General features: G+C 38.3%; 1 protein-coding gene and 1 pseudogene across 1 annotated transcript; one reads left to right on the top strand and one right to left on the bottom strand.

Moving 5' to 3' along the window:
- Nucleotides 1–397: 397 nt before the first annotated feature.
- Nucleotides 398–985, top strand: LOC138142364 (ubiquitin-ribosomal protein eL40 fusion protein-like; annotated as a pseudogene).
- A 26,916-nt stretch (nt 986–27,901) lies between these two features.
- On the bottom strand, nt 27,902–69,174 carry EIF1AX (eukaryotic translation initiation factor 1A X-linked). The gene is made up of 7 exons (XM_069063435.1): nt 68,838–69,174; nt 36,840–36,923; nt 35,850–35,953; nt 32,636–32,686; nt 31,343–31,424; nt 30,832–30,923; nt 27,902–28,311 (listed from the first exon to the last, which is right to left on the bottom strand). Exons 1-7 carry the CDS (start codon nt 68,851–68,853, stop codon nt 28,306–28,308), a joined length of 435 nt encoding a protein of 144 aa, XP_068919536.1. The 5' UTR covers nt 68,854–69,174; the 3' UTR covers nt 27,902–28,305.
- Nucleotides 69,175–72,089: the final 2,915 nt, after the last annotated feature.

Raw genomic sequence — 72,089 nt, 5'->3', positions numbered from 1 at the left:
CAATTGCCAAATCCAATGGCCTTTTCCCAGCCATTCTTCTTGACTTCTCTGCAGTCTTTGACACTACCTCTTCATCTTGATGGTCTTTTCTCTTGTCGGTTTTCATCCGCCATCATATTTTACAAGTGGTCATAGATGATTTTGTAATTACAGCAACTGGAAAATACAGCCTGGTTAAACACTTCACTGATAGCAGTTAAACCATCATCATCTGCAAAGCCAGTGAGTCTAGAATTATAAAGAATATGACTTCCAGTGATGGGAGCAAGAATGCTTGCTAAAGGATAAAGCCAAGAGAAGAAACCACCTAGATGTTGTTTCTTAGCCACAGTTCTGCAGACAGAATATTTGTAGGTGAAAAATCACCAAAAAAAAAAAAAAATTGCATAAAGAGGCAGCGAAGGAGCAGTTTCTGCTTCCGGTGGCCTCTTTCTCTTCAGCGAGGTGGCCAAGCGGCGGGCGCAGCGTTACAGAGATGCAGATCTTTGTGAAGACCCTGATGGGCAAGACCATCACATTCGAGGTCGAACCCAGTGATACTATAGAGAATGTCAAAGCCATAATCCAAGACAAGGAAGGTATCCCACCAGATCGACAACGCCTGATTTTTGCTGGAAAACAGCTAGAAGATGGACGAACTCTTTCTGACTACAACATCCAGAAAGAGTCCACTCTGCACTTGGTGCTGCGTCTTTGAGGAGGCATCATTGAGCCTTTCCTTCGCCAGCTGGCCCAGAAGTACAACTGTGACAAGATGATCTGCCACAAGTGTTACGCCCGCCGGCATCCCCGCGTTGTAAACTGCCGTAAGAAGTGCGGCCACACCAACAATCCGCGCCCCGAGAAGAAGGTCAAATAAAGACCAGCCTCGGGACCCAGTTTTGGTTTGGCTCCCTTGACTGAAGTGCTCTTGGGTAGTCTGTTATAACAAGGTCTTGCTCCTAGGTTTAGTGGGACTGTGATATCAATAAAATCCCCTTTTAGTTGAGGAGGAAAAAAAAATGCAGAAAGACAAAATGAGTTACAAAATGGCTTTCCTTAAATTACGTAAACCGAGACACTACTTGGAATTATCCCGTGATGCTTCACTGTCCCAATTCTCTTCTCCCTCCTTTTCCAGCTCCTTCACTGGCTTTTCCTCCTCCAGCCCCTCATAAAGGGGTTTTAATAACATCCTTTAATAACATACGTCTTTCAAGCTCTTCTCTCTTCTCCAGCACTCTCATTTATGTGCAGAATTTCAGTCGTAACAACAACATGGATGGCTACAATCACTAAATCTGTCCCTCTCGATTTAACCCGTCTCCCAAATTCCTTCTCTTGACCTTTCTATTGGGAGTCTCGACCTGATTGTTCAGCAGGCATCCCAAACTCAACTTGTCCAGAACTGAACTGGTCATTTTCTGCCTGAGTTTTCTAGCGTCGTTCTTAGGGAGAGAGGGATAGTGGAGAAGGTTAGCACATTGTGTCTGGAGACAGAGGACCTTGATTCAGACCCTGTCTCTGGTGCTACCTCTGTGATCATCTGTGGTGCTACTCTGGTACTACCTGTGGCAAGTTGTTTAAACTCTCTGGGACCTTAATTTCCTCACCTGTAAAATGGGGGGCGTTGGACTATAACCTGAGTTTCTTTCCAGATCTAAAACTATGATCTCTTAGTACTTTCTTCTTGTTACCCAACCTCAAATTCTTGAAGTCTTTAACAAGTCCTTCTCTTGGGGTGGCTAGGTGGTGTTGGGCAAGTCACTTAACCCCAATTGCCCTACCTTCCCCTCTCCAAAAAAACCCAAAAAACAAAACTCCTTCCTTTTCTTCCTTACCCCTGTTTTCCAGCTGTGGGGGGAGTTGCAGTTATTATTGCTATTATTAGTAGTTAATGTGATGTCTCTAAGATTTCTACAAATTTAAAAGCCAGTTGCAATTTTCTTTAGCGGGAAGGAATTTTTAACATCCAATAAATCATACCTACTAGATATAATGATATAGTGTAAGAGGATTAAAGTATCCTAGCTAATTTTATTGAGGAACAGTATTAGCCAAATGATGGCTACCTGAGTTCTGCAAGCCCTGACTCCTTGTCTAAGTCATTTATGAAAGCCTATTTCTTTATTTGTAAAAGGAAATTAAAAAACATGATCTCCACAGCCCCTTCCAGCTCTAACATTCTATAACTCCCCTGTGATTTTCTGCTATTCTATATGTAACCTTAGACAAATTAAATGAACTTATAACATGGAAATAACAGCACTTATACCTCTTTATTTAGAGGAAAATACTTTGTAAAGAAAGTGTTCTAATGTATAACAGAGTATTCATATATTGCTTTAAAGTTTGCCAAACAATTTATAAGTATTATCTCACTTTGTCCTCACAAGAAACCTGGGATATAAGTGCTGTTATTATTGTCCCCATTTCACATATGTGGAAACTGAGGCAGACGGGTTAAGTGATTTGTCTGGAGGTTATATACATAATAAGTGTTCGAAATGGAATTTGAACTCAAGCCTTTCTGATTCCAAATCTGGCCCCCTATCCACTGTTATATTGACCTCTGACATTCAAATCTCTTCATAATTTGGTGTTTTCTTGCCTTTCCAGTCTTCTAATGGCTACTCTTAGAACCCTATAAGCAAGGTACAATAGTCTCCTTGCAGTTCCTTAGTTTGACATAATACCTCATCTCCAGAGGCATGGCCATTTGAAAATAGCCATCCCCTGTGCCTGGAATGCTCTGACCCTTCACCACTTATCTTTTACTTTCTCTGGCTTCCTCCAACACAGTTCAAACCTCAACTTTTTCAGATCTTTGTGGGTCCTATCAGCTGCCAGTAATGGCTCTTTCATTTTTTCTGTATCATTTGTTTGTTGTTGTTCAGTCATGTCCAACTGTCTGTGACCCATTTGGGGGTTTACTTGGCAAAGATATTGGAATGGTTTGCCATTTTCTTCTCCAGCTCATTTTACAGATGAGGAAACTGAGGCAAATAGGGTTAAGTGACTTGCCCATGGTCACACTAGTTAGTATGTGTCTGAGGCCAGATTTGAACTCATGATGATGAATCTTTCTGACTCCAAGCCTAGTGCTCACTGTGCCACCCTACTTTATTTATGTACTTAGTTATAAACATGTTGTCTCTACCATTAGAATATATGCTCCTTGAGGGCATGGACTTATTTATTTTTTCTTTCTCTGTATCCCCAACCCTTACCACAATATCTAGCACATAGTGCTAAATAAATGCTTTTTGACTGCCTGGCTGCCTTGCTGGTGATCCTCTAGGCAGAAATAGGGAAGTTCAGAAGAAAGGTGGTGTTTGGGGAAAAGATAATAAGTTCTGATTTGGACATGTTGAAAAGGAAATACCCATTTGGTATTTGGTGAAAAGGAAATATTATTAAAATGCAGTATTAAAACAAAAAAGGCCACACCAAATGATGTCTAGGCTGTTGCTTCAATTGGATATGAATGAACTGGCATTGGCAAAACATCAGAGAACCCTATGACTGATGGCCCATTTAAAATGAATGAATGGTTTCAGGCTCACTCTGTTGAGGCCCCACAGAAGAGCCATCATGGTAAATACAAGACAACTTGTTTGATAAGCCAAAACATAAAAGCCAAAGATTGCAGTTTTTGCTTAGTTTGGGGACTTATCCAAAGACCTTTCGAACACTTATTTGTTGGAAATAATTGTTAAAGACACAACTTTGTTAAGCACAGAAGAGTTTCAGAGGTTGATGTAAAATATGCATTATTATTACTAGTTAAAATCGACATTTTCTAGTTCAAATTTTAAGGTTTATTTTAAGATTTAGTTTGTATTTTTCATTATTTGTTTACTTACTGAAAACATTACTCAATATATTACAGGATGAGTAAAAAATAATTTTGTAAAATGTTTATTGAATGAACATCATTATAGCTGTCATTTCTATAGTGCCTACTGCATGTAGTGCTAAGTACTTTACAAACATTGTCTCATTTAATTCTCTCAACAACCCTATGAAGTAGGTGCTACTTCACTTTACTCCGATTTTACAGGTGAGGAAACTAAAGCAGACAGAGGTTAAGTGAAATGCCCAGGGTCACACAGCTAGTTTCTGAGGTTGAATTTGACCTCAGATCTCCCAGACTCCAGGTCTGGCACTCAATCTACTGTGCCACCTAGCTGCTGAATTTGTTGTTCCTAACTATATTTTAGCATTATGGCTAACTTTTCTGTTCTTCTTAACTATAGGAAAGGTAGTATGGTATAGTGAAAAGAGGTCTAGATCTGGAGTCAAAGAACCTGGGTTCTTATCCTAGATGTCGTACTTGTTAGCTGTGAGACCTTGGGCCAATTATTTAACCCCTTCTTAATTTTTTTCCCCAGAGAGCTAGTTGTTTAACATATGGTAGCACACCACTGGGTGGACATAATGATTTACAACGAAACCCAACAAAAGACAAAGTGTTGCTGGGTGTCAGCTCCCCACTGTCCTCCTTAATAAGATAGCTAATAGGGACAGCTAGGTGGCACAGTGAATAGAGCACTCCCTGGAGTCAGGAGGACCTAAGTTCAAATCCGACCTCAGACACTTAATTAACACTTACTAGCTCTGTGACCTTGAGCAAGTCACTTAACTCCAATTGTCCTGCCTTTTCCCCTCAAAAAAAATATCTCTAATAACATTTTAATCACCTCCTTTGTATTATAAGTACCTACTGAGTATTTGAATCATGACTGCTGGACAGCAATGTAGAGCAGTGGATAGAACTCCAGGCCTGGAGACAGGAAAGCTAATCTTCTGAAGCTCAAATTTAGACTTAGACATTTTCTAGCTGTGTAACACTGGACAAATCACTTAACTTCATTTGCCTCAGTTTCCTCATCAGTAAAATGAGGAGGAAATTGTAAACTACTGCAGTATCTTTGCCAAGAAAACCCCAAATGGGGACACAGAGAGTTGGACAACAGAACAACAAAAATAAGCTCTTTACTTCAGCTTCTTCATATGTTCAGTGGGAATAAAATGAAAAAATATCCATAAAGTGCTTGGTAAAACTTAAAGTAATATAGAAATACTAGCTATTATTATTATCACTGCTACCATTATTTCTTCCCAAGAAACTAGCATGTAAGACATACAGATGTTTCAAATGTATTAATAAAATTTTTTTTTAGAATGTAAGGTTTTCCTCTCACAATTTTTTAAAACTTTTTTTTTTTGTTTTGTTTTTGCTTTTTGGAGGGGCCATTGAGGTTAAGTGACTTGCCCAAGGTAACATGGCTAGTAAGTTTTAAGTGTCTGAGTCTGAATTTGAACTCAGGTCCTCCTGACTCCAGGGCCAGTGCTCTATTCACTGCACCACCTAGCTGCCCCCTTTTTAACTTTTTTTTTTCAAATGCTTTATTAATTTCTGGTTTACATCACTCATTTATACCAGATTTTGAATTACAAATTTTCTCCCCATTTTCCCCCTACCTACCACCCCAAAATAGTGGTCCCACAGGATATCCCCTCCTCCAATCCGTTCTCTCCCATATCTTCTTCTATACCCCCTCCGACTTTTCCAGTAAGGCATGGTGGATCTCTATGCCCCAGTGCCTGTATATCTCATTTCCCAATTACATGTAAAATAGTATTAATAATAGTGTATATATATATATATATATACATATATATATATATATATATATTTAAACATTTGATTCGAAAACTTTGAATTCAAGATTCATTCCCTTCCTCCGTTGTCACCCACCTTTACTGGGAAGATAAGCAATTCAGTATAGGTTGTATACATGTAGCTATGCAAAACATTACCATAGTAGATATATTGTAAAAGACTGACTATATTTCCCTCCCTCCTATTCAACCTCCCACTTCTTCTATTCTCTACTTTGATCCTGTCCCTTTTCAAAAGTGGGTGCTTCCAACTCCCCCCTCCAGCCTGCCCTCCCTTCCATCATCCCCCCTCTCATCCCCTGACCCCCTACTCTTCTGTAGGGTGAGATACCCTATTTGGTGTGTATGTCATTCCCTCCCTCAGCCAAATTCAGTGAGAATAAGGTTGACCCATTCCCTTTTGCCTTCCTGTTCTTCCCCTCCATTGTAACCATTTTCCCTTGACTCTTCTATATGAGATAGTTTACCCCATTCTGTCTCTCCCCATCTCCTCTCATTATATTCCTCTCTCACCTATTAATTTCACCTTTTAAGTATCATCCCTTCCTATTAAATTGGTCCTGTGCCCTCTATCTATGTATACCTGTAAACATATATACACACATTCACATATGTATTCATATGCCCATATACCCTCATATATAGACACATCTATCTATCTATCTATCTATCTATCTATCTATCTATCTATCTATCTATCTATCTATCTATCTATCTATCTATCTATCTGTATCTATATATTTCTATTCCCTTCAACTATTTTCATACTGAGAAAAGTTTCATCAGTTACAATTATCATTTTTCCATGTATGTAAATAGTTCAACTTTGATAAATTCCTTATGATTTCTTTTCCCTGTTTACCTTCTCCTGCTTCTCCTGCTTCTTGTATCTGAATGTCAAATTTTCTATTCAACTTTGGTTTTTTCATCAAGAATACTTGAAAGTCCTCTATTCCACTGAATGACCATATTTTCCCCTGAAACATGATACTCAGTTTTGCTGGGTAGGTGACTCTTGGTTTTAATCCCAGCTCCTTTGCCCTCCAGAATACCATATTCCAAGCTCTTCAATCCCTCAGTGTAGAAGCTGACAGATCCTGGGTTATCCAAATTGTGTTTCCACAATATTCAAATTATTTCTTCCTGGCTGCTTGTAATATTCTCTCCTTGATCTGGGAATTTCAGAACCTGGCTATAATATTCCTGGGAGTTTTCTTTTGGGGGTCTTTTTCAGGAGGTGATCAGTGGATTCTTTCAATCTCATTTTGCCCTCTGGTTCTAAAACATCAGGGCAGTTTTCCTTGAGGATTTCTTGGAGAATGATTTCTAGGTTCTTTCTTTGATCATGGCTTTCAGGTAGTCCAATAATTTTAAAATTATCTCTCCTGGATCTATTTTCCAGTTCAGTGTTTTTTCCATTGAGATATTTCACATTGCCTTCTATTCTTTCATTTGTTTGGATCTGTTTAACAGCAACTTGATTTCTCATAAAGTCATTAGCTTCCATTTGCTCCAATCTAATTCTGAAGCAATGATTCTCCTCAGTGAGCTTTTGAGATTCTTTTTCCATCTGGCAAAATTGGCTTTTTAAGGCATTCTTCTCCTCATTGCCTTTTTGAGCCTCTTTTGCCATTTGAGTTAGTCTGTTTTTTAAGGTGTGGTTTTCCTCAGTCAGGCTGTTGACTGTCATTTCGTAATTTTCTTGTATCATTCTCATTTCTCTTCCCAATTTTTCCTCCACTTCTCTTATCTGCTTCTTAAGGTCCTCTATGGCCTGTAACCAGCTCGTATTTTTCTTTGCAGATTTTGGTGCAGCAGTTCTGACTTCACTGTCTTCTTCCTATTCCATGCTTTGATCCTTTCTGTTTCCAAAATAGGAGTGTAAAATTGGATTGCTCTGTTTATTTTGCTTCCTTTGCCTGCTCATATCGCCACTCAATTACTTGACCCTTGGGCTTTTTGCCACAATAGGACTCTGCCACCAGACAGGGTAGCTTCATGTGAAATGCTGGGGTTTTCTCAGCTGCTGAAGGTATTAGTTGGGTGCCCTCTCTGAAGCCTCCACATGGTCTGGAAAGCTGTTCGCACATTCCAGGACCCTAGACTGCAATCCAGATCCAAGCAGGTTAAAGCAAGAGCGATTACCCCTCAGACTAGTTTCTTGGTTCCCCTACAGTCTTCAGCCAGGAGTTGAAGCTGCTACGTGGCTGTGCCTCAGTGGCTTCTCGCCCTGGGGGCAAAGGCCCACACTCCCAACTACTGGATCCCAAAGTCCACACTGCACTGACCTCTCACTTTGTCCTTTGCACCTATGTGTTGATAATTCTGGAAACTGCCACAGCTGCTGGTGATTTGAAGTCCCTCCAGCCAGTCATTGGTCAGGCCCCCCCTGGGGCTAAAACCACCAGCTCCCTTGGGGCTGGGCTCGGCTATCAGAGTGCTGAGCTTGTCGATTCCTTCTGGTCTGCCTGGCTGTCCTCAGCAGGAGGTTAACTTCTCTGTGTCATTTTGTGGGTCTTTTAGCTCCAAAGTTTGTTCAGGGTCCCCTTTTAGATGAATTGGGGGAGGTTGAAGCTGGAGCCCCACAGAAGTCCTGTTTCTAATCCACCATTTTGACTCCCCCCCCCCATTGTCCGCTTTTTTAACTTTTAAGAACATTTTTTTGTCCTTTACTTTGAGAGCATTTTTTCATGATTATTGAGAGTTTTGATTTTTTCTTCCAAAAACTGCCTGTTTATATCTTTTTACCATTTATTAATTGGGTATTTTTATAAATTTGGCTCAGTTCTTGATGTATCTGAGAAATGAAGTAATTTTATCAGGGAAACTTGCTACAAAAATTTCCCCTTGTTTCCTCTTTCCTTCTAATTTTGGCTTCATAGGTTTTGATTGGGAAGATCCTTTTTAATTTCATGTAATCAAAATTATCCATTCTACCTCTTGTGATCCTCTCCATCTCTTGTTTGATCATAAAATCTTCCCTTATCCAGAGATCTGACAGTTAATTTACTCCATGCTTCCCCAATTTGCTTTTATCACCTTTTATGTCTAAATAATGTGTTCATTTTTACTTTATCTTCATATATGATATGAGATGTTGATCTATGCCTAGTTTCTGCCAGACTGCTTTCCAGTTTTCCTAGCAGCTTTTGTCAAACTATGAATTCTTGCCCCAAAAGCTTGGATCTTTGGGTTTATCAAACTCTATATTACTGTGGTCCATTTGCCTCTGTTTATTGTGTACCTAATCTGCTCCACTAATCAACTACTCTATTTTTTAGCCAGTGGCAGATTATTTTGATGATTTTTGCTTTGTAATATGGTCTGAAATCTTGCAGTGCTAGACTACCTTTCATTTTTTTTCATTGATCCCCTTGATAATACTGACTTTCTGTTCTTCCAGATGAATTATTATTGTTCTAGTTCTAGAAAACAATTCTTTGGTAGTTTGATTGCTGTGGTACTGAATTAGTAAATTGATTTAGGTAGTATTGTCATTTTTATTATATTGGCTTGGCCTAAGCATGAACGATGAATGTTTTTCCAACTGTTTTGATTTGTCTTTATTGATGTAAAAAGTGTTTTGTAATTGTGTTCATATAACTTCAGGAAGTATCTTTGAAGGTAGATTCCCAGTATCATATATTGTTTGCCATTATTTAAATGAAATTTCTTTTTCTTTCTCTTTCTGCTCAATTGTGTTGGTAATATATAAAAATGCTGATAAAATGTGGGTTTATTTTATATCCTGTAACTATGCCAAAGTGTTAGTTTCTAGCTAGTTTCTAGTTGATTTTCTAGATTTCTCTTCATGATTTCATCTGCAAAGAGTAATAGTTTTGTTCCCTGATTGTCTATTCTTATTCCTTCAATTTATTTTTTCTTTTCTTATCACTATAGCTAGCGTTTCTAGTACAATACTGAATAATAGTGGTGACAATGGGCATCTTTGCTTCACCTTCTGACAGAGATAATGGATTCAAAGTGCAGAAGGAGACATCCTTTTTCAGACAGGGCCAATGTAAGAATTTGTTTTGTTTGACTTTGCATTTGTTACAAGGGAAAGAGAGGGAAACTGGAAAGGGGTCCCCCTCAAATAATAAGAGGACAGAAGGAAGGCCTGAATGAATTACAGATGAGCAGAACAGCTTGGAAAGTTACATGGTTAATTTGTTATGTACTTAAGAAAAACAATAGCTACATAAGCAAGATTTGCAGTTTCATGTATAATCTTTTGTTGTACAATTTATGTGGAAATGTTTATTTATTTGTGTTTTTTAAGTCTGACATAACAAAATAGCTTAAAGGAGAAAAAAATTAAGGGCAGAGTTATATTCAGTCCTGTTATCCCTTCATGAGGTATAAAGATGTTTCCCTGATGAAGTTGTAAGGGAAGTATGTAGTCGGCTAACTGAACAATGAACCATATCACTGGTGACTTTTGAAAACTGCTGGCCAGACCTGCAAAGTCAAGACACATTCAAGGGAGGAAACAATAAATGGAATGTGACCCCTACACTTCTACCAGAGGGCAGCAGAAAAGAAGGGCTTTCTCTCTCTTTTGCTCTTTACCCTCATGGACCATATAGTTTTGTGGTGGAGTTACAAGAATCAAATACACACATATTGTGTACATGTAATGTGTATGTATACACATATGTGTATGTACACATATGTATACACATATGTGTATGTACACATAGGTATGTGTGTATATATGTTATGCAACAACAATGTAAAAAAAACAACTTTGAAAGGCTTATGATTTCTGATCAATAATGTAATGAGCATCTATGCTTCCAGGGTACCAATGATAAAGCTTGCTACCCACAACCTAACAGAGAGATGATGGAGATATGTGTATATGTATATCTATCTACGCACATATTATACACACACACACACAAAGTGCTTTGCAAATATTAAATGGCTACACAAATGTTAACATTTATTATTATATGTCTAATAGAGGATACCTCATGCAACAGGAAGCAACTTCAAGGAGTATGACCCATGGCAACAGAGAAGAGAGCTGATGTGGATTCAAGGAACAAAACTACCTTTGAGGGGCGGCTAAGTGGTGCAACGAATAGAGCACCAGCCCTGGAATAAGGAGGACCTGAGCTCAAATCCAGCCTCAGACACTTAACACAAAACTAGCCGTGTGACATTGGGCAAGTCACTTAACCCCAACTGCCCTGCCTTCCCCCCTCCAAAAAGAAAAAAACAAAACAAAAAAAACCAACCTTTGGAATTGGGACTCAACTTGAAGAGAGGGGCACTCCCGGGGGTCTTTTCAGAGATGCTGTGCCCAGTTGGGGGAAACATGCAAACACCACAAAAAGAAAAAGGATGTTGGGGCCTTGGAATACTAGAGGTATGAATTGCTCAGTCACTTTTCCCCTACATGAGTGTCTCCCTTCCAGTGTATTTGAAGGTTTTGTCTACTCTTCTCACTGGTGATATATTTGTGGATATATGCCCCAGGTTTATGGAAGGCTCACATCTTATGCCTTTCTTACTATGCTAGCTTTGTAAATGCCTGTGCTTTGAGTTAATTATGGTTACTGGCTGACCATAAAAGGTAAGTTCACTAGGGTAGGGATTGTGAACAATAGTTTTTGGAGTATGGACCCACAAGAAACCTTTTGAATCCAGGGTACTAATACTACCACCACCACCATAACCCCACTACCACTACGACGACTACTATGACTAGTAGTGATAATGGCTACCCTTCTGGGGGATCTATCCTACAACCTTCAAATGCCTCATAAGAGAGGAAGTATAGAGGAGCTGAATACCACTATCTGAATTCAACAATTCCCTTCAAAACCTAGTTAACTTACTCAAGTACAATGCTAAGGTGGTTTCAGCTTTGTGTTCATCAAAATCTGGAAAAAAGAACTATGAAATGAGAAGCATTTAATCAAAGATAAATAAGAAGTACCACCTTACACATCTTAGAACGGCAAAAATAAGAAATAAAGGCTAATATCCAATGTTGGCATTGGGGGAACAGGCTACTCTAAAATTGATCATATAACTGAATCAAAGTGAAGTGTGCAGAACCAGAACAGAAATTTGTAACAATGATCAACTGTGATGATTAAGACAATGACCCAAGGCAATAATACCAAAGGCCTCATGATGAAAAATGCTGTCCACCTCCAGAGAGAAAACTGATAAACTCTTGAGTGCAAATTGAAGCAAATGTCTTTCCACTTTATTTTTCTTGGTTTGTTTTAGTTTTTGCAATATGGCTAATATGTAAATGTTTTGCATTACTTCACCTGTATAATTGACATATTGCTTGCCTTCTCAATGTAGGGGAATTATGGGAGAACTTGGAACTGAAAAATTTTTTAAAAATTAGTGTTAAAAGCAAAGAGGAAAAAGAGCAAAACATATAAAATTAATGTATCTTTTGGCCAAATTGGGGTCCTAGTAAATCCTCTTGTGAACTGAACTGTTCACATGGCTAGCATGAGCTTTGAGGGACAGCTGGACAAAAGGTTCATCCTTATAGAATCCTTGGAGGTGGCCATGGGTCTAGATAAGTAGTCTAGAGCCTGGAGAATAAGGGGCTGGACAAGAATACATTCTCGCCCTCAGGGTCAATACCAAATGGAAGAATTTTGCTAACGCCCACTACAATCATTGTATGTGGGGCATGTGAGCATCCATCAGATAACATATACTCTGTGCTCTTTGCCAAACAACCAGGTTGAAGCTATTATGAGGATGGCAATGTTGGAAACTGGATACATCAATAATAGGGGTCATATCATTTTGTGCTAGATGAAGAACCATATGATCTAAGGATGAGGCAGCTATTTCTGCTCTTTATGGCAGAGAATCTAGCTAAGCCACGTGGACCTCAACTTGTTCCCAAATGGCACCTGGATTTCTTACTCATCTCAGGGCAAAAAGATCTGAGCATGCTAACAAACCACTTCATCTTCATTCCCCTGACTACTAAAGTTGCTGTTCTTGTCCCTCCTCCCAGAAGCCATGTCCATGACTAATCAATGTCAACATATGAAGGTAGAGGGGCGGCTTAGGTGGTGCAGTAAGAGTGCTGGCCCCAGCATCAGGAGACCTGGGATCGGTTCTTGGCCTCAGATACTTAGCACCCACACAAAAATAACTGGCCGTGTAACCTTGAGCAAGTTATTTAACCCTGATTGCTTTAAAAAAACAAAACAAAACAAATGAAGGTAGAGTGCTCTGTTGTCTGATGGTTTCTTGGATCTAGTCTTCAAGACAGTTTACACAAAGAGTGTTTTTTTTTTTTTTAATAGGCAGGTAAGTGGTGCAGGGAATAGAGCATTGAGCCTGGTCTCTGGAAGACGTGAGTTCAAATCCAGTTTCAGACACTTAGTAGCTATGTGACCCTGGGCAAGTGATTTAAGCTTTGTTTGCCTCATCTGTAGTTTCTCCATCTGTAAAATGGGACTCATAATAGCACCTACCTCTCAGGGTTGTTGTGAGGATCAAATGAGATAGTACAGTCATCCCTTGACATTTGTGGGCTTTACATTTGAAGTTCTAGTCATCCATAATTAAATGGGATTTTTTTTAGATTTGCTGTGTATTGTGAAAAATTGCAGATATGTGTATGTAAAGAAAACTAAAAAAAGAACTTAGTAATCATAAATGCAGAAATACTACATATTATTTTATCATTTACTACCACAACTATAAATGCATAAATTTATTAAGAACAGTTAAATTTTGTTAAAAGTTTCAGTGCAGGGGTGGTCAGGTGGCTCAGTGAGTAAGAGCACCGGCCCCAGAGTCAGGATGACCTGGGATCGAATCCGGGCTCTGATACTTAGCACCACATCCAGAAATGATTGTAACCTTGAGCAAGTTACTTAACCTCTATTACTTAAAAGAAAAAAAAAGTTTCAGTGCACTAAAGAACTATGGGCTATGCATTCCATATGGGAATGCCTCTTCTTTGTTCCTCTACCATTCAGACTCAGTTATGTGATTTTCTCCTGCGGTGATTGTTTTATCTTTTTTTTTTTTTTCCACAGAATAAATCCATGAAGCGGTTGCTGCAGCTACATCTGTGACTGTGAAGATTCTGCAGTGTTATGAGATACTAATCTCATGTAGAAATTGTAACGATTTTATTGGTGCAATGTATTACTTGTATTAGCTCAGTAACGGCATATCAGAGTCAAAGGGTATGGACATTTTAGTCACCTTATTTGCCCAGTTCCAAATTGCTTTCCAAAATAGTTGTACCAATTCACAGCTTCACCAACAAAGCACCACTGTACCTATGTTTCCACATACCTCCCAATGTTGACTTTTGCCAGCTTTTGTCATCTTTGCAGGACAGCAGGAGGAGGCAGGGCAAAACCTAAGAGTTGCTTTGAAATGCATTTCTCTATTATTAGTAACGTGGAGCATTCTTTCATGTAGTTATGAATACTTTATAATTCTTTTGAGAACTGTTTATATGCTTTGAACACTTATCTATTAGGGAATAACTATTTTTCTTATATCTGTTAACTGTTCCAATTAATTTTTAATCCTTTATTCAATGACTTTACAGAATATAATTTTATTACATTTTTTTTTTAGTAAAGGATGTTTAATATTTCTGTTTTCCTGCATTTTTGGTGAGGTTTTTATGCCCTCGTCAATCTTTTTAAAGGTGTCTTGCTCAGGTGACAAGTAGGTAAAATCCTTTTGGATCTCATTAAATTAGTGCCTTCTCCAGTGGATCAAGGCAAATAGACGTTAAACGACTTGTCCAGGGTCACACAGCTAGTAAGTTTCTGAGGCTGAATTTGAACTCAGGTCTTCCAGACTTCAGGCCCAGCACTCTATCAACTGGGCCACCTAGCTGCTTGTCACAAGGTCCTTTCAACTCGAACATATATATGTGTGTGTGCCTTTCTATAATTCTCTTACCCTATGTTTTCATTTCAAAAGGTTTACTAATTTCTAGCCTTTTTACTAGGAATGCTTGGAAATTGTTAATTTTTATGGATTTATAAGATTTACTCAATTATCCTTTGTTGTCTTTATCTTTTGTCTCTTGAAATATTATAGTTTTAGATCTTCTCTCTTTAAAAGTGGTAGTTGCTAAGTTTTGTGTGATGCTGACTGTGGCACCTTGATACTTGAACTTTCTTTTACTTTAGCTGCTTACAGTTTTTTGGGATTTTTTTTGGACCTGGAAACTGGATATTGACTATGATTAGGAGTTTTTATTTGGGTTTCTTTCAGTAGGTGACCAGTCAATTCTATTTTCACTCTACCCTCTAATTCTATGATAGTTAGGAAGTTTTCACTTACGATTTTATGAAATAACGTATCTGAGTTTTGTTTTTTATCATGATTTTCTGGTAATCTGACGATTCTTAAGATCATCTCTTTTTTTAAAAAGCAATTGGGGTTAAGTAACTTGCTCAAGGTTACACGGCCAGTTATTTCTGGGTGTGGTGCTAAGTATCTGAGCCCAGATTTGATTCCCCAGGCCATCCTGACACTGGAGCCGGTGCTCTTACTTGCTGAGCCACCTGGCTGTCCCAAGATTATCTCTTCATTTAATATTTCTTTTTTTTCTTCAGGTTTTTCCCCCTAGTCTTTTGATTTTAATATTTATTTGTTTGACCTATTCTAGTTCTCTGAGAGTTCCGTCTTGGGCAGTTTATCACTATGTATTCAAAGGTATGACTTTTCCTTGCCATTCATTCCTTCTTAGATATTCTATTTCTATCTCATTTTATTTCTTCCAGGCTTCTTTGTAGTCTTTGGGGACAGGAAATTTTTTTTCCTCTGAGGCTTTACTTTAATTTGTGGAGTTACTCTCTTCTTCTGGGTTTACCTCTTGGAGGGTGGGTCTCAATAGGAAGTATTTCATTATTTGGCATTTTTTTTTGTTTATGCATATTTTAGCCCATTTCTTGGTTGGAAGTTTGTGTTTGGGAGACTCTACTCCTGTGCCCCTGGATGATGATGGCAGGTTGGTCCTGGGTATGGAAGCTGATTAAGCCTTATCTTCTGCAGGAATTGTCTAAGACTTGTTCCTCCTTGTGATTCAGGCTTAGGCTATCTCAGCACTGCTCTGGACCTGTTTCCTGTTGCCTTTAGTGCTTCCTGTGCTGGACATTGTTTGGGGCATGTCTCTTGCCGGGGGCTGAGGCTGCCCTGCATTGTGTGCTTAGGGCATGCCTACCTCCTTCTGGGACTCCAGGGATATACTGTAGTCAGATCTGTCTTCTGTTTTAACCAGGACTTGGTTACCTTCATTGGGTGCTGGTGAGGTCTATCTCATTCCAGGCCTCTAGAGCTGTTGTGGTCTGTTTACTGTTCCAGGCCTATCTCTTGTTGTGGGACTGCTTTGCATGGTACCTTCCATTTACATGGACATCTCCAAATAGGGTTTCTCCAGGATTCCAACAGTCTTATTGTGCAGTCATGAATGGGATATAGGTAATCATAGATTCTCTTTGATCATTGTTCCTTCTTATACACTTTCAGAGCTTTACTGGAATGTTTGTGGTGGAACTGTATAGTAACACAACATCTCCCCACTGTCTCTGTGCTGTATCCTAGAGGATCCTTTCTACACTATGACTAAATAAATTTTGTTGTTAAAGGTTGATTGGACGAGTCTCATATTTTATTCCAGTATCAGATATAAACTACAGGTTACTGGTTTAAGTCATGTCCAGTTCACTACAGACAGCTAACACTGATAATGAGGGGTATTATATAGAAGCTGTTGTTTTAAGGGTCCATTCCAGTTTTTAACAATGTTAGCTGCCTGAGGGTGGTATAAAGAATGAAAAGTTCTGCAAATGTGGTGGTGGGCCTAACTTTGTTGCTCCTTTGCAGTAAAATGGGTTCTGTGCAGGGATTTCCTTAAGAAATAAGGATATGTTCTAAAATAGCTCATGGCTGCATGGGCACGTAATGCTATGTTTTAAGTTTAAACAGCATACAGTAAGGGCAAGCTTCTTGCTGAAAAGGTGGAAGAGGGCCAATTTAAACAATCTGCTAGTTGGAGGAAGGTCAAGAACAATGTGGGATCACATCATGCTGAGCTTTTCAAGGATGGATGGATTAATTGATACAAAAAGAACAGAAGTAGTTGACTTATCATTAGTTATGGAGACCATATGGTCTCATGCCCAGTGCTACAAAGCACCATGGTTATCACATCTAGGCCGATGGATCAAGTACCTAAACTCTGCTATTTTTGCAAAGGCATCAACCTTCTTATTCAGCTGCATGACCATGTACAGTAACCTGATCTCTCTAGGCAATTCTTTGTATATCATTGCAGGTGCTTATCTGCTTATAAGAATTTGTTCACAGTTCTCTACACCAAGGAAACTTTTTAAAGTCTGGACAAAAAAAAAATCACTGTTTCCCAAGAGTCCACACATAAAAAAAAATATTAGTTTCCCTTAATAGCTACTTATTTTGATTATAGTGCATCTGATGGGCACTAACATACCCCACAAGGAAAGATACAAAATTCCTCCATTGGTCCTGACATCAAAACAGAAAACCTTCGATTGTTCAGTTGCATCATCTCCAAGATCTAAGACAACCACGCGAACTATGTCTACTGCCTAGGAATCAGTACATATGACAATCAAGCTTTTCTAAAATTGTTAGGCAAGAACAAAGCAAAACTTTTACAATACTTTTAAGTCTCTCTGTGAAGCTTCTTCAAACATCTGTTATACTAATCCTACAGGTCAGTGAGGGCCTATTTGCCTTATCTCACTGAAAGATGTCCTGATATCTGACTAGAGGGGCTACAGTCAGGGGATGCCATATCTGGTCAACCAACCATCTGAGACTCCCTTTCTTACATATAGTTCTTACTTTATTTCAACCATGAAATTAATCATTAAGTCATTCCAATCCAGTTCTAAAGATTAATAACCAACTATTCTGGGCAAGGTCTAGGTTAGGCCAGTCTAGAAATTTAGCTTATTAGAATACAGTGAAAAAACCTTTGTGGATGATAAAAAAATTCAACAAGTTATTTACTCACAATAAAAGGATAGGATTCCCTAGAAATAGAGGAAGTGGAATTCTACCACACCTAAACTACCAAACACCAAAAGTTCCTCTCACAGCTTGTCTTGGTTTAAAAAGCCCAAGCAAAGTAGTGAAATGCAAATAGAAGAAATGCTTGGATGAAAGCCTAACTAAATAGTGAATTCAATTAAAACAATTACCAGAGCTCTTTGCTTTCTCATTTAAGGATTTTTTTTTCTAATTTTCGCCAGGGTTTATTCAGTGTTTATACTTGATACAGCTATTAGCATGTAGACATCAGCATGCTAATCAAAAGGGCAATAATTCTTTAGCAGTTGAAGATTAAACACATCAACCTATCATTGTTCAAAAGGTATTTAAATCAGATTTGAAGTCGTGTACTTTCATGGAAGGAAATATACCAATGTAGAATGCCACCATTTTTATTCTTTATGCAAAGTATTTAGGACCTCAAAACTTGTGAGTTGGGGTATAAGAAAAGGTGGTATAAGTGCTTTTTTCTTTTTTTAGGACTTAATGGCAAAGCTATTTTAAAATAATATGTAAATTACCTCCTAGTGAGAATAAATGAGATTAGCCATGGGACAGAGTCCAATCGCTGAGGTTAATATATCTTTTGAGATGGGAAAAATTTTATTCTCATTTACATATCTTATGGACTTCTATTTTTACGCAGCTGACATCTATTTAAACAACCTAGGCATCCAGCAAAAACAAAACACCAAATCCTAACACATCTCTGGCTTTCCCTTTTTAAAATAAATTTTTATTCAGTTTAATATTCACACTTAATAAAAGGCAACAATAAAGGCAGTATGGTGGGGTGGACTGAGAATGGGTGTTGTAAATTTTTTTAAGGAAGATTCCAAGAATCAAGTGCTGGCTCGATATTGGCTCTGTCTAGGTTAGATTCCTTAACTTTTCAGTGACCTGGGTAATTCTAAGTTGCAAAGCATCAGCAAATTTGCAAAAAATTAAGATACCTAAACTTGAAGAAATAAAAAAAAATTAACATGTTTGCCCACTCAAACTGACAGCATACTTAGAAAACTTCCTCATTTTAGTAACATAATTTATATACAGATTGTAGGAACTTTTAGATGTTGGAAAAAAAAAACCTCCAGAACTACTGAACAGTGTATTTATTATTCACTTTCTGAAATGAAACAGACTATACTGCTAGGCTGGAGTCTTAAAAAACATTTCATAAAGTAGCATTCAACAATGCAATTTAATTCAATCAACCTTTATTAAGCAGCTACTATGTGCCACAGGCACTGTGCAAGGCACTGGGGATACACAGATGAAAAATGACAGTTCTGCTGTCAAGGAGCTTACAATCTTAATACACAGAATCTGGATTTGGTATTTTTTGGAAAATAAAAGACAGAACCTAGCCTATTCCAAAATTCTTCATATAATTCTACATGAACTAGCTTCTCTACTAGTTGCTGACTAAATTAGGGATAAAGTAAAGTCTAGAATGAATTGTTGTATTTCCTCTACTCAAATTTATATGTTTATGTCGAGTATATGTATGAATTCAGCAAACCCTAATTTCCTGCGGCTCTCATGTTAAGATTTTAGTCTACATTATAGTTATTAGGGTATGCAATCTTTTTTCCAAACAGATTTAAGCTCCATGCCTTTGTTTCTGCCCCAGCACCTAGAAACCCTATTTTACAGTTAGGTGTTGAATGTTGGCTGAATTTGAATTTATAACTCTTAACTACAAATAAAGACGAATATATAAACCTGATAACAGGTACAATGGATAAGGGGGGTGGCCTGAATCAGAAAGACCTCAATTCAAGTCCTGTCTCAGATACATTCCAAAGCTGTATGACCATGTACAGTCACCTTATATCTCAGTGCTTCTAGGCAATTCTTTGCATATCACTGTAGGTGCTGATCTGCTTGTAAGAATTTATTCACCAGTTCTCTACACCAAGAAAACTCTTAAGTCTGGACAAAATAAAAATCACTAAGTTTCCCGAGAGCTCACAAAATTTAAAAAATTGTTTCCCTAATAACAGCTGATACATATTCTGATTCTATTATTGGAAGACAAATCTTCTAAAAGCATATTTTTATTATCTGAATAAAACTTATTTACCTTGAACACCATACCTGGCACAGAGCAGGTGATTAATATACATCTGTTCAACTAGTAATCAGGAGAAATGAGTTCTCCTCCCAACTCTGTCCCCATATAGTCTCTAAGGTTCCCTCACACACGATTATTCAACAAAATCTGTATTCATTCTCTTGCTCTTCTAGGTCCCCCAAGCACCTTCAGTGCTTAAGGTTTTATTTACTTTAAAAACCATTGTTCATGAGAAATTACATACCGAGTTTAGTGTTCTTAATGTACAATATTAGCCGAATTAGACGGATTGTATCAAATTTTACTGTTACTCACAAGGGTAAAAACTCCAAATTAAATATGGTTTGCCCATGTTTTGGGGGGGCTTATTTATAGTGACCCCTTTTTTTCATTTTGCATCTTCAGAACACCAGGGAAAAAAAGATTCCACTAAGTTCCAGAATGGGTTAGCAAAAATCTTATTTATATCAATCCATGTTCAGTTCTTAGCACAATTCATTAACAATGCCTACATACTGAATACTACATTACTATTAATAATTGTATTAAGTCCATCAAGATGCAAAGAGCAAGTCGTCTACCCTCAAGGAATTAATTAGGGGTGAGGGGCATAATTATTTTCAACATAATTGCCTTTATCAGATTATGCACTTAAAAAGTCTTCTGAGAAGGGGTCTATGACATGAAAAAAGTTGAGAAACCTCTGCCTTAAGTAATACTTCCCTCCTCATTCATTAAAAAAATTTTTTTTTCAGGATAGGTCTTTTAGTGTTTAAGCCCGAGTACTATTACCTTAAATTTCCACTTTAAAACACTAAGTATGTTTCTGTAGGGAGTAAAAACACATATTCATTTATCTCTAGGAGACCTTTGCCAAATTTAATAGAAGGCTGTGCAGTTTGTAGGTTAGGCATGAATTTAAAAATGGCTATTCCATCAGAAAAAGATATTAAGACACTTTGGGAGATGCTTTATCTCAAGAGACCAGGTAACAATTAGAAAATCTTAGTACAGTGTATATACTACTAAATCATGGAAACAATTTAGGTTTGACCAAAATATATTTTTCTTAAAACATATGAAGCTTTATTTCATTTGAAGATATAAAAATTGAATTGACTTTAGTCAATAGGTCAGATTAGAAACTCGTTAAATTTATACAAAGCATAAGCTAGTTTGTTATTTCAGCCAACGTAAAGCTTTATGCTTGGAAGTGGGCACAAAAATTAAAGCATTCCTGTCCTCTGGGTGCTTAACGCTCCATGAAGGGGATTAAGACTTTATACAGTACAAAACAATTCAATCCAATCCAAACAAGTTTGATGTCCAGAAAGGAAAAATGCTGAGATAAAAAAATGGGGGTGGGAGTGGTGGGAAGAAGCATTCCTCAGGGAGCTTAAAAATCAAATAAATAGGATACACATATACTGTGAGATAAAATGTGAATTGAGTAAAATAGGAGTTCCAGATAAGAACGGGTTAACTCTCAGCTGGAAGTGGGGAGGGGTTGTTGAGAAGGAATTGAACCTAAACTTAGTTTTCAACAGAGATTTCTAGAGAGGAATGACCTAGCAATTGGGTAGAAGGGTGATCTGCATGAATGTGTAAATAAATATATACATCATGAGAAAGTGGGTAGAACATAATGTGTAATGGAGTGGTATGAGGGCTAAAAAAGTTAAGAACCCAATTGTTGAAGGCCTTAAATACCTAGATAAGAGTCTGTACTTTACCTTGCAGTCACTCAATTTTTTAAATTATAACTAGTCAGGCAGGTATGGGGGGAAGATGTACAAAATGGATTAGGGAGAATGTAGGTCAGTAGTAGGTTGTTAAAATTTTGCTAAGAGGTAACAAGGCCTTTCACTAGCATGGCAAGTTTGAGGGAATGAATGTCAGAATTTATTAAGCGCCTACTATGTGCCAGGTTCTGAGCTAAGTGCTTTACAGTTATCTCATTTGATCTTCATAACAACATTGAGGGGGTAGGTGCTATTTTACGATCCTCATTCTATTGAGGAAACTGGCAGACAGCAGTAATGCCTATGGTAATACTGAGTAGCATCTGAGGCCAGATTTGAACTCAGGTCTTTCTGACTCCACCTGATTTTTCATCTCTAATGTGAAAAAAATGCTCTGCATCTCTAATAGAGAAATGAAAATTAAAACAATTCCAAGGTACCATCACATAAATTCATCAAGTTAGTAAAACTGACAAAAAAGAAAGTGACAAATGATGGAGAGGCTGTGGGAAAACAGGTACATTAATGCACTGCTGGTAGAACTATCAAACTGGTTCAGCCATTCTGGAAAGCATTTTAGGAGGTGGCCCCCAAACCTATTAGATGTGCATACCCTTTAATCCAATGATATTGCTTCTAATGGCTATACCCCAAAGAGATGATTAAAAAGAAAAGGGAGAAAGGATCCACATATATAAAAATATAACAATTCTTTTCATGGTGACAAATTGGAAACTAAGGGGGTGTCCATCAATTGGGGAATGGCTGAACAAATTACCATATATAGGTGATGGAAAGGGAAGATAATAAGCATTTATATAGTGCCTACTATGTGCTAAATGCTTTTTACAAATACCTTATTTGATTCTCACAACAATGGTAGGAAGTAGGTGCTATTATGTATCCCTATTTTACACTTGATAAAACTGAGTGCAGAGGTCAAATGACTTGATCAGGATCACACAGCTACTAAGATTTAAACTCAGATCTTCTTGACTCCAGGTCCAGCCCTCTATCCACTGAGTCACCAGCTGCCTCTGTGACAGAACATTATTATATTCTAAGAAACAATGAAGAGGTTGGTTCTTTCTTTCTTTTTTTTTTTAAAGCAATTAGGGTTAAGTAACTTGCCCAAGGTTACACGGCCAGTTTTTTTGTGTGTGTGGGTGTTAAGTATCTGAGGCCGGAACCGATCCAGGGTCTCTAGGCCAGTGCTCTTACTCACTGCGCCACGTAGCCACCCCTAAAGAGGATGGTTTCAAAGAAACCTTGGGAAACTCATATGAACTGAAGCAAAGTGAACAGAACCAGAACTTATACAATATTATAAAGACAACTTAGAAAGTCTGAGGATCTTTGAATAATACGACCAACCACAAAATTCATGATGAAACATGCTAGTAGCCACCTTCAGAGAGAGGTGACAGATTTAAGAGTACAGATTGAGCTGTTTATATGTGTATATATGTATTTTTACATGGGGAATGTTTTACTTGTCTATGTGTGTAATGGATTGTTTTTTTTGCTTTCTCAATAAGGGGAGGAAAGGAATCAGGAAGATGAAAACTGAATTAAAAAAAAAAAACCTTGGTGTCAATAGAGGCCAACAGATGAGGTTATGGAAGATGTAGTTACAAGTGTTGAACACTAAAAAAATATGACTCTCAAGGGCTGAAAGGCTGTTAGATTTAACAAAGCAGTCAAATGATGGGGACAAAAACTAGGAATGTAGTATGGTCAAAGGCTCTTCCACCTTTTTTTTTTTAAAGGATAGGGGAGACACTTGACTGTATAGGCGTAGAAGAAGGCATTAGTAAAGAGGGAGAAGTTGAAGACAAGTAGCAAAGTGTTGCCAGGAGGAAATGAGATAAGTGGAGTGGTTATCCTTGGTAAATAAAGCTATATTTTGAGTTTTTAAGTAAATGAAAAAGATGAAGGAGCTCAAGCCTAAAAGTCTAAGTCATTGAAGCATTTTAAAAAATGCACGTAACAGAAAGTTCAGAAGGAAATATAGACAAGCAGAACAGGTTTGAAATTAACATACTGAATGTACTTTAAAATACTTAAATCTTTTCAAGTTCTACTTGGTATGGGCAAATCTTCATTTTGGAAGGTATTTGTGAAGCTCAGAATAAGGAACCACTAAAAAAACTAATAATGATCTCAGTCTTTACAGTAAACTAAGTCAAGATCATCTGGTGAGAAAAGAGAGGTAGTTATAGGAGTCAATCATAGAATAAAATATAAGATCTCCATGTAATGGTGAAGGATCAACTGAACTTATATATAATAAAGAGGAAAACAAGGGAAAGCTCTGAAGAAAGACCTTTTTACATGGTGGGAGGAAAAGAGCTGAGAGAAGGCTTAATAGACCCATGTAACTTTGAGCAAGTCACAAACTCCCCGAGCCTCAGTTCCTCAAATGTAAAATGAAAGGGGAAGGGATCCACCAAATGATCCCTAAAAGACCCTTTCAACTCTGAAATTGTATGAGGTAGCACACGAATTGGATCTTGGTAGACTTAAATGCCTTTTAAAATTTTCTATGTTCACACTTGGAAAAGCAATAATTAAAACAGCATGTTTAAAATAAACAAGTTAGATGAAATAAGGGTAGCTCAGTGTAAAGCGCTCTGAGTTGATTAGGGGACTCATCTCTACTTGTGTAACGGATTTTTCAATTACAAACTAGGTGCTGAACTAAATCTCTTGAGTTCATTTCTGACATACTCTTGATATTCAACTTATTTCTTCAAGCAACTAAATGAAGCAAGATAAAACAGAACAAGTGGTTTAAAATAATCTGTTAATTCAAAATTTAAAGGACTCCAACAAGTATAAATTAAACAAACTTACCTTTACTAAACAGGTTAAAGATAAAACAATTACTTTTAGCATAACTGAAGTTTCTTTCAATCTCTATGGCAATCACATATAAGAAAGATAAAAACTTTAATCTTTAATACACTTTGCTCAGTAATCAATATTGAAACTATATGAATTTGATGGCCTCCCTTGTAGTATACCACAGTACTAATCAGGATGGCTTTCTAATGCCTACATGACAAAAAACAACCCTTCTGAGTAGTTCATTTCACACAAAAGAAAACCCTAGAAAATAAGTTATCTCATTTTTCAAAATTAATTAGCTGCTATTTAAAACTTCTCTACTACATGAAAAAAAGAACTAACTACACATCATTTGTTTACTTAAAAAAAATCTAGGTGTTTTATTCAAAGCTGGGAATTACCATTCTAATAGAGCTGCTGTAAATCAGCACCTCCAGCTTATATTTATTGATGTTACTCAACATCATATAATGTAATATTTTTTTGTGCAATACAGTGATATTAAGTTAAACTACCAATCACAATTAATTTAAAAGCAAGTATATTTATAGCCACAATGCCAGAGATTTGGTGGTAGGTGAACCAAAGATAATTCATTACTAAAGTACAAGTATTTCTAAACATGCAGTGTTTACAGGTTCCATAAATGAGTTGATCTCTTCAGAAAGAGTCAGATCATATAACAGTCAATTAATTAAATGTTGGCACAGTCTTTACATTAATTTTTCTAATTTGGCCATCCAGTCACTTTAGTGATATAATAAATCTACATTCTTAATGGGAGGTAAGGGAGAAAGATCAATAGTGCAAAAAAAAAAGTGCACTTAAAGATGCACTCTTAATTAAATGCATTATCCATAACAAAGACAATTTGACCATTCCTCAAATTCATTAGGAGCATACATACTGCCAAAAATGTTTTTTAGAATTTTAAATTTTCTCTGTGCATACCATAATATCCATGTATATATTGTTGCAGCAATCAATGTGATAGTGAATTCTTCTGAACACTCCCATTTCTTATAAAAAAAAATTTATTGGAAAAACACCCCTTAAGAAAATCCCATAACCAATCCAGTTTTCTAACATGAGATGCTTATCAATCAAACACTAAACTCAATCACTTCAATCCTATATCAAAGATATTCAACCAGAGAACCAGGATATCTTACTGCACAATGACAGCATTAAAACTAAATGTCCATAGGCATGGACATTTAGTCTGGGAATAACAAATAGCTTTAGATATTTGTTATGCATGGGTTAAGTAGCCACAGGAAAATTCATAAGTCAGAGTCTCATTTAGAGTCTAATAATCTTTTGTAGAATCTTTGTCTTCCTTATAGCAATTGGCAGAAAAATGTATTAATGAATATGTAAAATGCAGGTAATTTTAAAAGACCTGATGACACTCACAGCCATTATGTCATTCACATAAAGGTGCTTTCTGGAAGTTCTAAGGTAAATAATGATTAAATTTGGACCCTAATGAACAAATCTGCTATTTATACTTCCCTATCAAGAGGACATATTTATCTACATCTATACAGATAGATATATTTTCAGCAAGGCATTACTATAACACCTGATAGCAACTCATCTCATGATCTGGATAAAATTCTCCATAGCAGTATGTCTACTGTGGTAAAGTCCTATCACACAAGTTAAATGATCGTCACAAAAGACCCTTTAGCACCATTTCCTCCAAGTATTAGTAAGCAAACCAAAAATCCCTTCCCCATATGCCCAATCAATTACATGCCTTGGGTTCACTCACCTATTAACTAATGATACTTAGGTATATTAAAGGAAAAACTAAGTTGTGCCTATGCTCTAGTCTCCTTTCCCTAAATACAGAATAAAGAAAACTAGGTTTTATTGTTATACCTCTTTACTTCACAAATTTCTTATTACCAAGATCTGATGTTTAACAAAAGAAATAATAGTTAAAGTTGGTGTGGAGTATAGTATTTTGGCCTGTTTAAAAAAAAAGGATAAAACTTTCCCTACATTTTCATTGTATTTCTCATTTATAAGATCACAGGGGACCGAAACAGATGCAAGTTTCTCAAACTACACATTTGATTTTCTTTCTTAGAATTGCATAGGATAAGAATGTGGCTTATTGTATCCTTATATAGTCCAGCCCTTAACATGACTTCATGACTATTAGTTGAGAGGCAGCATGGTGTGGAAAGAACACTGGACGTGGAGTAAAGAGACCTGTATTCAAATCCTGACTCTTAAGAGTCAACTAGTTTTATGATGTTGGCAAAATTGAAAACTCTTAAGCCTTAACTACCGTATCTACAAAGTGTGGATAATAGCTGCATTACCTATACCTCACAGAATTATAGTGAGGAAAGTACTTTGTAACCTTGAAGTACTATATAAATGTCTTTTCATTGACAATAATTAAGAAAAAAAAAAGGATGTTGGGGAAATAAAAGATCTATAAATTTTGAGCTAGAGGCAGAATATATACTGGATAGAGTGCCAGTCTTGACATCAGGAAGACTTGGATTCAAATTCTGCCTCTAACACAGGTCAAGTCACTTAACTTCTCAGTGTCCCAGACAACTCTCTAAGATTGTAAACTGTGTAACAGCTGGCCATCTGTAATGGGAGAGGAAGTTTTGTACACCAATTGAATCACAGGTGCAGAACAAAAAATAAAAATAAAATAAATTCCAGTAAGGTACAAAAATATGTATACTTAACAAAACACATCCTAAAATACAAAGTAAGGCTAAAAATATGTTAATCTCCACATAATGATTTAGTCTTTATTAGACTTCTTAGGGGTGGCTCTTCCATTCAGAAAATAGGGACTGTCTTTCCATTGTTTTCTCCACCCCTTCAGGTTAATTTTGGACAGAAACTTAATTTTTAGAAGTTGACATCAAATTTTCATTTATACATCGTAATTTAAGTGCACATAAACTATCCAAAATTTTATCTTGCAAAGTACATGACTTTTGAAGGTTAAGATAAAATGACATTTAAAACATAACCCCTTTGTATTGTAAAAATATTCTACATGTTTACTTTCAAAAGATAATTAATCATTTATTTTTCTGTTTGGGAAACTTTCTTGGCATGTTTAATACAAAAAAAAAAACCCAACTGTGACTAATGTATGACTATATCTGATGTTTTAGGTAATTGGGTGCCACCCAGTGTTCAATTTCTGCAACTACTAATCTTACAAATTCAAAACAGTTTTAAACAGCTGCATTTCCAAAATGCTTTTTTTTTTACTTCTTTATGGTGGCAACAGATGAGATTACTGAATGTGTGTAATATCAAAATCAGTATAAAAATAGCCACAAGCTATTAAAATATGAAAAACAGACTCATGCATTATGACTTTAAATGCAGATTTCTGCCTCCCTTAAATTTTATCAAAAACTCAAGTGAAGTTATAGGCAACTGGAACATACAGAAAGACTCTGTACAGTGAAAAGACACAAATTCAAACTAGGGATTTAATTATAATCCATGATAATCATAGGGCAAACAATTTATTCAAAACATCAATTTACTGGAAGTAAGGTGGTCAAAACAGGAAAGGCAGTAATGCATTTAAAAAAAAATCCGACCAAATAGATGTTACGGTTCTTTACCCAAACACTGAAGATCTAATTCACCAAAGAGACAAAATGGGCTTAACATTTCACTTAAGGTAATTCAGCATTATCAGTTTTTAAGGAAATATAAATATTTTAAAACAAACAATGAAAATAAATCAGTCTGGTTAAACAAGCTGCACTCATGCTAATGAAGTTTCATTCTTCTTAACAGGATGGGACTTGGCCAAAAATCCAAATGAAAATATCAAGATAGCAGAACAATCCTCTGAAAAATCGGAATGTAAATGTCCAGTTCAATTTAGATCTGTAAATAAAAAGAGAATCAAAACAAGAGGATTCCATTTTTAACAAAACCATGATCATTATTTTATCTTCTAACATAAAATATATTATTTGAGGGGCGGCTAGGTGGCGCAGTGAATAGAGCCCCAGCCCTGGAGTCAGGAGGACCTGAGTTCAAATATGGCCCAGTCACTTAACACAAAAACTAGCCATGTGACCCTGGGCAAGTCATTTAACCCCAATTGCTCTCCAAAAAGCAATATATATATAATTTGATGGTTAACAACCCACACTAATATTTATTTATATGACTAATTTTGTAGGAATGCAAAGTGTCCAACAAATACTTCCATAAGTCCCTTATGTTTTAGAAGTAAACATTTTATAATATTTATGTATAGATATTAGGCCTAGACCAGAATGTTTATTTAGACCATCATGTTTGAAATTCTTAATAAAATTTGGCACCTACTATCTCAAACTATATGATGGCAAAAAGAACTGGGATTATATAAACTTTTATCATTAGTTAGGATGCTTCTCTCAACTCTAATACAGTTCTTCTCAGACTCAATCCTGAGGCTAACCAGCCAACAAAGATTAGGTACAAACCCATCAGACTTTGGAGAGCCAACTTTATTTATTTATTTTTAAGCAATTGGGGTTAAGTAACTTGCTCAAGGTTACACGGCCAGTTGTTTCTGGGTGTGGTGCTAAGTATCTGAGCCCGGATTTGATCCCCAGGTCATCCCAACACTGGAGCAGGTGCTCTTACTCGCTGAGCCACCTGGCCGCCCCTCTGCTCAAGAATCTTTAATGACTTTTTTTTTCTTTTTGGAGGGTAGCTGGGGTTAAGTGACTTGACCAAGGTCACCCTAGTTTTTTTTTTTTCTTTTGTGGAGGGCAATTTGAGGTTAAGTGACTTGTCCAAAGTCCCACAGCTAGGTGTGTGTGTGTGTTAAGTGTCTTGAGGCTGGATTTGAACTCAGGTCTTCCTGACTCCAGGGCTGGTGTTCTATTCACTGTGCCACCTAGCTGCCTCTCTTTAATGACTTCTTGCTGTTCACAGTTAAAGTCAAATTTTTTAGCCTGACCCAGAGGGCCACATGCCCAGGTTCCCCACCCCTGGCCTATTACGATGAATCCTCTTACTTATCTTTCCAAAACTGCTTGCTAGTTATTATTCCCCAACACCAGTCTTCCAACCTAGTCAACCCAGTCTCCCTACTCAAACACAGAAAGGTTATTCTTGCTTTCATATTTTAGCTCATGATTGGAGTAAAAATATACTGTGTCCCTATTTGGAAGTTGCTGTCTAATTCTTTTTCGATCTAAAATTTTATTACCCTTCAAGGTCAAATTAACTACCTCTTCTATAAAAAGCTTTTCCCCAACACTCCAACCCCCTAGGTTCACACAGTAAACAAACTTTTATCAGTTCCTCCCAAACACACAAAAACGGAGAACTTTTCAACATTACCAAATTTAGCCTTTTTTCAAAAAACAAAAACAAAACAGAAAGAGAAAAAAACCCTAAATATTTTAAAGAAAATCTTAAGATTTCATTCAAACACAGCAACAGGTAATGAAATATTTTTTCCTCATGCACTATGGCCCTGGAATGAGAAAAATCACTCTTTTATACACCACCACCACCTCATCCCCCAAACTACTAAACTATTAGCTTCACAAATATAGTATACACCTTTTAAATTTAAAAAGACTTATTTGGGTTAGTATTTGTGGCAACATTCTTCCATTTTAAGAAATTTTGTGTCCACTTTCATATATATATTTATGAGAGGACAAGGGAGAAGTCTGTTAAAAATAAAATCAACTAGGGCGGCCAGGTAGCACAGTGAGTAAGAGCACCGGCTCCAGTGTCGGGATGACCTGGATCAAATCCGGGCTCAGATACTCAGCACCACACCCAGATATAACTGGCCGTGTAACCTTGAGAAAGTTACTTAACCCCGATTGCTTAAAAAAAAAAATCAACTAGTTATTAGCATTAGATATCAGAATATTCTATAAAACAGAATATATAAATACATGAGATTAGTGCAGCATTAATGTGAAATATATTTGTATTAAAATTATCTAGTAAATATATATTAAATATGTTTATAAGGAAGTTCTCTGTTGAGATCACATTACAGCTTACAAAGACAGGAGGAATTAATAAAAAATTTAGTTAACTATTTATACCACTTTTATCCTGGATGAATATATTGATTGTATTAGCAGGTTATTACAAAAGGGGTATGGTGCAATAGTAAGAATAACGGATTTGGAAACAAGGACTGTGGATTTGTCATTTACTAGGTTATAACCTCGGACAATTTTAAAGTACATGAGCTCCAATTTCCTTATCTGAAAGGGCAATGGACAATCCCTGAGATCATTTCTTTCAGGGTTCTTGTGAGAGTCAAAACAAACAAGGGATTAGAGCATGGAATTGTTACTAACTGTCCTGCACCTGAATTGTTAAAAAGAAAACTGAACTTTGCAGGTTAAATATTTGATGGACTTGAACACATACATCATCAATGTCTTCATCATCATCCCCGATGTCATCAAACTGGATTTCATCATCATCTCCAGGACCAAATGTGTCTGTTTCATTGATTTTGGCTATTAAAAAAAAATCAAACAAATTCATATTACATATCATTAAAAAATAAATTCCCATCAAAAGCGACATCTCTTATAAACCATTTAATAGCATAAAAAATTCAACGCCAACATTAAATTCTCTCATGTTCTGCTGCTTAGTTAAGATATGCACTAATTCTCTGTCATTTCCTCAAATTAATTACTTTTAGCAACACTGTCCTGAAGGTCAGAGATATCATATGGGAAGAGGAATTTGACAAATAATTACTACAAGTAGTATTTTAGGACAAATGATTGTTTTGCAACACCTGTTAAGTAGAGAGTTAAATGTCACATGTAATTCTAAGTATGTAAAAATGATAATTCTTTTATTTTTAACCTAAATGATAGCAAAAACAAGCAGCTAGAGGAAAGATTTATAGATATTGTTTTCTTACCATGCTCTGGAAGTTCCCCATATGCCTTTAAACTTCTTGCTTCATCTGCATTGTATTTTAGTATAACATCGGCTTTGTTATCCTTTAAAATATATATGAAATACACTCAAAATTGGCTAAACCAAATTATTACCAATAGTCTAATAAATGTCTTTCAAACTGAACACTGAAAGTATAAGACTAATGGTAAATTCATTTCCTTCATTCTGGAATGCCATCTCTCCCCTTTCAAAGCTTCCAACTTACCCCTTTACCCCCTTTTTACTTCTTTCTAAATATTCCTAAATGTGTTTATCAAATAGCAGGAAGGTGTCTAATGTACACAGCTGAGAAATATTAACACCCTAATAAACAATGTCGGTTCTAGAACACAAAAAATTATTTCCTTCCTCTTAATAGAGGTAAGGCTATAGAATGTTCCATAGACTGTGAACTGGAGGGGACTACATTGCAAATGACATGTACTTTTTAAAAAAAGCTATCAAAAGATTTTGAAAAATACCAAACTCATGAAAATGTGTTTAGAGTCTACTTCAATAAAATATAAATGTGCATTAGATGTCTTGAAGCTACCTACTGAAAATAGGAATTTGTTGATCTATCATTCCTGATTCCAATTCCAAGTGCCTTCCCATGCATTTGACTGTATTTATTTTCTTTATATGTACACTGCGCAAATTTATATATGCACTTATTTCCTTGTAAGAAGCTTAATGAGAATCAAGATTGTTTCACTCTTTGTATTTGAATTCTCAGGGCCTAGCTGAATGCCTGGCAAATAGAAGGTACTTAAATGCTTGTTGATAAATACACTACTACCTTCTAAAGAAAAGTGTATTTTTACTCGAAAAATAAAATTGGATCAATGAATAAATATCTTACGTAATTGTAACTTATTATCTATTTACAGAAAGTGACTGACCTACAGATTGCTCAAGGCAATGAAGTGAATTCCATAAGGATAGACAAAAAGTATGAAGATCCTTGAGACCGGAAAGGTAAAGGCTGAAGGGCAATATGACAAAAAAAAATACCATAACAGGAAAGGCATGGCTAAAATGAACGTATATTTAATTCATACTATTCTGAGAGAGACATTATGAGAGTTACAGGAGTTTTATGATAAAGAAATAAAAAGCACTGCTTTAGAGTGTAGTAAAAACACAGAAAAAGGTTTTACAAGGTCACTGTCATAGATAATTCAGGGCTTTCTAGATTATTCCTCTGATCTCCAATAAGTTAACAAGGATGTTAGCAAACAAATGAAAAAAAAACAAAACAGCAAATACTCACCTGGTAGTCTCGGAGACCAACCAATATAATGTCCGATGTATTTATCCAAACCTATAAAAGGCAAAGAGTTTATTGTATTCATCAACTCTAAAGTCAACACAATTACAGGACCAAAACCAAGTTCAAACATACTATGTTCTACCAAATCATGGCATGTTCCTCCATATCATAAGTCTACACAACATAAGTTAGGTACAAAGCTCTGAAAAGAAACATGAAAAACCCAATATTATCATCTACTCATCTCAAATGTTCTTACTGTCCTGATAGAGATAAAGGCTAGAGTAAAGCTACTACAGCTTCTTAAGATGGAGATTGTCAACTGCACAAGGTACTTAAATATATCTGATGAAAATTAAGAGAAACTGGTAAAAATTGTCAAATAATTGTCACCTTTGTTTTTAAGGGTGACATACTGCTATTATATTGAGCTATGACAAAGTATAAGGTAATAATGTATTCCTCCTCCAATAGTGTAAAAAATGTGTTGTTTCCTAAAAGCAGGAAAACTGGAATGGAGACTTCAGAATTGGGGAAAATATTCTTCTTATTCCTAAGCACAGACTATTCTCATGCATAGTAGAAATCTATTTTTTGTATGGAAGGAAAGGAGAAAAAAAGTCAGGGATACAAAACAAGGTCTTTCTTCTGATACTATATCTAATTTTTACTGTGCACTGAAAGTACTCAATTTTCCTGGAGCCATGATAGATAGGAAAGACACTAGAAAAGGCAAAGTCACTAGTTATGATTATTTAACATAAGGGTTTTGAGAATAAAGAATTATGTAAATGAAAAAATGAAAACTAGTATTTGGTTAAAGTATTTTCCAGTAACATGAAAAAAATCCAGTTACTTAAAAAAAGTGTTACAAAATGTTAAATTTGTTTCAAAAATTAGTTCTAATGTGGAACTCAGCTAAAATGTTTTCTTTTCTTGGTTCCATACGAACAACAGTTCTTACCAACACTTGGTGGCAGCACGCCCTGGTTTTAGGTTAAGTTCTTTTGAATGCTATACCTCTCGATTTTAAACATACAAAATTATCAAACACTACATATTCCTGCTGCAACTTTGGCTGCAGAGGATGATATATACAGGAGGGGAAAATAGGGGTAAAAGAATGAGAACTGCAAAACTTCTACCTTAGAAACTGGCCTGCTTAGAATTTTAGAAATACCTCCTTTTACAGTATGACAGTAATATTTACATACCTATAAAAGTTAGTTTGGGTGAAGTCTACTCATTTAGAATTAGAAATAGAACTATAATTTAGAAAACAGTATTTTTACATTTTCTATAATATACAAACCACCTGTGTTTTTACATTTTCTATAATATACAAATCACCTGTGTATTGATGTTTTAAACATTTAAGGATTCCATAGAAATCATAGTAATGTCTGTAGGGTCATAACACTTGCAGCTAGACAAGATTTTAAGAGGTCATTTCATTCAATAGTCTCATTTTACAAATGACTCCAAAAGAGCACAGTGATTTACTCAAGGTACCAGAGGTGGTAAACTGGCAGAACTGAAAAGTTGAATGTGGGTCCCTACTCCAAATTCAATGCTTTTTTACAACTTGGCTGCCTCAAAGTCATTACCTTCTAAACACCCATAAAATATCTGTATGAATGTTCAAATATCCAACATTCAACTATAATTTTAAAAACCTGATTATTCCTGTGCTGATACCTTTTTTTAATTAACTATTGCTACCTTGGGGGATATAAAACATTAAAATGGTGCTGAGTCTGAACAAAGCAGTCCATCATACTTGCATTTATTCTTTTGTTCTCAAGACCACTTAAAATAAAAACACAAAAATATCAACGTGTGAGCTATGACGACTGCTAAACCTTATCCTAGTGCAGAGGGTTTTTTGACCTGGGGTCTGTGAATTTGGTAACTGTATTTAAATATAATTGACTTCTTCTGTAAGACTTATGTATTTTGTGCATTTTAGAATATTATTTTGAGAAAGGTTCTTCACCAGGTTGCTTGGCCAAGTGACTTGCTAAAGATCACAATGGCCTAACTTTCTGGGCAATGTAAAAGGGCACAACTGTGCATACCCTTTGTCCAAAGAGATCTAAGAAAAAGAAAAATGACCTATGTGTAAAAATATTTATAGCAGCTCTTTTTCTGAAGGCAAAGAACTGAAAATCGAGGGGGATGCCTATCAATTGGGCAATGGTTGAAAAAACTGTCGCATATGACTGATGGAATATTACTGTGCTATAAGAAAAAAGTGGATAGGGGCGTCTAGGTAGCACAGCGAGTAGGAGCACCAGCTCCAGTGTCGGGATGACCTGGAGATTGAATCCCGGGGTCAGACACTTAGCACCCACCCAGAAACACTTGGCCGTGTAACCTTGAGCAAGTTACTTAACCCCAATTGCTCAGGGGGGGCCAGGTGGCTCAGCGAGTAAGAGCACCGGCTTCAGTGTCGGGATGACTTGGAGATCGAATCCGGGCTCTGATACTCAGCACCACACCCAGAAAAAACTGGCCCTGTAACCTTGGGCAAGTTACTTAACCCCGATTGCTTTAAAAAAAAAAAAAGAAAAAAGTGGATAAAGGGAAGGGCAAGATTCATAAAAACCTTGAAGACTTTATACAAATTGATGCTAAGTGAACAGGACCAGGAGAACATTGCACATAGCAACAACAATATTGTAATGATGATCAACTGCAAAAGACCCAGCTACTCTGATCAATACAATGATCCATAATAATTCCAAAAGACCCATGATGAAAAATGCTCTCCACCACCAGAGAACTGATGAACTCTGAATACAGATTGAAGCATTATCTTGTCTTTATTTTTTTTTACCCCTCCCCCCCCAACAATGTGGCTAATGTGGAAATGTTTTGCATGATTTCACAAGTATAAAGACTACATTTCTTGACTTCCCAATGGAGGGAGGGAGAGAATTTATTTTTGTAATGGAAAATAAAAATTTTAAATAAAAAAAAATATCATACTGATTGATAGTAAGTGGCCAGGATTTGAACCTAGGTTCTCTAACTCCCAATCCAGTCCTTATTCCACTCGACCACTCATTAGGGTCTTAAGGAAATCTGGAAGCTTTTAGCAATGAATATCCCTGCAGATCTTCAATGTAGAACTACTTTTCCCTGTAATTAAAAACTATAATTAGTCATACTGTAAAACAAATACCCAGTGCATTCCTTTCCCCACATATACCTTTTTTCTTAATTTCCCTCTGATGTGACATAACCTCTTCACACCATCAAAACACATTGCTTCTAATCGTCCATTTCCCAACATTTTGATCACCTGGGCATATTCTGAAAACAAAGAGTGCAGGAGAAAAAAACCACACCTTAAAAGAAAGCTCTCCAAAGATCTATTAAAAGTACATTCCTATTGCTAAGGTTTACATCAAAAAGATTTCTGCTGTTGAATGATTATACAGTCACACAATGCAGAAACTACTACTTCAGTAGCAAGGAAGTGAATTTATAACATTTTATCCAGAACTTTAAAACTGCTACAAAGAATTAACAATTTTCTTTCTTCCTTCCTTCCTGTCCCTATCTCACCCAGGCTGGAAGTACAGGGGCTACTCACAGGCCTGAACCCACTACTGATCTGTATGGCTGTTTTGACCTACTGTTTCTAACCTGGGCTGGCTTGCCTGCTAAGCAACCTAGTGGCTTATAGCTCATTTCTTGAGCTCAAGATATCTGCCAGCCTCAGTCTACTTGGGCCAAGGATTACAGCCATGAGCCATCATTATTTTTACATGTTCACATCACATTCTATTTTGAAATTTTATATGAAAAATGATATGGTAATTTAAAAATTATTTTAACTTACATAGTAAATTATGTTCATAAAATAACTATTTGAATACTTCTACTTTAAGTCTTACTTGATTTGCTTTGAGTAATTGAAAATTATAAAACTGTAATCTTGTAAAAAATTCTTACAATTCAGGCTTTTCACTAAATTGGGGTTCTCTCCCAAGTAGCCTACTAAAGTCAGTATAATCTTTCTCTTTGCCTTCTACAGTTAGAATTTTCTTCCCGACAAGATCTAAAAGAATTTTAACCACACATTTTCCACTTTCTGAGACAAAGAAAACTGTAATTTAACAGGTTTCCTCTAACAACTCCTAAACAAAGTCTTACATGTTAGAAAGTTGGTAACTTTAAAAAGTAGCACACTTACCCTGTCCATCTTCCTTGAAGACCAATTCTCTTTTTTCAGATTCATTTTCGTTCTTTCCTCTGCGCCTATTTTTACCTCCCTTACCTAAGGATTAAAAAGTAAGAAACTATAAAAATCTGTATACAATATACAAAGGTAACCATGGCTAAAATAAAGTTAATAAATCTTAAAACAAAAATGTTTTTTCAGGCACATCTTTAATTTTCTTCATGTCCTAGGAAGAAGGCAATAGGATTTCTGGTTAACATGGAGGGGTAAAAAATTGTAGAGCAGTTCAATTCTCCAATATATATCCAGTAAAAACCCAGTAAAGGAAGCCCATAGTCTTCAAAATGGGAAGTACAAATGGAAAGGGAAGGTATGGCATACTCCAACCTCAGACAATCTTTAAGGGCTTGAAACCTGCCTGCAAGCAAAGTGTGCTAAGTTTATACTTAACACACTGAGGGAGGGTGGGGGGTGTAAAAGCAAGTTGATGGAACCCAGGAAATGAAGTTCAAACCAAAGAGATCTTAAATCTCTCATTCAAAAATGCAGGAGGAAGTAAAGCCTGGTCTTGGTACAAAGTCCCAAATCAGGAATTCAGACTGGAGATATGAGTAAAGAGAAGACACTGAGCCCTATGAATAAATATTACAGGCTAAGAAATGCCCATGAAGATAATTCAGGACAGACTAAGTAAAAGCAAAGCCTCAGAGGAAAAAAAATGGCCTGGTCATGAGGACAAGAATATTAGAAGAGATAAAAAACATCTTATTACAAGTGAAACAAAAGCTTCTGAAAGAAAGAATTGGCAGGAGAATAACATAGAACAAAAGGTAAAAAAAACAAAAACCTTTCACAAAGTAATGGAATCCTTAAAAACTAAAAATGAGCAAAATGATTCCATGAGACAAAAATATCAGAAGAGTGAAACATCAAAAAAGAAACAAAAAACACTTTTCAATCATATTCAAGAAACCATCAAGGAAAACTGCCCAGAACCAGGTGACAAAGTGAAAACAGAAAAGAACTTACAAATCATCTCCTAAAAAGAAATCTGCAAAATGAAAACTATTGGGAACGTTAGAGCCAAAATTCCAGAGCTTCTAGGTCCAACGAAAACAAGTCAAAGTAGCCAGATAGATCAAATACCAAGAAATTACAGCCATGAACACACAACACTAAGAAATCATTATAAAGGAAGGAAAATCTTGGAATATGATATTCTAAATGGAAAAAAATAAAGGCTTACAACTTATCCTGAAAGACAATATAATCCCATAGGGGAAAAAATGGATCTTGAATGGAATAAATAACTTCTAAGCATTCCTGATGAAAAAAAATTTAAGATGATTTCTTCTACTACTACTAAAGGCTAGCATTTATATATAGTGATTGAGGGTTTGTGAAATGCTTTTTGAATGTTATCTTGTTTCATCTTTACAACAGTCCTATAAAGTAAATGTGTTATTCTCATTTTACAGATGAAGAAACTGAGGCAGATAAAGGTTAAGTGTCTTGCTTACAATTAACACGCCAAGTTAAATGTTTGAACTGGCTCTCCCTGACTCCAGGGTCAGGTTCTATACATTGTACTGCCTAACTGCCTCTCTTCGAAATAAAAAAAAAAAAAACATTTTAAGTTAACATATCTGAATAATTGAAAGGGACTAACCAAAACCAAGAAAGTGCTAATTCTAATAAAAGAAGAGACTAATATCTCTTCAGAACCCATGGTGGCTTGGGGGTTGTTTTTATTAATGATAAGATTAAGGAGGAAAGGGGCAGCAGGGTGGAGCAGTGAATAGAGCACTGGCCCTGGAGTCAGGAGGACCCAGGTTCAAATCTGGCATCAGACACTTAACACAAAAAACTAGCAATGTCACCCTGGGCAAGTCACTTAACCCCAACTGCCCTCCAAAAAGGAAAAAAAAAAGATTAAGGAGGAAAGAAAACGGAGGTGAAAAATTTAGGGAAGAAATGAGCAAGAGGGTGGGACTTACTTTTTCCAATACCAAGTATGTGAGAATGTAAAAAATATGGAAGAAGAGGTAGAAGGTACAGGTATCTCACGAACATCACTTTTATCTGAACTAGAAAATATACCCAAAAATGTGTGTGTAGACACAAGAGCTGAGGTGGGAGGAAAGGTAGAATGACCAAAGGAAGGAGAAATATGTACAGATGATAAAAAATATGCTGGATAAGTGACAAAATAAAAACAACATGACATAAAAAGGGTGAGAATCAGTGATCAGTGAATGCTATTCTGCACCACTCAGACCCACATAATGCTGACACTTTGTGATCTCCACAATGAAACACAGGCGAGAACAGGAGAGCCTGCTGATTCCAATCATATACAACATCCTCATTTATCAGTGAACAACTGGGAGAAGAATGACTCATCACAGGACGTCATATTTCCATTTATTGCTATTTAGTGTCTAAACAGTTATTACGACTCAAACTAGCCTTGTATATGATTTCAAAACGTTATTTAGCTTTTTCAGGACTGAGATTTGGAAGATTAACAAAATGGTAAGAGCAAACTGGGGACTAAAGTATAGGTCAGTATAATGCTAATTTAGTATATATCATGGAGGGGAAGGAGAGAGAAGTATCTCCAAATTAGAACACTGCAGAAAAGAATTCTCTCTTAAGCTTCCATATATAGAACTAAGTATGGATGAAGGAACCACCATTCATTCTTCCTATATTTGTTAAGTATCTACTGTGTACAGCAGAGTGCTGGGGAAGACACAGAAGGCAACCTAAGAGAAAGATAAGAAAAACTGGTAATACACACTATTCGAAGATAAATGCATCAGAATCGTTCCTACAAGTTCTATGTGAGGACAGAGAGGGAGGCTATTAGAGGTGAGGGAAATGAAAGAAGGCTTTGTGCAGAAGGTGGCATTTGGGCTGAATTTTTAATGATTTCTCTTCTTTTTCCTCTACTTCTCTTCCTTTCCTTTTTTTTTTTTTTTTAAACAGACACAACAGGTGTTTGTGGACTGACTGATTGGTTGACCAACAGCATCATTAAAACCTGATGGAGGTTTTCAAAATTCTTTCTAGAGATGACTTGTCTGTGCTTCACAAAAAGCCTGTGCCACAGGTCGTTTTACAGATGAGATGGCTGAGGGTCAGAGAGATGAAGTGACTGGTGACATACCTGGGAAGTGTCCATTGTTCATCATACATGAGTATTTCCTGAGCATCTCTGTACCTTTGGGTGTATAGTAGTCTTATCTTTCCGAATTCATCACTGGCTCATTAAGGACCCCTTCTCTCTCTTCTTCACATCCCCTGGGCCTAGCACTATGTGTGGGGGTGGGGTGGGTAGGGAGAGAGAGACTATGAATATTAATAGTACCAATGAGAGATGGTTTGTTCAAATGCAAAGTTATTTCTAGCTCTAGGAGTAGAAATCCTTCTGAGGATGAGATGCAACAGAGTCGAAGAGCAGGCAGGAGAGTCTGACACCTTGCCTCACCTCCCTGTAGAAATCTGCCTTTAGAATCTTACACTGCCAGGGCTCCTACATACCAGTAATCATCTTGTCATTATAATGATGGAGAAACTGAGGCCCAGAGCAGTAAGGCTGAGCTTCCCAGGGAGTAGGAATGAAGGTAGCAGGGCTGCCTTGGAAGTGAGGTCCTCTAACTCCCAATGCTGGTTGTGTTCCCTTAGCTGCATCACATTCACTGAATTTAATCAACTTAAATTAAGTACAGTCTCCAGGTTCCAGGCTCCACTCTCTTGGACCAGGACTACAGGTTCTGGGTTCTGGACTTTAAGTTCCAGATCCTAGGTTCTATGCTCCAGGAAAGACACTTCTCATGCTTCTCTGGCTTCTTGTATCTGAATGTCAAATTTTCAATTCAACTCTGGTTTTTTCAGCAAGAATGCTTGAAAGTCCTCTATTCCACTGACTATAAATTTTCCCCTGAAACATGATACTCAGTTTTGCTGGGTAGGTGATTCTTGGTTTTTAATCCTAGCTCCTTTGACCTCCGGAATATCATGTTCCAAGCCCTTCAATCCCTCAATGTAGAAGCTGCCAGATGCTGTGTTATCCTGATTGTGTTTCCACAATATTAAAATTGTTTCTTCTTCACTGCTTGTAATATTTTCTCCTTGAACTCTGGAACCTGGCTATAATTTTCTTTTTGGGATCTTTGGTCAAGAGGTGATCGGTAGATTCTTCCAACCTCTATTTTGCCTTCTGGTTCTAAAACATAAGGGCGATTTTCCTTGAGAATTTCTTTAAGGATGATTTCTAGGTTCTTTTTTTGATCATGGCTGTTTCTCTCTCCTGGATCTATTTTCCAGGTTGGTGATGAAATATTCCAATTAGATATTTCACACTGCCTTCTATTTTTTTAATTTGTTTAGATCTGTTTAATAAGTATCTTGATTTCTTATAAAGTCACTAGCTTCCATTTGCTCCATTCTAATTCTGAAGGAATGATTCTCTTCAGTGAGCTTGAGATTCTTTTTCCATCTGGCAAATTCAGCTTTTTAAGGCATTCTTCTCCTCATTGGCTTTTTGAGCCTCTTTTGCCATTTGAGTTAGTCTATTTTTTAAGGTGTTATTTTCTTCAGTCAGGTTGTTGACTCTCTTTTCCTGATTTTCTTCATCATTCTCATTTCTCTTCTCAATTTTTCCTCCACTTCTCTTATTTGGTTTTCAAAATGCTTAGGCTCCTCTCTGGCCTGTAACCAATTCATATTTTTCTTTGAAGCTTTTGGTGCAGGAGTTCTGACTTCACTGTCTTCCTCCTGTTCCATACTTTGATCCCTTTTGTCCCCAAAATAGCAATCTAAGGTTTGACTGCTTTGCTTTGCTCATGTTGCCATTCAATTACTTAACTTTTGAGCCTTTTTGCCACAGTAGAACTCTGCTTCCAGAGAGGAGAGCTTTGTCCCAAATTGCTGGGGTTCTCACAGCTGTCAAAGGTATTAGTTGGCTCCCCTCTCTGAAGTCTTCACATGCTTTGGCTCACTGGTCACATACACTAGGACCTCCACCCTAGACAGCAATCCAGATCCAAGCAGGTTAAAGCAAGAGCAATTACTCCTCAGAATGGTTGCTTGGTTCCCCTATAATTTGCAGGCCAGGAGCTCTGAAGCAGCCATGCAGCCACTTCTCCCTCCCAGGGGCTGGACCGTATTCCTGGACCCCCCTGTTCCCACAAAGTCCCCACTGACTGCTCACTTTGTCTTTGGCATTTATAGGTTGATAATTCTGGAAACTGCTGCAGCTGCTGGTGATCCAGTCTCATGAAGTCCTGCCAAGCCAGGGCTGATCAGGGCCGCCCTGAGGCTAAAACCCACTTGCGGGGTTGGGCTTGGTTCCCAGGGCACTGCTATGGACCCTTCCTGCTGGCCTGTCTTCAGCAGGAGATTTGTTTCTCTGCCACTTTGTGGGTTCTGTAGCCCTAAAGTTTGTTTAGAGTCATTTTTAATAGGCATTTGAGGTGGTTATGGGTAGAGAGCAGGGAGTTTTCCTGCTTCTACGCTGCCACCTTGGCTCTGCCTCCCACTTATTTTATTTTCAAAATCCTTTTTGAGCTCTTCCATGGCCTGAGACCAATTTATATTTTTTTTGAAAGCTTTAGATGTAGGAGCTTTGACTTTGTTGTCTTGTTTTGAATGTATGTTTTGATCTTCCTTATTGCAAAGGTAAGACTGTGAATTTCTTTTCTGTTGTTTGCTCATTTTCCCAGCCTAATTCTTGACTTTTTAACTCTTTATTAAGGTAAGGGTTCTGCTTTCTCCAGGATGGCGGGTGTACTATCCCAAACTTCAGGGTTTTTTGTTTTTGTTTTTTTGCTTTTTGGAGGGCAACTGGGGTTAAGTGCCTTGCCCAAAGTCACATGGCTAGTTTTTGTGTTGTGTCTGAGGTCAAATTTGAACTCAGGTCCTCCTGACTCCAGGGCTGGTGTTCTATTCACTGTGCCACCTAGCCGCCCCTAAAAGACCATTTTTTTTTTTGCTCTTCGGAGGGAGGAAGACAGGGAAATTGGGATTAAGTAATTTGCCCAAGGTCACATGGCTAGTAAATGTGTCGATTGTCTGAGGCTGGATTTGAACTCAGGTCTTTCTGACTCCAAGGCCAGTGCTCTATTCACTGAGCCACCTAGACACCCCAACTTCAGGGGTTTTAAGCAGTTTTTTTCTGAGATACTTCTAGGGACCTGTAAGTTTTTAGTTCTTACAGGGTAGTATAATCTAAGGAGAGGTGTTTACTACTCTTCTGGTCTGAGAGTGACCACAAGCACTCTTTTCTGCTCTTGGAACTGTGAGGAGGGTTCACTCTACACTGTTGCCACAAGCTCTGCTTGCCAGTGCTTCTCCTTGCCACAGGACTGCAACCCAGATCCAAGTATGGGCAAAGTAACAAAGTCCTGCCTCAGTGCCAGCAGAGACCCCTGTAATCTCTCTTTCTGACCAGTTGTTCGAGCCCCTTACAATCTGTGGGCTGAGAGCTCAGGTAACAGCTGCTTCCACCACTGCTGATTCAGTCACTCCCCAGGCCTGTTCTGTGTTGGGGCTGGAGCTAGACTGTGCTTCTTTGTCATCCATGTCCAACAGCCCTTTCCTACTGACCTTCTAAGTTGTCTTTGGCATTTGTAGGTTGAGAAGTTTGGAAACCGCCACAGCTGCCAATGATTTAGTCCCCTGAGGCCTGCTCCAGGTTTGCTGGCACAACCTATGCTGGACTGTGCTCCTCTCTCAGACCTTTCCTGTTGACCTTCCAGGTTTTCTTGGGCTGGAGATTTGTTTCACTCTGTCTTTTTGTGGGTTCTTGTGCTCTAGAATTTGTTTAGAGTAATTTTTTACAGGTATTTTGAAGGGTTTGGGGAAGAGTTCTGGAGAGTCCCTGTGCTCACTCCACCATCCTGAGCCCCGCCCCCAATCCTTGAGTTTTAAAGGATAGACAGAAACTCAGCAAACAAAGTGAGGAATTTCATAGTAAGACATCACATATCTTCAGATTTTGTGGAGAATCACTTACTATATCATGCTATTCCACATCTGTAGCTGGTAAATACATCTAATTGAGTTAACAGGTCTCAGACTATATATAAATGAACTTATCTTAAAGTCAACTAGCCTTTTTTCTAAGGATGAACTTTCAGTAAACAAAGATTATTTCCAATACACTAATTAAATCCACAAGTACCAGGGGCTCATATATTGACAGGTCAGATTTAGTTCTTTAACATCAGCTTCTTTTAGTTATTACTTGTTAGATGCCAAATCTTCCTACCTCCAAATAGCTGTGTTAAAAATGGAAGTGATCAAATTAAGGTTCTTTTATCCTCAGAATTTTTTAAGGGTTCTTTTACCCTCTTTTACCTCCTTAGAATGATCAATTATAAGGATTTATTTGTAGTAAAATAATTATCTTCAAAAGTGACTACCTTTGGTACCTAGAATTGCATGACATCTTAAATTAAGCTAACAGAGGAGCAATAGTGAATGGATCTCATACAGTTATTTCCTGATGAGTCCATAAGATGCATTAAAAAACAAAACCCAAAAAACTTCTAACATGGGTTCAACTACCTTGGGTTTTATTTTGTTTTGTTTTTGCTTTTTGGAGGGCAGTTGGAGTTAAGTGACTTGCCCAAAGTCACATGGCTAATAAGAGTGTCAAGTGCCTGAGGCTGGATTTGAATTCAGGTCCTGTCCTACTGACTCCAGGGCTGGTGCTCTATTCACTGTGCCACCTAGCTGCCTGTAATGCGAATGTAAATTTTAAAGATCTTCCCTGCCCCTAGGCTAAAGTGCATAAGAAGCCTGGGGAGGGAGGCTTGTTTTTCACTAGATACTTTTCGATTGGCCAGTGGGTCAATAAGGTTGTTACATTCTCTGAGCCAGGAGAAGGCTATATAAGCCCTGATGTGTAGCTTTGTTTTGGGACTCACTTTGAAAAGTGTTCTGTGATTTGATCTGAATTCTGGGAAGCCGTTGTTGAGAGTCCCCCGGCTTTGAAAAACCCAGAATGTGGAAACCCAGATGTTGACTGGGTATGGATGTACTGGTTGGACAGTTTGGAAAGCTGTCTACTTGATCTGTTAATGTCTTGATAATTATGCCTGTATACTTTGAGGTTCCGGGTGCTGACCTTTTCTTCTGAACAAGGTAAACGATATATGTTTGACTGATTAAAGTAAGCTTGTTAACCCATTTTGAGTTGCTTTCCTTTAACAAAGCAGATCCAAGAACCTGTGGTAGCTGCAAACCCTGAGGACGCTTGGGGTGCTTGCTGCTACACTGCCCCAACTTTTACTTTGTTTTCTAGTACATGTGCTCTGTTATTTCAAATGTTGAGGTTATTATACTGTAATGAATGCTAAGTTTAAGGTTTATCCTTTAAAGAATATCAGCTCTCCAAAGAACATGGGAAAAGGTGTACATAAATTATTTAAACTAAAGATTTAGGACTAAGAAGAAATTTAATCCAAATATCATTTCATGATAAACTAGTACCAGAGCCTTCACTCATATTTACAGCATGGTAAAATGGTCTTAAAAACAGCTGAAAGTCTACCCCCCATTGTCTGCCCTTCATTCTTCAGTCTTCCTCAAGCCACCTCCCAATTTCAGATTCAAAATTCAATTCACATCACTAGTGAGTCAGAGCTTCTTTATCAGTAACTAACTCCATACTTCTGGCTCAAATACCTCTTTTGCTGGGCTCTATATACATGCTGCATGCCTTCCCCACAGAAGAGAACCTATACTCCACTCGTACATGCAACCTGAATCTGCTACAATACATTCAGATGTACTCAGTAGAATTTAGATGATTAAAAGTTTCTGTTTATCACTTTGCCATCTTCCAAGCAGGGCTGCACTCAAAACCATACCAGAACAATTAAATATACCTGAACAACACAAGACTGTTATATTCAGTTTAATTAGTGCCTATATGGTGCAACAGATAGTACACTGGGTCTGGAGTCAGTATGACCCAAATTAAAATTGTTCCTCAGACACTTTACTAGCTGTGTGGCCCCGGGCAAATCTCTTAATCGCTCTCTACCTCAGTTTCCTCATCTGTAAAATCTATATGTTACAGCATCTACCTCTCAGGGCTATTGTGAGGACCAAATGAGATAACATTTGTAAAACACTACGCAAACCTTAAAGCAATATAAATACCATTAATAATAATTTACAATAAGACAAAACATTAAGAGTTGATTGTGAGCTTATTGTATCGTATGTATTGCATTGTGCTGAACCTAGAGGAAGATACAGTTAGCTAAGGCACAGTATTTGTCATTTTGTAGCTCATAGCCTAATGGGAGACATGACCCAATTAACAATTCAAAAAGTTAGATTTTAAGAAATAAGTACCAACAAAGTTTTCTGAGAAAAGTAAAGACTAATTTGGACTAAAAATTTTAAGAGAAGGATTGAAGAGACCAGCTAGACTACAATAACCCTGACAAGTAGGTAATCAGTTTCTTCCTGAGTACTCTGAAGTAATAGGAAACTCATCTCCAGATTAATTCTTTCTAATACACTGAGCCTAAATGTACTTCTCCTTCAGCTGCTACCTATTGATCTCAAAAAGATTCAAAGGACCATAGATTTATTAAACATGGAAGGAAAATTAGGGCCATTTGGTCCAACCCTTTCTTTCTGAAGATGAGAAAACAGGTACAAAGAAAAATGACTTGCCCTGAGTGACAAACTATGTGTTGGAGGGGGAATGTGAGCCCAGATCTTTTGGCCTTTATGTCCAACACTCTAGTATGTCATGCTGATTCTGTAGCAAACCAAAACACAAAGGGAGCTATCAAAAGGTTTCAAGATGACACAGTCAGATCTAAACATAAGGAAAATTATTCTGCCAGTAGGGTGGACTAGATGAATCCCAGCTTCTGAAAGCCTGAAAAGGGGAGAAGATAGGAAAATATGTTAAGGGTGGTAATGAGAAATGGTATATACTAAGGTGGGGCAAGAGGCATGGAGATGAAGTCTTGGAATGAGAAATACTTCAGGTAGCCTGAAATTTAAACCTGTTTTCTCTTCTTATTTTCATGCAGCTGGTGGTACAGTGTTGGGCCTGGAATCAGGAAGTTCAAAATCTGGTCTCAGACACTAGTGGTGTGATCCTGGGCAAACTTTTTAACCTCTGTTTGCTTCAGTTTTCTCAACTATAAAATTGAGATGATAATGGTACTTACCTTTCAGGCTTGTCGTGAAGATCAAATAAACTAGTATTTATAAAAAAGAAGCACTTAGCACAGTGCCTGGCAAAGAGTAACAGAGTAGTTTTTTTCTTTCATTTTTCAAATGCTTTATTAACTTCTGTTACATCATTAATTTCTGCCAGATTGAGTTACAAATTTTCTCCCCATTTTTCCCCTACCCACCGCCCCAAAATAGCAGTCCCACAGGATGTCCCCTCCTCCAATCTGCTCTCTTCCATACCCCCTTCGACTTTTCCAGTAGGGCATGGTGGATCTCTATGCCGCAGTGCCTGTATATCTCACTTCCCAATTACTTGTAAAATAGTATTAATAATAGTATATATAAAATTTTAAACATTTGATTTTAAAACTTTGAATTCCATATTCATTCCCTTCGTCCCTTGTCACCCACCCTTATTGGGAAGATAAGCAGTTCAGTATAGATCGTACATGTGTAGCTAATGCAAAACATTAACATAGTAGATATCTTATAAAAGACTGACAATATTCTCCTCCCTCATATCCCACCTCCCACTTGTTCTATTCTCTACTTTGATCCCATCCCTTTTCAAAAGTGGGTGCTTCCAACTTCCCTCCCCACCAGCCTGTTCTCCCTTCCATCATCCCACCTCTCATCCCCTTCCCCCCCATTCTCCTGTAGGGTGAGATACCTTATTTAGTGTGTATTTCATTCCCTCCCCAAGCCAAATTCAATGAGAGTAAGGTTGACCCATTCCCTTTTGCCTTCCTATTCTTCCCCTCCATTGTAACCATTTTCCCTTGCCTCTTTTTTATGATAGTTTACCCCATTCTGTCTCTCCCCATCTCTTCTAACTATATTCCTCTCTCACCTTTTTATTTCACCTTTTAAGTATCATCCCTTCCTATTAAATTGGTCCTGTGCCCTCTATCTATGTATACCTATATACATACACACATCCACATATGTATTCATATGCTCGTATACCCTCCGATATAAATATATATGTATTTCTATTCCCTTCAACTATTTTCATACGGAGAAGAGTTTCATCAGTTACAATAATCGTTTTGCCATGTAGGAATGTTAATAGTTCAACTTTGATAAGTTCCTTATGATTTCTTTTTCTTGTTTACCTTCTCGTGCTTCTCTTGCTTCTTGCATCTGAATGCCATATTTTCTATTCAACTCTGGTTTTTTCATCAAGAATACTTGAAAGAGGGGCAGCCAGGTGGTGCAGTGAGTAAGAGCGCCGGCTCCAGTATTGGGAGACCTGGGATCGGTTCCAGGCTCAGGTACTTAACAACACACAAAATAACTGGCCGTGTAACCTTGAGCAAGTTACTTAACCCCAATTGCTTAGGGGTGGCCAGGTGGCACAGTAAATAAGAGTGCTAGCCCCAACATCGGGAGACTTGGGAGCAGTTCTGGCCTCAGATACTCGGCACACACATAAAAATAACTGGCCATGTAACCTTGAGCAAATTACTTACCCCCAATTGCTTTAAAAAAAAAAAGAAAAAAAGAATATTTGAAAGTCCTCTATTCCACTGAATGACCATATTTTCCCCTGAAACATGACACTCGGTTTTGCTGGGCAGATGATTCTTGGTTTTAATCCCAGCTCCTTTTACCTCCGAATATCATATTCCAAGCCCTTCGATCCCTCAGTGTAGAAGCTGCCAGATCCTGGGTTATCCTGATTGTGTTTCCACAATATTCAAATTGTTTTTTCCTGGCTGCTTGTAATATTCTCTCCTTGATCTGGAAATTTCAGAACCTGGTTATAATATTCCTAGGAGTTTTCTTTTTGGGATCTTTTTCAGGAGGTGATTGGTGGATTCCTTCAACCTCTATTTTGCCCTCTGGTTCTAAAACTTCAGGGCAGTTTTCCTTGAGAATTTCTTGGAGAATGATTTCTAGGTTCTTTCTATGATCATGGCTTTCAGGTAGTCCAATAATTTTAAAATTATCTCTGCTGGATCTATTTTCCAGGTCAGTGGTTTTTCCAGTGAGATATTTCATATTGCCTTCTATTCTTTCATTTGTTTGGATCTTTTTAATAGTATCTTGATTTCTCATAAAGTCACTAGCTTTCATTTGCTCCAATCTAATTCTGAAAGAATGATTTTCCTCAGTGAGCTTTTGAGATTTTTTTTTTCCATCTGGCAAATTCAGCTTTTTAAGGCATTCTTTTCCTCACTGCCTTTTTGAGCCTCTTTTGCCATTTGAGTTAGTCTGTTTTTTTAAAGGTGTATTTCCCTCAGTCAGGCTGTTGACTCTCATTTTGTAATTTTCTTGCATTGTTCTCATTTCTCTTCCCAATTTTTCCTCCTCTTCTCTTATCTGCTTCTTAAGGTCTTCTATGGCCTGTAACCAGCTCATATTTTCCTTTGAAGCTTTTGATGCAGGAGTTCTGACTTCACTGTCTTCCTTCTGTTCCATACTTTGATCCTTTTTGTGCCCAAAATAGAAGTCTAATATTGGATTCTTCTGTTCACTTTGCTTCCTTTGCCTGGTCATGTTGCCACTCAATTACTTGACTTTTGGGCTTTTTGCCACAGTAGGACTCTGCTACCAGACAAGGGAGCTTCGTACCAAAGGCTGGAGTTTTCTCAGCTGCCGGAGGTATTAGTTGGGTGCTCTCTCTGAAGCCTCCACACGTTCTGGCAAACTGGTCACATACCCCAGAACCTCTACTCTAGACCACAATCCAGATCCAAGTAAAGCAAGAGTGATTACCCTTCAGACTGGTTGCTTAGTCCCCCTACAGTCTGCAGGCCAGAAGGTGAAGTTGCAATGTGGCAGTGGCTACACCACAGACCTCAGCAGCTTCTTGCCCCAGGGGCAAAAGCCAATGCACTCCCAACTACTAGGTCCCAAAGTCCACACTGCACTGACCTCTCACTTTGTCCTTAGCATCTGTGTTGATAATTCTGGACCGCCACACTGCTGGTTATCTGAAGTCCCTCCAGCCAGTCCTGTCCTGGACTGTCCAGGTCAGGCCTGTCCTGGAGCTAAAACCTTGGGTGGAGCTGGGCTCGGCTCCTAAGTGCTGTACTGGCCGATTCTTGCCAGCCTGCTGGGCTGTCCTCAGCAGAAGGTTAGCTTCTCTGTGTCATTTTGTGTGTTCTGTAACTCCAAAGTTTGTTCAGAGTCCCCTTTTACATGGATTGGAGGTGGTGAGAGCCGGAGCCACGGGGAGTTCCTGTTTCTACTCCGCCATCTTGACCAAGTAGTTTTAATAATACAGAATAAAGGCTTATTTTCTCCCTCCCTCCCACAATATTATGGTATAACAGCTGCTCATCATCACATATATAATGTCTCTTCATACAGCTGGGTAGACAGCTAAGATCTCTGCCTTTCAAATTTCTTCTAAGTTAAAAAAAAAGTCACTTGTAGATGAGCAACAGCTCTAATAATAATCTGGCAAATCAACAGCAAACTCTGGGGGAATCTCATTTAATCTGAAACATACTTACTTACTAATCATGTAATACAAAACAGAGATGGAGCAACCCGGATTGGAGTCCCAGCTTCAATATCATATAATAGAGAAGTCACTTACTCCCCCCAATCTGTAAAATGGGATACTATCACACTACTTACAGAGGGTTGTTGTAAGGAAATTAGTGCATATAGAACTACAGCAGCACTGCACAAACCCAAACAAATCTGCAAGGTACACATACTGACAACCCTTATTTCCCTGACCTTTAATTTTTATTTAAATTATGAACTTAAGTATCAACATGAACATGTCAACATACAAAGAGAATTGTAGGGGAAATTTCCCATTACATACCATTTAAAATGTATTATTAAATTTAATAGTAACACAACTCTCTTGCAAGTTAGTACAATAATACTCTAACAAATTCATATAGAATAATTTGGTTCAGCCATTTTACAACTCTCAAGTAGGCTGACTGCCTACCTAATCAGGGCTATTGTAGTCTAGCTGGTCTCTTTGGTCCAGCTCTTAAAATTCTGTAATTTTATTTGCACCCACTCTGTTCCCCTTGACATAACAAAAAGTGTTCCCATAAATATTTTGTAAACAAGTCCTTTTACTTTGTCTTGGATCCTCTTTGGAGTATACTTCCAGTAGTCTACAGGTCAAAGGGCATGCACAGTTTAGTGACTTTCTCGACAAAGTTTCATCGCTTTCCAGAACAGATGGATCATTTTACAGCTCCACCAAATGGATTAGTGCAGGCCTGTACAACATATAACCCACCAAAGGATTTTGGGTGGCCCAAGAAAAATTTAGAGGATGTAAAAGAAAGTAAAATTGTAAGAAGTGCTTTGTCCATGCCCTGTTTAACCCACCTTCTACTACTCACTACTGTGCCTGTCATGTAACTTGGAAGGTGGGCTGCCACTGCACACTCTCCTGTTTATCATGTGACCTGTGGCAACTGACAACTGTCAGTCTGTCTCTAGCCTGAGAAAAGCGAAATCTTTTCTGTTATGTTTTACATCTTTACTGGAGTTGAACAGGGACAAAGTGAGTGCAACCATTCGCCAATGCACCTGACACCCTATGAGATGAGTGGCAAAAATTCGAGGGCTTCTTATCCTCCCTCGATGTGGAGGCCACCCTCCAAGTTATATGAGTATCTGGTGCTTTCTCCAAGGTTAGACACTCAGTTCAGTTTTTCTTTTTATGTGTGCAGTCACTGTGGAAATTTTTTGGTTCTAACAATCAAGTTTTGGGGGTGACTTTGTAAAAATGGGTGATAAAAAGAAACAGAAGATTCAATCAGAACATAAAATGTTTATTCAAAAATAGATACTAGGGGCAGCTAGGTAGCGTAGTGAGTAAGAGGTGCCAGCCCCGGAGTCGGGAGAACCCAGGATTGGTTCTGGCCTCAGATACTTAACACCCACACAAAAAAACTGGCCGTGTAACCATTGCTTTAAAAGAAAAAAAGAAAATGAGGCTACTAAGGATAGTTTTCAGATTACTAAAGAGATTTATTTCAAACAGGATTCCAGAGTATGATAAACTGATTACTGACAAGAAGTGTAATATGTCCCATTAACTAAATGTAAACAGTAAGAAAACATGAAAAATGTATTAAATAAAAATCTTAAGTAATTAGTGTAACTGATATTAATTGATATTTCTCTTTTTTAAAAAAATATGGCTTAAAAGTAGATTAAAGTTAGCCACTAAAAACCTATCTGTGGCCTGAAGAAGTTTAACCTGTTTTAATTTTGGCCCCTACTGCCAAGCTACGCAGGTCTGAATCAGTGTATCTATCCTCCTACCATGCCCTCTAACAATCCCCAATTCCCTTTTTTGACATCCTATTCAATCTGATAGGTGTCAAGATAGAATCTTAGACGTGCTTTAATTTGTATTTCTTGTAATATTAGTAATTAGAGCATTTTTCATATATATATGGTTGATAGTGTGCATCTCTCCTTTGGACAACTACATGTTCATATCTTTTAATTTATTTGTCTATTGAAGAATGGCTCCTATTCTTATGCATCTGAACCAGTGCCCTATCTATCTTGGCTATCAGGTTCCTATTTGAAATTTGCAGCCAAAATCTTCCTCTAGTTAACTGTTTCACTTATAACCCTATCAATCAATTATGCATCAAAAAATACCTGCTATTTCTAGGCTCTATGCTAGGCATTAGGGATAAAAAAATAAAAATTAAAGTCTCTCCCCTCAAGCTTAACTTCTATGGATAGAAGAAAGAATACATGTATAAGTACTATAAAATATATACAAAGTAAATATTTGGCAATGGGAAAGATATGAAGAGGCATTAACAGCTATTACTCCTTTATTGTGGCTTCATCGGACTTTCCCATTTTAGAAAGGGGTCAGCAATTTCAATGCTATCTATTCCAGTAGCACACACAAACTACAAATGTAAATGTACCATCTAATTTGTTGCCAAGGCCTGTCAGTTTCACCTCTAGAATCTCTTGCACATACTTGCCTTCTCTGCTCTGACACTACCACCACTCTAGTGCAGTCCTCATCACCTCAGGCTTGGACTACTGCAATAGCCTCAGGGGTAAGGGTGTCAGCTGGCCTCAAATTTCCTCTCCAAGTTCTCTCAATCTTCCTCCATAGAGCTGCTAAAGTGATTTCTTAAAAAATGGAAGACTAGATTATGCAGCCCTTCCCTGCCCTCCCTCTCCCCCCTTACTCAATAACTTCCCATTGCTTTCAAGACTAAATATGAATTGCTGTTTGGCATTCAAAACCCTCTATAACTTAGCCCTCTCCTACCTTTCCAGTATTCTTAAAATTTACTTCCCAAGACACAATGATCTAGTGACACTTCTCTCCTTGTTGTTCCATGACAAAGACACTTCATCTCTCAGTTCCAGGTATTCTCTTTGACTGTTTCCTATTCCTAGGAGGCTCTCCCTCCCTTACTCTAACTACTAACCTCCCTAGCTTCCTTTAAGTCCTAACTAAAATCTCATGTTTTACTGGAAGCCTTTCCCAACTCCTCTTAATTCTATTATCTTCCTGTGAAAACGCGTTTAATTGGAACGTATGTGTAGAGTCATGTAGAAGTGCGTGCCATCTTCAGGAGAGAGGGGGAGAAAATTTAATTCAAAGAAGTGAATGTTGAAAACTAAAAATAAATAAATAATTTTTTGAAGAGTAAAAAAAATCCTAATATTTCCCCTCTGTTGATTATTTTCTATTTACCCTGTGGAGAGCTTGTTTTATATATGCTTGCATGTTGTCTCTCCCCCATTTGATTTTGCTTCTTTCTGTATCCCTAGCAATTAGCATAGTCTCTGGCACAAAGCAGGAGCTTAATAAATGTTTATTGATTGATTTCTGCTCAAGAACATTCTTGTTTTATTCGCCAGATAACTTGAAAAACATCACTTAGTATCAGCCTCAGAGTTTCAGTTTTGAATTCTATTCCCTTCAAGCATAACTAAACATTCAACTTCTACTTTGTACATGGACTATCTAAGATACCCTGGCCAGGAATGATCAACTCCTTAAAGCTCTTTCAGAGAATCCTTTGCAATGCCCTTTGTATAGCCGCACAGTTTGGGTTTTGACTCTATGGGAATTGATGTCCAATGTTGTCTTTTTTCTTTTTGTTTCATTGAGAGGGGGAAAAAATCATCCATATAAACAAATTTACACACTACTGCCCCAATGTTATCAGACACCTTTTAACCCCTACCACAGATTCTCCTATGTGAAAAGTCCTGGTATTTGTCCTCCTGAAGTGAATCTGAGAGAATGGGAAAGTGGAAGTTAATGATATTCTTGAGCTACCTGATATATCATGCCTCCCTTTCAATTTCCTTTCCTTCCCTTCTATGTCTCCCTCATCTCTTTCATCTCCATTCTTTGCCTTATTTCTTACTCAGCCTTAACCACTGAATGGGCATTACCTCAGTCAAACTGAGACCTGGGAAAGACCTCAGCTTAAAAAAGCCAAGGCTCCTACTGCATCTGGGGCCATCTCCACTAGCTCTGATCTATATCTTCCTATTGCCCAGATGGCTGGGGTGGAAAGCGAGGCTGCTAACTTTGCACAGCCCTCCCTCATTTAAATCCTATTCACTTGCAAGTCACGGCATTACTGTCTTTATGTTATGGTCCTCTTCTAGAAAGAAGGACAAACAACAACAATCACTTTCCACTCTTATTGTCTTCCTTTATCTCTGGCCTCCAAAGAATTCTTCCTTTACTAAAGCTCAATTTCTTCATCTGTGATTTTTTTATTCCTTTTCCCCTAATCTTGTGGGGCTTGGACCAAAAATTACTTTCATTAAATCAGTCCCATATTTATTTCCTTTCTAAAATAAGTTGTTTAGGGCATCTGGGAAAAGTGAGGAAAGACACTGAAAAGTATAAGGTACATGGATAACCTCAAGGGCTTTACTTATTTAGTTGAGGAATATTAATATATACAACAAATAAATAACCCGACAGCTGTAAGTGCTAAATTAATGACTCTTTACTTTAGGAATGCAAAGGAGAAAGATAACTAAAGGCTTCACAAAGAAAGTGGTATTCAAGCTGAGAGTTGAGGTAAAGATATGACTAAGGGAAGAAGACATTCTAAGTGGCAAGAATGGTTTACGCAAGGATTGAGGGGTAAAAATGAGAGAACCTTATAAAGCTGTAAGTATAGACTTGGTGTCCTGTAAGCAAAGCAGAATCACTGAAAGTTTTTAAGCCAGGAAACACTACTATCAAGGGGATCTTCAGGAAGATTAATTTGGTGGGAGTGTTAGAGACTTCCTTTCTGCTGGCTCCTTTATTCCTGATATCAAACATGAACAGTAAGTCCCAATTTAAAACAAAATGTAAACTTCATTTATCCTGATGTTCCTTTTAGCTGAAAGAGATCTGTACCCGCTGCCTCTACTTTATTATCAACTTATCACATTTCCTCCTTAAGACACTTATAATCTAGTTTCTGCCCACTACAACTACTAACTCAAAGGTAGTCAACAATTTCCATTTAAGCCATTAAATTACTGACTGATTTCTGCTTTCCATTCCCCCATCTTCAACCCCCAGTACAGTAGCCTCTTCTCAATCTTTAATCTCCTTGATTTCACTAAGAGAGTGATAAGGATGGCTGGGAGTTCCCTCCATCTTCAAATGATCCTTACTAATAACTTATGAGATACATTACAATCCCATTTCTATTTTGCCTGCTTTTTTTCTGCGCCCCAATGACTCTTCTAATCATACTCCCTTAATTGTGTATAATCCTCAAGGTATAACTCTCTACTCACCTGTTGGCCTTTTTAGTTATCATCCACATTTCCAGATTACAACCCCCCCACACTTCATTTCCATTTAGGTTATCCATTATTACTCTGAACTCAATATCTCAATTTCCCTCACAAAACTGGCTTCCCCATTCCCCATTTCAGCATTTCTATCTGCATTGATCTCCCCCTTCTTTGAACTTTTATTATACCATATTGTGTGAGTCAGGAGATCTGAGTTTTTGTCCTGGTTCTACCACCTCAAGTATGGTCTTGAGCAAGTGACATTAAGTTTGGCTAAAGTTTCCCTATCTTTAAAATGAGGATGAGTTGATGATCTCTATGGTCCCTTCTATTTCTTGGATTCTACATTTTTAATAGCAATAAAGACAATCCTTTCATTCAAGATGACTACAAACTGTCAGTTAAAAAAAAAACCATATTCAAATATCTCCCCTGCCCCCCCATTCCTTCCATTCCCCCCACAATTCTTTATTGTTCATGTCCATCAAACTGTATGTCATAATCTGGGTAAACAGAATCTCATAGCTGAGATCTGTTACAACCATTGAGAGCTTGGCCTCTTCATCAGCTCAGACCAATCCTGAATCTATAACTCTGAATGATCCTTTAACTTTACAGATTTAAAGAATTGTAGAATGAAAGAATTATACAAACTGGATGAACAGAATGAATGTATAATCTTATAGCTTTCTTCTAGAAAGCTCTGAATATGAACACAAAAAATGGATATCCCAAAGTGTAATGGAGGAGAATCATCTTAGGGTTGAGCATGTTACAACATATAACAAAATAAGGAATCTCCAAGAAAAACAAAGAGTAAAGAATGTCAACTAGGGAAAATATGATAAAAAGGTCAGTCATATGGAAAAGATGAAGGTTAAGAGGCAGACAACAGCCCAAGTGGATCTATTGGTACGCCTACTGTTAGAAGAAAATGAGATAAGCATTGGGAAAGGTGACTGAGGCCCCTGTGGAGAATTTATGGGAGGACAAGGATGAAAAAGGGATAGTTGCAATCTACATTATTGGAGGGAATACACTAATAGATAAGTCATCAATGGGTTGAAAATAAATGACAATAAAAGGAAGGCAGAGCTGCTTAATATACTTATTTTGTTTGTTTTCTTTGCAAAGGAAAATTAACTTTACATTAGAAATGACAACAAAAATTATTAACAGGTAGTTGATACTGCTCTTGATGAATACTAGTCATCTGGACCATATGTACTATTTCTTTGATCTTGAAAGGGCCATCAGTTATGATTGCTGATCCACTATTGGTAATATCTGAAAGATCATGGAAAAATAGGAGAGGCACTACTAAATTGGATAAAGGCAAATGTTATCCTTTAAAAAAAAAAAAAAGAGAACAGTGTGCAAATCACAGGCCAATGAGCTTGGCTATGATTCATGAGAAAAATTCTAGAATGGATTATTACAAAGATAATTTGGTGAATCAGAAAGGAAATGATCACTATTACAAAGCATGATTATAACAAAGAGCCAACATAGTTTCTTTTTAAAAAATTAATTTACTTTTTAGTTTACAATATTCAGTTCCCCAATCCCTTGAGTCACAAATTTTCTCCTCACCCCCCCACCATGGTGGCATGCAATCAAATATAGGACCTACAAATACCTTCACATTAAACATTAGTCAGGTTGTAAAGGATTATAACCAATGGAATGAACAATGTAAGAAGAAACAAAACAAAACAAGAAAAAGAGAGAGAGTAGTTTGCTTCAATCTGCATTCAGACTCTGTACGAGCCAGCAGTTTCGTCCAGAAATGGTCATACTGAAATAACCTCATATCAAACTACTAGATGAGAAGAATGATGTAAATATAATTTACCTGGGCTTCATCAAAGTTTCTGATTAAAGCATCTCTTACTATTCTGACTGAGAAGATGGACTTGATGCTAATAATCAGCACTGGTCAGAAGGACATACTAAAAGAGAAGTTATTCACAGTTCAATGCTGATATGGCAGAAGTCTCCAGAAGAGTGCCTTAGAGATATATGCTTGGCCCCATGCTACTTAACATGATCAATAATTTGGATAAAGGCATAGGTGATATGTTAATCACATTTGTAGATTACACCAAACTGGGAGGTATAGCTAACACATATAATGACATAGTTAGGATCCAAAATGACCTGGGACAGGCTAGATTATTGGGATGAATCTAATAAAGTGAAATTTAGTAGAAATAAAGGTAAAATCTTGTATTTGATCACACATACACAAAAATCAACTTCACAATAATAAATAGGGGAGGCATGGATATACTACTAAAAAATCTAGATGCTTTAGTGGACTATAAGCTTAGTGAGTGAACAATATAGTAACAGCAGCCAAAAATTCTCATTAAATTTTGTGTTACATTAATAGACAAATGAGCTTCAGGTGTAGGGGAAGTGATTGTCTTACTGCCTTCTGCTAGTTTTGATCACAGTGGTTTAAGGACTTTGAAAAGCTGGAGGGTATCCAGGTGAGTGCAACCTGAATGAAGGGTCTTGAGTCTATGACATATATAAGTTCATTGAAAGGAAATGGGCATGTTTAACCTGAAAAAGAGTAGACTTGGGGGAAGATGACAACTTTTTCAAGTATTTGAAAGGCTGTAAGTTAGAGGAGAGATCAGAGTTCTTTGTCTGGATTTAAGAGGGCAGAACTAGAAGCACTGAATGGAAGTTACAAAACGGACAATTTAGGTTTGATTTAAAACTGTTAAAAAAAAATGGAATGGGCTGCCTTAAGATGTATTGGATTCTCCTTCATTAGAGGTTTTAAAGTAAGAGGTTCTAGACGATTTATTGGATGTGTTATAGTGGGTAATTCTACACGTACACACTCATTTCATCTTAGTTCCATACTCTAAATGAAATGGAAAGCAACACATTGCGAAAGACACAAAACTTGGCTAAAACAATGCCCCTACCTTCATGGAGCTTAGTCTATTACAGTGAATGACACATACACAGATAATTATAATGCAAAACAATGCCTAAATTTATTCCAAATTATTGGACCTATTTCCAACTGCCTGCTGTACATCTCTCCCTGTATGTCCCATAATCATCTCTAAATCAATACATCCAAAACACAACTCCTATTTCCCCAATCCCATTCCTTCTCCAAGTTTCCTCAGATTCTGGGTATAATCCTCTACCCAAACCCCCAAATATTCAGCTTTAGAGATCCCAGGGAATTGGTATGGTGTAATGGAAAGAGTACTTGCTCTAAAGGCATAGGACCTAGGTACAAATCCTGCTTCTCAAGTTATGATCTTGTGAAATCTCTCCACCTCCTCAGCCATCAGTTTCCTTATCTATAAAAGGAGGAGGTTAAATTAGATAACTTCTGAAGTCCCTTCCAACCCTAAATCTATGATCCAGAGTCATCCCTGAATTCCTCATCCTCATATCTGGCCAGTTGGCAGATATTTTTGATTCTCTCTCCACAACTTCTCTTCCACTGGCACCTTTTCTCCTCATGGATATAGCCTCTACCCTAGTCTAGGGTAGTCTAATAGTCTAGTTCTGTAAAACTGCTCACCTAGACTACTGTAATAGCTGCCTCCAGTCTTTTCTTTAGAAATGTAAACATTTATGACCACACTAAAAAAATCATCAGTGGCTCCCGATTACCTGAGCAATTTAAACTCCAGCTACAACCTGACCCCCACATACCTTTCCTGCCCTACCACTTTTCTGTGCCTTCCACATTCCAATCAGGCTATTTTTACACACAACATTCCATGTCTTTTCATTGGCAGTCTTCACATGCACTCCCTCCTTACCTTTACTTCTTATCTCTGGTTTCCTTCATAGCACAACTCAGGTGCCACATAAAAGAAACTGTTCCTACTCTCTCTGTGACCCCATATTTAATCTGTTGCCAAGTCTTGTGTTATCTTTTAACATCTCTTGTATATGCTTCTTTTTTTCCATTTCTCAAATGCTTTATTAACTTCTGATTTACATCATTCATTTCTGCCAGATTTTGAGTTACAAAATTTCTCCCCGTTTTTCCCCTATCCACCGCCCCAAAATAGTATATATATATATATATATATATATACATACACACACACACACACACACATACATACATACATAAAAACATTTGATTTTAAAACTTTGAATTCGATATTCATTCCCTTCCTCCCTTGTCACCCACCCTTACTGGGAAGATAGGCAGTTCAGTATAGGTTGTACATGTGTAGCTAAAGCAAAACAATAACATAGTAGATACATTGTAAAAGACTGACTATATTTCCCTCCCTCCAATCCCACCTCCCACTTGTTCTATTCTCTACTTTGATCCTGTCCCTTTTCAGAAGTGGGTGCTTCCAACTTCCCCCCCACCAGCCTGCCCTCCCTTCAATCATCCCCCCTTTCATCCCCGTCCCCCCTACTCTTCTGTAGGGTGAGATACCCTATTTAGTGTGTATTTCATTCCCTCCCCAAGCCAAATTCAATGAGAATAAGGTTGAGCCATTCCCTTTTGCCTTCCTATTCTTCCCCTCCATTGTAACCATTTTCCCTTGCCTCTTCTTTATGAGATAGTTTACCCCATTCTGTCTCTCCCCATCTCCTCTCATATTCCTCTCTCACCTATTAATTTCACCTTTAAGTATCATCCTTTCCTGTTAAATTGGTCCTGTGCCCTCTATCTATGTATACCTGTAAACATATATACACATTCACATATGTATTCAAATGCCCATATACCCTCTGATATGGACATATATATTTCTATTCCCTTCAACTATTTTCATATTGAGAAAGTTTCATCAGTTACAATTATTGTTTTCCCATGTAGGAATGTTAATAGTTCAACTTTGATAAGTTTGATGTCTTTTCCCTGTTTACCTTCTCATGCTTCTTGTATCTGAATGTGAAATTTTCTATTCAACTTTGTTTTTTTCATCAAGAATGCGTGAAAGTCCTCTATTCCACTGAATGACCATATTTTCCCCTGAAACATGATACTCAGTTTTGCTGGGTAGGTGATTCTTGGTTGATCCCAGCTCCTTTGACCTCCGGAATATCATATTCCAAGCCCTTCAGTCCCTCAGTGTAGAAGCTGCCAGATCCTTCCACAATATTCAAATTGTTTCTTCCTGGCTGCTTGTAATATTCTCTCCTTAATCTGGGAGTTCCAGAACCTGGCTATAATGTTCCTAGGAGTTTTCTTTTTGGGATCTTTTTCAGGAGGTGATGGGTGGATTCTTTCAACCTCTATTTTGCCCTCTGGTACTAAAACATCAGGGCAGTTTTCTTTGATAGCTTCCTGGAGGATGATTTCTAGGTTCTTTTTATGATCATGGCTTTCAGGCAGTCCAATAATTTTTAAATTATCTCTCCTGGATCCATTTTCCAGGTCAGTGGTTTTTCCCATGAGATATTTCACATTGCCTTCTATTCTTTCATTTGTTTGGATCTGTTTAACAGCATCTTGATTTCTCATAAAGTCATTAGCTTCCACTTGCTCCAATCTAATTCTGAAGCAATGATTCTCCTCAGTGAGCTTTTGAGATTCTTTTTCCATCTGGCAAATTTGGCTTTTTATGGCATTCTTCTCATTGCCTTTTTGAGCCTCTTTTGCCATTTGAGTTAGTCTATTTTTTAAGGTGTTACTTTCCTCAGTCAGGCTGTTGACTGTCATTTCGTAATTTGCATTGTTCTCATTTCTCTTCCCAATTTTTCCTCCTCTCTTATCTGCTTCTTAAGGTCCTCTATGGCCTGTAACCAGCTCGTATTTTCCTTTGAGGCTTTTGGTGCAGGAGTTCTGACTTTACTGTCTTCCTCCTGTTCCATGCTTTGCTCTTTTTTGTCCCCAAAATAGGAGTCTAATGTTGAAATCTTTTGTCTGCTTTGTTTCCTTTGCTTAGTCATGTCACCCCTCAGTCACTTGACCCCTGGGCTTTTTGCCGCAGTAGGACTCTGCCACCAGACAGGGGAGCTTTTGTCCCAAACACTGGGGTTTTCTCAGCTGCCAGAGATATTAGATAGGTGTCCTCTCTGAGGCCTCCACACACTCTGGCAAGCTGGACACACACCCCAGGACCTCCACCCTAGACTGCAATCCAGATCCAAGCAGGTTACATACAGCAAGAGCGATTACCCCTCAGACTGGTTGCTTGGTCCCCCTATACTCTGCAGGCTAGGAACTGAAGCTGCCACTTGGGGCTGCCTGGCGGGTCAGGCCAGCCCTGGGGCTAAAACCTCTAGCTCAGGTGGGCCTGGGCTAGGCTCCCAGAGCTCTCTGCTGGCCTGCCCTCAGCGGGAGGTTAGCTTCTCTGTGTCATTTTGTGGGCTCTGCAGCTCTGTAATGGGAATGCAAATTTGGAAGATCTTCCCTGCCCCTAGGCTAAAATGCACCTGAAGCCTGGGGAGGGAGGCTTGTTTTTCAGTAGATACTTCTTGATTGGCCAGTGAGTCAATAAGGTTGTTACATTCTCTGAGCCAGGAGAAGGCTATATAAGCCCTGATGTGTAGCTTTGTTTTGGGACTCACTTTGAGAAGTGTTCTGTGATTTGATCTGAATTCTGGGAAGCCGTTGTTGAGAGTCCCCCAGCTTTGAAAAACCCAGATGTTGACTAGGTATGGATGTAATCGCTGGACAGTTTGGAAATCTGTCTACTTGATCTGTTAATGTCTTGATAATACTGTCTGTATATTCTGAAGTTTGGGTGCTGACCTTTTTCCCCTGAACAAGGTAAAGGATACATATCTGACTGATTAAAGTAAGCTTGTTAACCCATTTTGAGTTGCTTTCCTTTATCAAAGCAGATCCAAGAACCTGTGTGAGCAGCCACCCTAGGGACTCCAGGGTGCTTGCTGCTACAAGCTCCAAAGTTTGTTCAGAGTCCCCTTTTTACATTGATTGGGGAACGTGGAAGCCAGAGCCGCTCAGAGGTCGTGCTTCTACTCCTCTGCCCACCTCTTGTATATGCTTCTGTCTCTCCTGAAGCTGTACCACCCTGGTGTAGGCCCTTGCTACCTCACATGTGCGTTATTTCAACAGACTTTTTGAGTGGTCTAGTTGCCTTAAGTCTCTCCCCATATAAGTCCATCTCCAGTCAGATCAGTGGTCTTCCTCAAACACAGGTCTGACCATGTCACTCTCCTAACTCAACAAACTTCAGTGTCTCAAATATAAAAATCCTCTGCTTGGTGTTTAAATGTCATCATAACTGAACTTCTCCCACCATCACCTTTTCAGTAGTGTTACACCTTACTCACCTCTATGAACTCTGTAATCCACTGACACTAGCCTTCTTAATGTTCCTTGAATAAAGCACTCCATCTCCTGACCTGACATTTTCATTGGCTGTACCTCATGTCTGGAATGTTCTTTCCTATACCCCCCTCCTAGTTTCCCTGATTTCCTTCAAGTCCCAGGAAAAAGCCCACTTTCTTAGCTTTTCCTGATCTCCACCCTCCTTTAATGCTAGTGTATTCCCTCTAAGATTTTCTTCAGTATATCCATTACACTTCTTGTTTGTTCATTGTTGCTTGCCTGTGGTCTCCCCCATTAGACTATGAGCTCCTTGAGAGCAGGGTCTGTTTTTTGCTTTTATATCCCCAGGGCTTAGCACAATGCCTGGCAAAAAGTAGGCACATAAGTGTCTGACTGGCTGAAATTTAATTGTGTTCATGTTTTATCTTTCTGCTCCCAGAAAAGCTTTGCACCCAAAGCACCTAGCACAGAGCAAGCACTTAAAAGTAAAAGAGGCAAGAGGTTAGCAGTAGTTCCCAACCTTTGACTTCAAGGACCCTTTTTCAAGGTAAAAGAAGTTCAAAGCCATTCATTAGTATCCACTGATTAAGAAAATACATTAACACGTCAACAGAAAGCTATTCTGAATTTGGTTATTTTAAATGAATTTTTTATTTTATCCATCATAACAGTCTAATCATTTAAAAGCAATGATACACATCTAGAAAATATATCTATCATATTGCATCATACTAAATATTTTGTCTGTGCTAAATAAAGATCAAAATTAGAATGCTTAATATGCACGTGGATTGTACTCCATGCAACAGCTGTGTGTGGGAAGGAGAAGAGTCCTTAATGCACATACTGGGAACAACCAGGATAAGTGAGTAAGGGGAGAGACTTCGTGGAGGAAGTTGCATTTGAACTGGGTCTTAAGGGATGCAAAGCAATGTGAAAGAACTGTATGAAGACAGAAGCAGAAAAACATTGGGATTGTTCATGAGACAACAAGTTCAGTTTGTCTACAGCATAGAGGAGGGAGATTAGTAGTAGGGAGGGCTGGAAATGCAGGGTGATTAAGGTCTAGCTAAAACAGAATGCTGACCAGGAACGCCTTGTTCAAATCCTACCTCTGACACCTGTCAGCTTTGTTGCTTTGAGCAAATTACTTAACATCTCAGTGTCCCAGGCAATTCTTCTAAGACTACAAATTGCAAGGAGTCATTAATCTGAGTCAGTGGAGGGAGTTTCCTCACAATAGTTAGCCACATAGATGAAATTACAAATCTGGTGGGTGGAAGGAAGGAAAGGTGACACGAAATTATGGAAGATATAGTATGTCTAGCAAAGGAGTATGAAATTGGTGGACTACTGAAAATTTCTGAGTAGGGAGTAATATAATCTACCTATAAAAATAGAGAACTGGCACTAGAGTGAAGGGGAGATGGGAAGACCTAATGTTTATTGTTATTAACAATAATATCCAGAATTTATATAGCATTTTAAGGTTTGTTAAATGTTATTAAAATATTATCTCATATACTCACAAAATCCTGGGAGGTAGGTGCTATTATCACCCCCATTTTACAGATGAGGAAATTGAGGCACACAGGTTAAGTAACTTGCCCAAAAGTCATAAAGCTAATAAACGTCTGAGGATGAATTTGAACTCTGGTTTTCCTTACCATAGGTCTAATACTCTATCAGCTATATAACATATATAATGTTATATAATTATATATATGTTATAGTCCATGTTAGTTGCTCTTATAAAGTTATTTGAATAATAACAGGTGGATGATACTAGGATGGTAGAAATGAAAACTAAGAGGGTGTAGAACAACCTGTAAACTATTAGAGAGAAAAATGATTTGGCAAGATATGAGTGAGAAGAGCAAAGGTTTGTGCTAAGTTTTCATGGAAGTATGCGTGTGCCATTGACTGCTAAAATGAAGCCAATAGAGGTATTTTTAAGGAACAAGAAGAAAAACTTAGTTTTGGACATGCTGAGCTTGAGGTGCCACCATGAGAAAGTTAAGGTTTGAAGAAACATATCTGGAAATCAGCCATATAAAGGTAGTAGTTGAAAGTAGAGGGAATAAATGAGATTGCTAAAAAAGATATTGTTGAGAGAAAAGAGGGTCATTGATAATGGCCTTCAGAGTTTATAAAGAAAACACAAAAAAAGACAACAGAGAAGAATATGGGTTAGAGAGGTTACAATAGGTACCTAACTGATATTTGAATTTAGGTAAGACAAAATCCCTGGAACTCTCTGTACAAGTTTCAAGTTGCAAAATGCAGGCTTGATCTAGACTTACTCTAGAGTCTTCAAGGCTAAAAATTATTTTAAAATAGCACTGGGAACTTGGGAACAAAGTAGATCTGGAGACAGCAAATGAGGGCAGATGGGGATCACCAAGAGACAAGCAATGAAGTTAGTCAAAGAATGGATTTAGAGTTGCTAAACAGTTCCTTTCCTCAAATCTTTTCCAAACAATAAGTTACAATCAGAATTGCTTTGGGAACTTGGCTAATGCAGTTGTTAACTCACCATATCTAATTTTCTACTGACTGTCATCATGAATAGGGCAAACCTATTTCTAGAAGCAGGAAGCTATGATGGCACCCTAGAACTAGGGGGAACAAAGTGGGTTAAGGCAACTGAAAAAAAGCTCTAGATCCCATTTGGTTGGAAAACATTGGGTAGGCCAAGGGTTCTTAACTTGGGCTTCATGAACTTGGACGGGAAAAATATTACTCCTTTATTTTTACTAACCTTTAACTAAAATTTTTCGTTTTCCTCAATTATTTAAGAATATTATTTTGGGGCAGCCAGGTAGCACAGCGAGTAAGAGCACCGGCTCCAGTGTTGAGATAGACCTGGAGATCGAATCCCGGGCTCAGACACTTAGCACCCACCCAGAAACACCTGGCCGTGTAACCTTGAGCAAGTTACTTAACCCCAATTGCTTAGGGGCAGCCAGGTGGCTCAGCGAGTAAGAGCACGGCTCCAGTGTTGGGACGACCTGGAGATCAAATCCCGGGCTCAGACACTCAGCACCACACCCAGAAATAACTGGCCGTGTAACCTTGAGCAAGTTACTTAACCCTGATTGCTTTAAAAAAAAAAAAAAAAAAGGAAAAAAAAAAGAGTATTATTTTGAGGAGGTCCAAAGACTTCACCAGACTGCCAAAGGGATCCGCAAGATAAAAAGTTTAAGAACTCTTGCCCTAGGTCTACCATCGACAACAAGTTAATGTGAACAAGTTTTAGTTACAAAGGTATAGTTACAATGTAAAAACTAAAACCAAGAGTTTCAGGAGGGAACCAAGGATGGTGTATAAAGTTCATGGCCTTGAAATTTTCAAATATTCAAGACAGGTACAGTGCCAAACTTCCAGTTTCTCTCCTGACATCAGACTAGCAAACGACAGATTTGCACAGCTGGGTAAGAAAGTTATCAAGTGAAGTTTCAGTGTCTTATAGTACCCATCTCAAAATCCAGTGGCAGCTGTAACCAAAAGGGAGGAATATAGTACACATGGTGGACAAGCAGGGTTGCTCCCTCAGTCTAACTGGAAGGGGTGGACAGCAGACATTAAAAAGATCATCTCAGATCAGTCACAATTTAAAGAGGGGGCCCAGGGCATTCACCTTATCATTTCCCATCTGGATGCACTTCTTGACCTCACAATCTCTAGAAACTCATCATTCTGAATGATGAAGTCAGTGCTGAAATTCACACCTCATCAGATCATTTCCCAAGCTGAGAATTTTCAGCATTGCCTCCTCCTCCTTCCAACTTCTGTATGTGTACTCTTCCCCTATTAGATTGTGAACTCCTTGAGGGCAAAAACCATCTTATGCCTTTGCATCCCCAGTGCTTAGCACAGTGCCAGACAGATAAGTACTTATAAATGTTTATTAATTCTGACTCAATTGACTATATATGTTTCCAGAAACCAACTGTTTTCTCTTGTCTGAGAATGTTATGATTGTGGTTTCTTAAGGGATATATACAAGACTCACCTACAACTTCGTCTACCTCAGACTCATATTCACCATGGTCAGTAACAACAAAACTATATCCACAAAGCTTTTGGACTTGCAAATTAAAAAAAAATAAAGCATCCTCTCCATATGGGAATCTCTCCTAAAGAACACAAGTCTTGAATAACAGTCTTAAAGGCTTGAAATAAAATAAACCAGCAAACCTTGAAATAAAATAAACCAGCAAACTTCTTAGGAAGTGATCCTAATGAAGAATTCACCATAATGAAGGCACATCCTCTTGTTATTTCACTACCATATAAACAAATGTACACACAGCAAAAACAAAAACAACAACAAAAAAAACCATAACAGTAGTGAGAATGAGGGGCAATGAACGACCTGAATTATCCAATGACACCCCCCCACACACACACACACCCTATACAACGTCCAGAACATTGGATACACATATATTCTAGGGAGGAAAATGTAGACAAGAATCACACAAGAATGGAAGTCCACACTGATGAGTTAACCACTTTTTCAGATTATGAGATACAAAGTCAAATAGAACTTTGAATTCAGTCTGAATTCTCCAGTGAATGAAAGGATACCTACAACTGATAAGGAGGTATAAATGAAAATAAAAATATGAAAAAAAATGAAAATAAACTCAATGAAAATTCTTTCATTAATTTTCCCCTCTCAAATAAATGAATAAATGAAATCTCTTCACTATCTCCTACTGAATTCTGAAATCTACTTCCTCTAAAACAACTGGATACTGAAAAGAATCTCTCCACTTACTACAAAAAACGTTTTGCAGGGTCCTAGCTAAAATCGTATCTTCCACTTTAAAATCTTTCCTGATCTCCCTTAATACTGGTCTTTCCTCTATATCTAATTTATTTTTGTATGTACATGGTCGTTTGCAGCATTAACCTGTGAGCTCCTCGAAAACAATCTTTTGCCTTCCTTTGTACTCCCTGGGTCCGGCAGCTACTAGGCGCTTAAAAAATGCTTGGCTGACTTGCCATTCTACTTTGGGCACTAAGAACGCGCATCACAAGGAAGCAACTAATAATTACTTTTTAAATAATACTTTTGAAGCCACTCAGCTTATCTGAAGAAAAATGCTTGTATTTCCATCCATTCCCCCAAACACACAAATCAACTGTACTGAAAAGTAAAGAGAGGAGTGAAATCTTTTTTTTTTGGGGGGGGGGTGAAGATCATAGGAGGAGAAGAGGAAAGGACTGAAACCAGACTAGGTGATCAGCGTGAAGCACATAGACAAACCCATAAAAAACACTCCTGGAGAGCACAGCCTTCTCGACCAGAGGGATCGAGGGTCTTAATGGCCTTAGCAGAATCTCCATACTTGAAAGTTGGAGAGCGCAAATGCCGACAGCCCCGCGCCGGCTCCGGGTGGGAGCAGTTGGACGCGGGGTCGGAGGACCTTGCCCTTTTAAACCCCCGGTGTCCCGGACGGAATGCCCCTAGGTTCCTGTGGGCCCGGCACCTCTGAGAGCCTCGGCTTCACCTCCAGGCGGGGAGGGCTGGTGAGACCCCACGTTGGCTACCCTCTGTAGGCCCTACCAACATGGCGTCGGCACTCTGCCCGTCCGTGACCGAACTCGGGGGTGGGCCCGTAACTTCCTCTCTCCCTCTTCCCAGGACACCCAAGGTCTGCAGGTAGGCCCCGAACTAGGAGCGAGGGAAGGTCGCCGTGGAACCGGCGCCCATGAGCGGCCTAGGCCGCGGCCGGCGCGACCAGGCCCGGGGCGGGTCGGTCGCGATCGGGAGGCGTTACCTTTATTCTTGGGCATGGCTGCGGCGGCCTCTGCGGGGTCTCCGTCTCCCTCTCGGGCGGTGGCTCTTCCGAAGGACGCGCGGGCGGCCTTCGCCTCTCCGGGCGCGGTAGAAGGGAGCCGCTTCGCAGGGGGAGTGGAAAGCTAGCGCGAGCTGGAAGCTCCGGAGGGCACAGAGTGTGCAGGGAAGCGAGAACGCGAGGGGCCGGACAGGGGAGACGTCGCGTGCACAAAAAAACCCGAGTTGCCCAGTATGTGTGTGAGTCTCTCTCGCGCGACTTCTCCCGTCCCACGCTCTGGAACCAGCAAATGGCGTCGCAGTGAGCGTGCGTCGCTTCCCTCCGCCTCCGCTGACGGCTCTCGCTCCCCGCCTCAGGCGCGCAGGCGCGGCCAACGGAAACGACTCCTTAGAACACACGGGAACGAGAATCCTTTGCGTCGCGGCGCGTGGAGTGTGTCGTGTTCGAGGGGGCGGGGCCAGAGCAGCCGCACTGCTCTTAAAGTTTCTCCCCCAGCCGCGGCGCGCCTGCCGCGTGTTCCTCTGTTGTAGCACAACTGCTGTTTCTGACCTAAAGGTGTGACCCTTGGAGTCTTTTAGGTTTATTTAGGACTTGGGTGGGAATTCTCAGTTAAAAAAACAAAACAAAACAACAACCCAAATGACTACAAACTCCACGACCCGCCTGCGCTTCTGCATCTGGAGACCATTCCCACCCCAGTCCCCGATCTGCCTTCGCTGCTGGCCCGGAGGCCTGAGAGGCCCTGCCCTGATGATTGACACCTTAGCAGACCCGGGTGTGTGTCTTTACTCACAATGAGCCCCTCCCCCCCCCCCCCCAGTATCTTAAAGTCTAAGCTACGTGGTTACTGTTAGACGACAGGGTGATATTTCCCGGGCGCCCCCGCCAAGAAAGCATCACACATGTTGGGGAAGCCCACGAAGACTGGGAAGTGATGGGGACCGAACTTTTTCTAGTGGAGATTCTCTAGCTCAGAGAATAATATTACAATCATTTTATAAATATCCGTGGAAGATCATGTTTATTTTTTTTAGAGGTAAAGACAAATATAGCCTTCCCTCCCCTCTCCCAGTAAATTACATGTCTTGTAAAGCTATGATATTTACATAAAAGTCTGAGTTCAGAAAGGGATTTGGAAATAATCTGATACTATTTTGGTGATCGAGGGTTTGGAGAAGAAGATTGAAATACTTCTAGCAGTTATGAAACAAGCCTCACTACATGATAGTAAATAATGACTCAAAAAATAAGTTAAAATTTAATAAAATGTTTATATAATGTTTTAAATATTCAGAACACCTAATACATCTTGTTTGAGTTATAGTAAGCACAACAAATCTTTGTATGAAAACTAAAGATTTAATGGTTATTTTGCCCAAAACATTCAGTTTAACAGATTTTCTTTTTTTTTTCTATGTAAGTTTCATTCAGACATTTAGTAAAATGCCAGCTGTTGGGCAAGTCACTGTACTAGGCATTGAGGTAAAAAGACAAAATGAGACAGTCCTTGCCCAATTGGAGTTTACAATCTAGTAAGGAATTTGAGACAAATGCAAATAAATACATAGGAAACAAAACGATGTAGGTGCCTCAGAAAGATAAAGGTCTTGAACATCTTCCTCCCTTTCTTAATGTCTTTATGACTTCCATTTCCAGTTTTATAATCTTAGCATATTCCTAATAAAGTGCTAGGGGAAATTCCAAGGACTACTAGAACACTCTTCCTTGGGAATGTGCATAGAGCTCTGGGTTAGAGATGAGGACTGTGATTCTTTAACCCTTTGTGATTCAATGCAAAATATTGAGTCGATGAAGTCCACTGCCTGCCTGAATGCTGCTGCTTTGACAACATCTGTTTAATAAACTCTGTTAGGATTCTGACGTGTAACACAAGCAGTAAAGGATATCTGAAAGATAATACATAAATGTGTGTATACATCTCTCAGTTCACATCCCCTTCTGTCCTTTGAGATTGTCACCACCCTCATGTGGGGCCTACTGACCTCATTCAGGCCTAACCTATTACAATCACCTGCTGGTGGGTCATCCTGTCACAAGTCTTTCCCCACTGCAATGTATCCATTCATCTCCCAAAATGATTTTCCTAAAGCACTAGTCCAACCATGTCCCCATCATACTCAGTAAACTACAGTGGGGCCATATTATCTCCAGGATCAACTACAAAATCCTCTATTTGGCACCCAGAGTCCTTTACGTCTCCTTCCACCCCACCCCACCACTCTCCCACCTTTCCAGTCTTCTTACATATCATACTTCACCATGTACTTTTCGATCCAGTGACACTAATCTCGTTAATGTTCCACAAACAAGAAACTCCATGTCTTGGCTCCAGACATTTTCTCTGGCTGTTCCTCATGCATGGAATGCCCTCCTCCTCATCTCTTCCTTCTGACTTCACTGGCATCCTTTAGTCCCAGTTAAAATATCACTTTTTACAGGAGGCCTTTCCCAATCCCTTTTAATTCTAGTGCTTTCCCTCTGTTAACTCTTTCCTGTTGATCCTGTTTGTACATATCTGTTTACTTGCTGTCTCCCCATTAGACTGTCAGCTCCTTGAAAACAGGTAGTAACTTTTGTCTCTCTTGGTATTGAGTGAAAGAAGTGAAAACTCAGACTATACTCTAAAATCTAATAAGGCTTTTCTGGGAAACAGGCCCAAGTTCCCCTTCACCAGAAATCATACTCAGAGCAGTAGGGAGTCACCCCTCTCCTCAGTGACACCTCAGCATAAGATATGCCAAATAAGGACAGAAGTGCTTTCTCAAATGTACATTGGGTGGTCTACTGTTTCCTTGTTCCAGTACTTGAGGTTCATTGCTGAGCTTAGATTATGCACCTGACTTCTAACCAATAGAAGAAAAGGGTCAGAAGGGGGGTGGGGGGAGAATTCTACATTAGGGCTTTATAACTTCACCATTTCCTTTTGTAAATTGCTTCTTCTCCCTGGCCATTTGTCAGGAGGGTGTCCCTTTCTCCAGAGTGTAATAAACTATTCTTTTCTACTTCCTACCTTGAGAAGCCTCTGAGTATTATTTGGGTAAGGATTTCTGTTGCACACAGTTTTAGGGTGCACACAGTATCTCTAGTGTATAACAGTTCCTGGCACACAGTAGACACTTGGCAAATGTTTATTGACTATGTATATACATGTAACCTTGGCTTCTCTGGGCATGTTGAATTCGCCTAACATGGTAGATTTGAGGGTACTTTGGA

This window comes from Petaurus breviceps, unplaced genomic scaffold (assembly GCF_028583685.1).
Source record: "Petaurus breviceps papuanus isolate PSGF00001 unplaced genomic scaffold, PetGlider_PUasm1.0 90574, whole genome shotgun sequence".
NCBI lineage: Eukaryota > Metazoa > Chordata > Mammalia > Diprotodontia > Petauridae > Petaurus > Petaurus breviceps.
The sequence above is the reverse complement of the archived record's forward strand: the minus strand, read 5'-3'. Positions and strand labels throughout refer to the sequence as shown.

What these genes read in the sequence shown, in the direction of transcription:
- EIF1AX (XM_069063435.1), bottom strand. An exon ending in CTTCAAGGAAGATGGACAGG is followed by an intron (nt 35,954 to 36,839) that starts GTAAGTGTGCTA and finishes CTTTGTTTTCAG; the next exon opens with AATATGCCCAGGTGATCAAA. An exon ending in TTGGTCTCCGAGACTACCAG is followed by an intron (nt 31,425 to 32,635) that starts GTGAGTATTTGC and finishes TATATTTTAAAG; the next exon opens with GATAACAAAGCCGATGTTAT.